We start from the raw sequence: 52,907 nt of genomic DNA, 5'->3' as shown, positions 1-52,907 counted from the left end.
TCAGGGTCAGTTCTACCTTGGAATGATAGTATTTTAATTTTGATGCTATCAAGGTTCTTATCTACTCCATCTCGACCCCCTAGGCTTGCCCTAAGTCCTCTTCCAAGCCTAACTTCTCTATGTCTACCAAATCCAATTTCAGATGTTAGGAGTTCCCCATCCTCACCATACTCTCCATTCTCATATCCATTCTCAATACTAGGCTCACGTCACCTCCTATCTCTCCCACCTTGCAGATTTTTAATCACTGCTTGTTGATGATCCATATTATCCCTCACTTCACCCAACACCAAGTTCAACCGCTCAAACTGTTATTGCATGGCTTGTAACACAAAGGATGGGTTATCTGCCATCTCCTTTGGTGAAGAGCCACTCCGGTGAGACATTGTAAAGTGATGCACAAAAGAATGTTAGTGGTAAAACCTCTCACACTCCCTTACATGTTTACACTCAAGTAATGGCACTCCACTCAAGTAATGGCACTCCACTCGTGTTTCACTCTTAATTGGCTTTTTATTCGGTAATAGTCTCACACTCTCTTATATTTTACCTCAAGAGTTTTCCCACTCAAGTTCTTTAAGAACTAATTGAACTCAATAAAAACAATGCAACTTGTTTTATCCCAACTAGTAATTAAGTCCAAGAAACAAGAGTAAGAAACAAAGAAGTAATAAAATGACACGAGACTAAAGGAATTTATATGAAGGAAAGAGTAATTACAAAACAAGATATCAACTAGAAAGATGTATTCAGCCCCTTTGATGATAAAGCTCAATCAGCAAATGTATTTCTTTCTCTTCTTTGTAACTATGTAGCAACCTTTGAATATGCTACCTTTTTTTTTCTTCTTTTTTTTTTTCAAATTTTCTTTTCTTTTCTTTTCTTTTCTTTTCCTTTATTTCATTTTCTCTTCTTTTCTCTAATTCAATCACAAACAGGAATATTTAATTATGAAAATCAAGCAATTGAATTCAAGCACACAAAAATTGACAATGAAGTAGAAGAAAGACAATGGAACGACACTCAAATCAATTGACAAACTTAGAGATGCAAGAAACCTTAGAATTTTGAGACCTTAGGTGATGCAAATTTCAGTCAAACCAAAAACTCTAAGAATTTCGGCAGACTACTTTTTGTCTTTTTTTTTTTTTTTTTTGCAACCCTAAATCAATGAAGTCTTAGAATCAAAATTAAAGATGCAAGAATTAAAAGATATAATCTGACCTGATTGGAAACCTTGCTCTGAATTCCAAATGATATGAACCCGCAGGAATAGAATCCCTTAAACCCAAAATCAGTTTGAAAACACACCCAAAAAAGTCAAAATCAAGTCAATAGATGGAGAATCTAGACCCAATGAGAACTCGTTTCAAGAACCTAGATTATATTAAAATTTAGACCCATTGAAAAACTCGTCTCAAGAACCCAGATTACAAGTCGGAACGCCACAAAAGTTGTGATTTACTTTCGATAAATTAAAAAGTTCAATCAAGAACAAGATGAGTAAAACTCAATTTACAATGAAAAAAATTCATCAAATTCCATAAACTTCTTCAATTGAGTCTACAAAGAGTATTTAAACCTAAACCTAATTAAAACCCTAGCCAAATTAAAGCCCTTTCTTCCAAAACTACCCTTGATGAATAGTGCAGCGGCTACAGTACCTCATTAAACCCTAGTTCCTAAAAAGTAACTTTTCAAATAAGCCATTGGCTAAAATACATGGCCTTTCCAAAAAGCCTAGTTCATAAGAAATAAGACATATGTGAGTCAAGCATCCTCAAGCCCACTTATTCTAAACTAATAAAATAAATCCTTTAAATAATTTTAATAAATTGAAAGTCTTCAATAACAATATGCCCAAATAATAATTCTAAGTTATGTCTTCCACAGCATGTATTAAGTGGATCAAAACTGGTTCTTCATCTTTAAAACCCATATTGTGAGTTGGGCTCTTGCTAGTTTCATCCAAAGTGGATTGCACCAATTCTTGTTTTGCTTCCTTGATTTTCTTTGCTTTTGATCTTGTGATTGTCTCATTTGGAACTTGGAAAGGATATTTAAAACTAGGTCCACCTTGGTTCCCATCAGTTAGTATTTCATCTTTATTTCATTTCTATTTCATCTATAAATTTTCAAACTCATCTCAAACAAATCCTAAAAAGTCAAAACTATCTCATCTTAACTCAAAAAATCTTACTACTATTCAAAACATCTTATCTCATCTCATCTAAATTTTCTATCCAAACCGAGCCTTTGGGTTTCAATCCAAAGCCCTAACATAAATTAAGGTTTCAATCATACAAAGTACAAACTAATTTAGGGTTTCAATCTGAACCCCTAATTTTGGGTCCAATCTGAAACCTTAACATAAATTAGGGTTTCAAATTTAAACCCTAAACTAATTTAGGGTTTCAGAATGAAAATCTAAAATTCACAGCATCCAACCTCAATTGAAACAAACATAAACACTAAGTAAACTCCACAGCATCCAAAACACAACCCCATCCTCTATTGAAACAATCACATCCTCTATAGTCCATTGCGAAAAAAAAAATGGAAAAGAAGTTTCGAGAGATACTTACAAAGATGAAGAGAAAAGGGCTTTTAGGCCTCAATGAAAGTGACGATGAAGGCGAGTGAGACAGTTGAGAGACAAGTTCAGAGGGTCTAAGAGTGAGAGACTGGAAGTGATAGGTGTTAAGATAAATATAACGTTTCACTAACTCTATAATTAAACAACGTCATTTTGGGGTACCTAAAACAACATCGTTTTGGGGTACCCAAAACAATGTCATTTCGTTACAAATCTAATTATATATATAATGGACCAGTTGGAAGGGTGAAAACCTGGGCAAGCTTGGGCCTAATCTGGGCCCTATCCCCAAGCCCTTACAGTGTGCTGGCAGATGCCGCCTAACCCAGGTAGGGGCCGGACCGGGCGGGTGTAGGTGAGACAGATGTGGGGCCCGCTAGCCACCCCTACTTGATGGTTTAAAATCACCCTTTTTTTAACTCCAAGTTTTTTAGTTTTTGTAATGGATTAACTCAATGATAATGTATTTTTCTATTCTTTAATAAAATACTTTTCCATTGAAGGTAGGTTTGTAAGATGATCTGCAAATTCAATACAAACTCGACACATAATAATAGTGTTTAAATTGTACATAATCATTTTCAAGTCAATTCGAGTTTATCCAAATTTGACCCAATTGATAATCAAGTCGTGTCAGCTCAACCCAAGTTCACCGTTGACCCGAGTGACCCATGTAACCCAATTAACCCACCACATATATCTGTTTTCTAGAAATTAAGTTTTAGATTGAAAATATGGCACTTATTCTCTTTTTTTTTTTTTTCTTAAAATTTATTGTATAGTCTTTGTCATGTATCTATTGCAAAAAGATAAAAGATGTGTGAATAGTTAAATTTTATATTTTTATTGGTCAAGCACTTCATATTGAGCCAACCCATAAAATAGGTGTGTTAGGCTCAGGTATAGGTTTAAATTTGGATGTAGATCTGGGTACCCAATTATACCCAGATCCACATTCGGGTTTATAAAATGGTCTGGCTACCTGGCCAACCAAACCTGGCCAATACCTAGTTGTAAAATACAGGTGTCTGGTTACCCTAGTTGTAACCGAATACTTAGATTTGTGAAAAGAATATTTTAAAGAGAAGGGCAACAAACACAAAATGACGTCGTTTGAAGATCAAAACGATGTCGTTTCATCTATAAGGTGAATGTTTTTTGAAATGTGAAACCCGATTACTAATATCGGATATAAACTTGGTACCCACAGTATATAATTGAACCTCCATTCGAATAGGGAAAAGTATGAAATCCAGATACCCACCAAACATAAAACCCCTCTTGAACTTTTTATACAAATAGGTACCCCACTACAAAACCTTTAGGTGTGCGGGGTTACCTTGTCTACCCTACAACTGTCATAAGCTCAAGTAACGATCTTGCCTTAACCATAAAGGGTATCACTGCTCAGTCTCTTCAATGGACATATATACATCTCCTGCAACGTCATCATTGATGAGATGTGCTTTCCCTTCACAGAATCATCTGCCAACACTCTCCAAGACCCTGATTCAACCACTTTGCCATCATCTATTCGTTGACCTAAAATCTCTTCCACGTCTAATGCACATACCTCCTCAATCCCCCCCCCCCCCTAACCCAACCTGTGTCAGGACCACACCACAGCTCCCTCTCCCATTACCATATTGAAACCAACTCACCAATGGGCTCCAATATCAACTACCACCCAATATAGACATGGTCCAAAAATAATATTTTTCAGCCTAAACAAATCCCTCAAGACATGATTTGTTATCCACATAAAACTCTACAAACATTACCTAATGTGTCACAGGTTGAGCCAACGTGTTTCTCCACAGTAATCAAAAGCTAAGTCTGGTACAATATTTAGACTCATATTTAGGAGTATAATTTTACGAAATGAATTGTACCATTAGACTCATGAATATTTAGGATTTTTTTAGTTTTTCAGATGAATGGTAACCCTTCGAGAGAGCATCACGTGGCATCTGGTTTAGATAGATGTCAAATCAGTATGTAGGATGTCCAAATCCATTTAGGATCACTAGAAAACTTTTGGACACATGGCAAAATCTTAGCTATCCATTTGGAAATCCAATGGACACTTTTCAAAAGGAGTATAAGTGTGTAAGTGATGGAATGTAAGTCAAGCCTTGTCATCATGTTCTCTTACACCATTCATTATTTTATCTACTCAAGTACTTTTTGGCCAGTCAAAAAGGGGATTTCAACTCTAGTGAAACCCAAAAAATTTGAGGGGAAACGAAAACCCTAAATCTCTAGGGTAACCGAAACCCCAAATGTTTCCAAACCCTAAATGCCACTCAATTTTGATCATGTGATCCCACTTGGTTTAAGCCACTTTGACAAGCAACCAAGCACTCAATTTTTAGCCATGGCATGTCTTATTATAATTTTATATGAATCACTAATGTCTTAGAATCAATTTTGAAGGATTAAATTTAAGGTTGAAAGCATGCCATGATAGGTATAAATTCATATCTTGTGTTGATCATCTAGCATGCATTGGTTTTGCTTGATCTATTTTTATCCTATGAAGTTTTGATTAATTTGCCTAGGTTTGAATAATGAGCATTTAGAAAATCCTTATGATTGGGATAAGAATGAAAATGCATGATTTAGTTAGGTTTTAAGCATCTCTTGGTAAAAGAAAACTAGAAACATCATGTATATGCTTAATGGATGGTTTAGTAGTAGTTTGGTCTTAAGCCATGTTTAAGTATTGGGATGAATTTGTGTGACCTCAATCTAAGTTTTAAATTGTCCCTAAGGTTATATTCATGGTTGCCACTTGATGAAATTTGAGCACACATGCATCCATAGAAGTTTTAAACTTAAAATCACATATGTCCCCATGAGAGATGCAAGCCACGAGTTGATTAAGTTTGCATAATTGTATTTTGATTTTACAATTCTAAGGGTATAGATGACTTTAGAACATATAAAATATGAGGTGTGTGAAAATTGGTGAATTTTGGAGCCTAATTGCAAATAGTGAAGATTTAGGGTCTTAGTGGCAATTTGGAAAATTTAGGGGCAATTTTGTGAATACCATTCCCCCGGAATGGTAGAAATTGTATCAAGACTGAAGGAGACCAATCAAGATGGACTGTTGGATACGATTGGTTGAAGAGGAGTCAGACTTGGAGCGAAGATTAGACTTGATTTTGATGTTCATAGCCCTAACTCTTCATGCTTTAAAGCGTATGAAAAAGTTTATCTAATTATGGAGACTTGTTATTTAAGTATTTTGTATTGCATATTGTTAGTTGCATATTAAGATGCATCGCATATTAATTGTCATGAACGGACGTATGTAATCATGTGTTGTATGTCCTGACATTCCAAGTCTCTATTTTATCCCAAGCGGAGGTTGGGGGCGTCACATCAGATATGGATAGTCATCATATGGTGGAGCTGAGAGGGAGAAGGAACGTGAAGTTTGACATATATAGGAACTAAAAAAATAGAAATTCTCTCTATCTTCCCGTTGGCTCCCGATACCATGAATACTTTTTAGAAATGCTATCTTACGGGATTTGAGATAGAGAGATGCTTTGTATTTCTTATATACGGAAGTCACAGAATATATGAAAGCTCATTACATGACTATACACTTATTATTGCGGCAAGAAATTGACTTTTTGCCTCAACATTTTGTTGCCGTAAGAAGGCATATTTGTTGTAGCGTTATATATATATATATAGAAAGGAAACAAAGTATTCGCAGCCAGACTTTCTAAACATAATACTTCTTATTATTTCAACATTGTATCTTTCAGATATTGTGCTAGTGTCATGGTGCATGATTTGAGGCAGAACATCTGTTTTGCAAGAATTATGTTGCTTGATTTGTGGAGCAGATTCAACCTTGCTAGAATCACGGTGCATGGCTCTGTCAGTTAAATTCTATGAATATATTCTTCCGTCGTAATGCATTGAATGGACATGTTTTTTGCAAGATTTATTTTTTTAATGGAAACAGACTTAATTTTATTCAATGAACCGAAGTTATAGCTGTGACTTATCAATACAAGAAAAATCCGGGCTATAAGCCAACCTACACATCTACTCTAGGACACTCCCGCACACAAATTCTTTTGTGGCGAATATTGTCTTAACTTCTAAAAACTATCTCCTAACAGACAAAGCGCTATGTAGAAACAAAACTACAAGACCCCTCTTCTAAAAAAGAGAAACACTCACCCTCCTCTATCCTCTCATGGAGGAGGAGTATGAGACTCTGCTGCTATGGACACCAAGTTGAATAACTTATTTCTTTTTTATTAATTACAAAAAACAAAAACTGCAAAAAGAAACATTAAAAATACAAAAACACAAAAACTCTCTGCCACCGCCGCCCACTGCAACCATCGGCTTCACCAGCCTAGACGGCTTTTTTACAAGAAAATTGATTGTACTATAGTAATTTAAATTATATAACTTCTTGTGAGGTCAAAGTATGGTCACCCATAAATTCCCACGTTACGTAACAATTAGCCTTACCTTACAAAAAATTACCCCCGAAAGGGCAATATCCCTTCAATTGCGTGCAAGCGGTTAAACCCAGGGTTTGTACAATCTTTCTTACTTGGCTAAGAGCAACCTGGACGCACCCCACTACTCAAAATGCTTTACCAGGACACATGCATGAGGAGTTTGTGCCCGAAGTTATAGTACTTGTTGGCAAGGTAACGAAAAACTATTCGGTATTCCTGGAGTATTAACACGTGATGTTTTCATATTTTCTTAAAATGTCATGTAAATTAAAATTGATGCTTATAACTAATAAGCCAAGTACCAAATTAACCCAGCACCATATCCAATTTGAGCATCAGGTACAAGCACAACACCACAACCTCCAAGTCCGAAGAGTTTGGAAGAAAATAAATCTAATTTACTCTCAGGGGATTTTCCTAATATGCACGTGTGAGGGGATCAAAGTAGGCATTATTGCAAAGAATGCTACATGATCTAATGGTCCCAAATTCAACCATTCAACAAATCCGGACTAAATAAACCAAGTAGCAAATCAACCCAGCATGCCGGATGATCATAAACTCCATTTCACTAATAACAATTATATTTGTTACCACTGAAATAGTAGAGAATAGGGGAGACTGTAAGGCCCCCCCACTAATATGTTTCCTTTATACATGCTTCTGTACCTGCAAGCACCTTCCTCGTCAACTTTTTTTAATGCAGGTCAATATTGCAGATCCACGGAGCCTGCACTCCCATGGTGGAGCAAAGCTTTAGTCTCCTATGCAAGCAACCACCAAATCCTGAAAACAAACTGGCTAACATCGTGCAGCCTGCGTTACATCTCTCTATTAGCAAAGATATTAAATAGGAAGTTGACATCATTCATAGGCCTGACAATTACTGGGGGCAGCACACCAATATATCTGAATGCCCAAGTTCTTAATTTGAAGCATGATCACTCCCATTTGCACTTTTTTGCATGCTGCAGGGTTCAGGGGACGTTTTTGATGCAGGAGAAGGTTGATTAAGTTCAATGAACGCTTTGCTCCCTTCATGAAAGCCACCAATGCATATCGTGTCACCACGACCATGCCAAATTCCATCTTGGACATTGTTCATCTCCAATGTTCTAGACTCCTATTGCAAATTAATAGAATACTAATAAATTTAAATAAATATAAAGGTTTTATCCAATTTGACTGAAGTCCAATTGTTCGTTGTGACTTCCACAAATTAAAGTTTAACATGAAGCATTTTACAGACTGCAAATTAATTGAAACAGTCAAATTATGCTGACAAAATATTTGCAAGGAAAAGGACCTGGCATAACATGCAGCACGGGCAGATAAGATGGTAGATGCAATCATCCAAGGAACTATCACTGCCCTGAAAACAATAATGATTCCCACAAACTCAGTGACAATCATTTAAATGGAGAAGGAAACCAAAGAAATAAGCATCAGATATACAGGGTAGAAAAAAAATTGTTATTAGATTATTAACACCCTTCAAACAATTCATCTTATAAAAGATGCTAAGCCAGCTTTGGCAAAACATGGGACTATATATGTTTGGAGAAACCACTGCAATAGAGTACATGATCGCAAAGTCAGAACACAAATGTTGAGACAAACATTATTAAACATAGGAAGAAATAGATTGAGCCAAGACAATACCAAGAAGTGGCACTGAGGAACAGAACACAATGATAGACAAAATGCTCACCCCGATGTTAAATCTCTTCTTTATCTGTGCGCGGATAAAGCCCAAATATGTCCCTAAACAAACGGTTAAAGCAAGTGCCAAATAGAGAAAGCAGTGCCGCTTGGTGACAATAAAGGCAATCCAGTTCAGAAGAGCACTAACAACAAGAATGAAGTAAACGGATCCCTGCAAAATTAAAAGAACAATTTTAGAATTTATTTTTTCTTTTGATAAGTAAGAATATAGTTAGAAGTTGAAATTTGAAAGTACAAACATATATAAGAAATGAAATGCAGCGAAGTCAAAATATCACTGTTACTTACCTCACCCTACTTGTATCTTAAATTTCTTTTTCTTTTTCTTTATCTTTTATTCCATTTAACAGTACCAAAATTTACCTGAACAAAACAAGAACCAAAACCAGCTCTTCTCATGTTCTTTCCAAATCTGTAGCAGGGACAACTGCAACATCAAATACCTTGTCACGCACAAGCGTAGTACAAACATGAATAAGTTTGAGAATGTAAAACAAGACCACAAAAATACTCAACCTATCACCTATGGCAGCAAACTATATTTTCAAAGCACGTATTCCATTCAAAGAAATCTTTGATGTATAACACATCACAGCACATTTTTATCCTTTGTCCTTTTATTCCTCTGCCTTGCACAGCCAGAAACTAAAAGCAACCCACATTGGGCTTAGTAGTCACGAAAAGCATGTGCCAAAATATCAGCACCAAAAAAGGGGCAGAAAATGGGAAAACGGGAAAAAAATTGACTTTGAATTATAATTAGAACTATATGCGGATGGAGTTAATTCTTTATTCACCTAATTTAATCACAATAATTGAACGACCCAAAAGAGAAAGGGGAAAATCGAATCAAGATTAAAGCAAATTATGAGTATTCCTATCATTGTTCAAGCCCAGCGAAGAAATGAAACTTCCAAAGATTCTGCACGTGTAAGGAAATACTAAAAAGTTGGAGCTAAAGATGAAAGGCCCCAAAAACAATCCCCGTTAATCAAATTTCAACAGAGGAAAAAAAAAATCAGAATTTCTGAACTAGTTTTGTTCGGTGGAGGATCTAAACAAGTCAAGATATTTTTGAAAAACGAACTTCTCGTGCCTGTAAAGTCAGTTTAGCTTCTTCACACCCAAAATTTATTTCTTTTTCTTCTTTGTCGAGAAAACGAGAAAATATCCCGGAAAAAGTTTTCTGTAGAAACAAACAGCCCCTAATAAGATCATGGCAAAGAAAAATAATAATAAAAAAAAAAAAACAAGAAGGAAGAAAAACAAGGCACTCACCAAGCTGATTCGAGGGCGATACGACGGTCGTGGAAGCAGTCGAGGACCTCACCCTCCCACATCCTGAGGACCCCGCCTATCTCGCCTCCGTCTTCTTGTTCGCCTTGTCCAACGCTCACGAAGCTACTCCATTTTCCCTGCCGAGTCTGCAAAGCCACCGTTGAGCAGAGCATGTCAAAGTCGAGCACCGCCATTCCCTCAATAAACCTTTCCTTCTCCTCATGGTCATCCTCCTTATCTCTCAGCTGCAGTTCCACCTTCTCTCCCTTCTCCATGTCCGCCATTACCACCAAATACCTACAAAACACCCTCAAGAAGAAGCAGAAGCAAATACAAAGAAACTGAATCTGGGGGTATCGTGTTGGTATTCGTTTTGTTTGGTTTATCCATTAAAACACGCCTTTTCCTTTCTTTATGGCCCTATGGGTAATATGCTGCAGAAAAAAGAAAATGACATTGTTGTCTTGTTTGGCTCGGTTCGGAAGTTGAGAGTTTGTTGGACGATTGAAAGCGCGCGGTCGGCGTATATAATGATTAGTGTCACAGCTGTTGCCATCCACTAATTTTGATTTATTAATGTTGTTTTTTCGAATTTTAAAGCCTAAAATAAATGACAGTTAGATATCAATAAAATTTCCACTAATTATCTATGAAATTTAGGCTGCATTTTGGTTGTTGAGTACAGTTAAACTCAGGGCAGGTTTGATAATTAAAATAAAATATAAAATTTTTATTTCATTTCATCTTATCATTACATTTTTTTAAATTTCTATATAAAATATAATAAACATTTTTTAAATTTTTTCAAATCCCAATACACCTTTTTCAAATCCAAAAACAATAATAATATTAAAACATAATATTTTAAACTTCAAAACAAAACACAAAATTATCATATCACCTCCTAAACCTGCCTTACGTATAAAAAAATTCTTAAAATTTTTTTATACGTAAGGCTCACAATCTTTTTTAATTTAATATATCTTTTTATGTGAAACTCATAACTTTTTTTAACTTTCCATAACAAGTATTAAATTCATCTTAACATCCAAACACACTTTAAACTCAGTTTAGACAGCCTCACATAACTCCATCAACTACTCAACTTACTATTATTTATAAAAAAATGAACTCAACTCAATATCCAGACGCATCCACAATATGCGAAGTTTGCACATCTAAATATCATTTTTTGAAATTTAATAATCCAATTTTAAAGAAAAATAAAAATATTAACTTGATTTTAAAGCATTTAATGTTAATATAGAGATTTTGAACAATATAGACTAAAGACATATTTGGACATTTGGAATATTGTAAAATTTTATAGGTAGTAATGAAATTGTTTGAGTCAAGATATATAATTAAATCTTAAGAAATGAGAGGAAAAAAGTTTAAGTGAAATATTATAAAGTTAAAAATTATTCAAATATATTTTTTAATATAACTTTTGTTTTGAAATTTGTAAAAGTTGTATTGATTTTTATATTTTGTTTTAAAATTTGTAACAATCGTATTGATTTTTTTATTTTAATAATAATTAGATGAAAAAGTTAAAATTTTGAAACTATAAAATCTTTTGTATTATTGTGTTTTTTGTGAATGAAATTTCGAAACAACTTGAGAATTTTAAAAATTTTCAGAGTGTCCAGTAGGGGTGTAACTGGTTCGATTTTGTACATATTTTAGAATCAAACTGGTCTACATTGGTTTTAAGATTTAAAAAATCCATACCACACCGGTTATACTCCTAAATCGGTACTTTCGATTTTACCGATTTCAATCCCATTTTTTCGATATATATGATATATATATTATACTATATAATAATATAATGATAATATATTGTAGTATATTATAATTGTATTATAGATAATAATGATATATTATAATATATAATATAGTGATATTGTATTAGTATAATTACTAATACTATAAACTATAGTGATAATATATAATTATTTATATAGGATTCTAAAATTTAATGTTATCTTAATTATTAATTTAGCATATAATATAATATTATTTTATATATAATTATATATATTAGATGTAAAAATTATATATAATATAAAAAGTTATATAAAAAAATATTTTATATATTATAAAAAATTAAAATATATACATATATTTAAATGAATTGGTCCGGTCCAATGTTAGAAAAATGAAAATTAAAACCTGACCGATTTAAAAAAAAATGGAATCATGGACTGATATAAAAATTATATGTCATTAAAATTATTTATATAAGTTTTTTTTTTTTAATAATTACCATACATATGTAGTCATGGACTGCCGTGTATTCCTAATTTCCTACATTATCTGGCATAAATATCAATTATTAAGTTATAGAAAATGATAGACACACAATTTTTTTTAAAAATAAATAATTATATTTTAAATGAAAATAAAAATATCTTATTTTAAAATATGCTGATATAAAAGTAAACAGATCTTATCAGTTAATTTTAATTTATGAAAAATAATAAACACAAGTCACTTTTCATAATATTTTATACAATAATATTTTAAAATCAATTTTAAAAATTTTAAAAAAATATCCTTATTTTATATCATATATTTTAAAATATCATCACTCTTTTTAAGTTATACCATTGATGCGTGATGCCGTGTTTGGGGTTGGGACTGGGAATTGGGATAAGAATCGAGAACAAATTACACAACCAACAGCGGCGGACCCAACGGGAGTGGAATGCTGTGCTGTCATTTGGCTCGAATAATTCTTTGATTCCAGCAGAAGTCTATCCCATTTCTAAGCCATCCCACCTGAAAAAATCTATCTTTAGAAATAGTATTTACAGTAGAATATATAAATATCGTATATTTTTTTAAATATATATATAAAACTTACAACAATAAATAAATATAAATATAAATAATAATAAAGTTCAATTTTTAAAAAATAAATATACTACATTTACATAATCCGTAATTATATCTAATGTTGTTGTTTTCTATTACAAGTTCACGCTGTAAACAATATAGTAAAACACCGACTCCCCTGTTGAGACCTAATTCGATCTTCATAGATTTCTCGAGATAGTATTTTACGAAATTTTGTTATAGCATCTATAATTGCTTCAAGTTTAGGTGGACAGCATGGCTAATAGACATCTACAGGAATTAGCTAATCGACTCCCCAAACAGTACTATAAGAATTGGTACTGAACATCCCCCTGTAATTGTACATGCTCCCATAGCAATAACATATTTTGGTTTTGGTATTTGTTCATACAATCTAACTAAAGAATGAGTCATTTTCATTGTTATTGTACCTGCAGTTAAAATTAGGTTTGCCTGTCTAGGACTCAATCTTGATACCAATCCATAACGATCAAAGTCGAATCGTGAGCCTATTAATGAAACAAATTCAATAAAGGAACAACCAATACCATATAGAAGTGGCCATAAACTAGAGAGTCTTGACCAATTTGAAAGATCATTTGATGTAATTAAAATAACTTAATTTTGGGCTGCTGGATAGTAAGGGAAACTCAATATAATTCATCACATCTTGGAGATTGTAAATTTTATTGATGTTTGTGTATCTTGGAGATTGTAAATTGTTATGTAAATTTTATTGAGTCATTGTTTGGATTTGAAACTCACTTCAACTCATCTCATCTCATCATTACAACTTTATCAAATTTTCATACAAAATATAATAAACAATTCAATTTTTCTAAATTTCAAAAAAATAATAATATTAAATATAATATTCTAAAAATATTTTATTCAACTCATCTAAAACCATCTCAACTCATCTTTGAAGCCAAACGGGTTTGTCGTCTGTCTGACTTCAAGCCTAAGATCCATGTCTGTAGCATTAATTATCTTTCAATCCATCTAAATCCATGAATAATCAGCAGACTAGTCTGAAATAAATAATTATATTTATTATCTTGACACATCACATCACATATATTTTAATTTTTTTTCATTTATTTTATAATAAGTATGTAGTATATGGATGATAAGTAAAACAACTCAATTAGTTTAAAAGAATAAAATAAAAATCAATTTCCAAGACACTCAAACCAAGCTTGGCAAAAGTATGAGCTACTGTATTGCAGCTTTTGTTTACATGTTTTAGAACACATGTTTGAAAACGATGCATTAACTTCCTAACTTCACTAATCACGTTCCCCATTATAGCCATAGACTGTCCATTACGATCAAACTCATTTACAACCAAAAGAGAATTTGATTCAATTGATAAATGAAAGATGCCAAGTTGAAGACACAATTTTAGCCCCCTAAGGACTGCTAGACCTTCAAGCTCATGAACATTTAGACTTGCCCTTTCTCTTATCGCTTCCGCCATTAAAACATCACCCTTTGAATCTCTCAACACAGCACCTATACCTGCCACTGATCCATCTTGAGAGAAAGCTCCATCTACATTCAATTTGAAAGTGCCAGGTGGTGGTGCTTCCCATCTGCAATGCTTCCTAATTACAGACAGTGGTTTGTTCCTCAATTCACGGAACCCTTTTTGCATAGCTAAGGCACTTCCCAATAAATCTTCAGCATGAACTTTTTTTCCTTCAAAAATCTTCATGTTTCTTCTATTCCAGCAGCTCTAGCATATTAAAAAGAAACACTCCAGCAACTCAGCACAGGTATAGAGTTGCAGTTTTAGAGTAGCATCAATAAAGGAGCTGAAGTCATCAACCTGTAACTGCTTAGGGAAGTTTCGAATCCAGAATTCTCTTATTGATGGGCAGGAGAGTAGTACATGCAAAATATCTTCTCTACTATCATTACAGAAAACATAATTTTCTGCAATATTTACATGTTTCTTCCAAAGATTATGCTTTGTAGCCTTGTAGGTAAAATTTCTTCAACAGCTTTCAATGCAAATACTCTTATCTTTGGAGGGAGTTTAATGTTCTAGATAGACTTCCATAATTTCCTTATGAAAGTAGTATTTGATGCTTTCCCATTTTGTCCGTACATATTTACTGATCTAAAGAAACTATATACACTCTTTACTGTGTATCTCCCGTGAGCTTCATTCGTCCGGCAAGTCTCATATGAATTTCCTTGACTAAGCACTATCTTCATGATCTGTAGTGCCACTGCAAGAGGGAACATGGAGGTAATTTTGTTGACATCCCAAACTGTCTGCCCAGGGAGGAATAAAGTATTCACAGTGTCTTCCTCTGCACCTATAACCGACACAGAGTTCATTTCAGCAATCCTTTTAAAACCTGGTACCCACACATCTCTCCATACTTTCACTATATTCCCCGAACCTATTATCCATCTGCACCCTTCCCTCAGTTTTGAAATTGTGCCCTAAATTCCTCTCCAAGCAAAGGAAGGATTGCTTCCCAAACCAGCATCTAGAAAGTGGTTTTTTGGACAATATTTTGCCTTAAAGAAACTGTGTAACGAGTCTGTATTTGTCATTATGCGCCATCCTTGCTTTGCCGAAAGGGCATCATTAAAAATCCTCAAATCCTTGAATCTCATTCCACCCTCTTTTTTTGTTTCACTCATCTTCTTCCAACTTATCCAATGAATTTTCTTCTCTTCATTTTTCTGCCCCCACTAGAATTTTGCCATCATTTGTTCAAGTTCATTACACAAAGATGATGGAAACTTAAAAATAGCTCATGGAATAGATAGGAATAGCTTGTACTACAACTTTAATCAACACTTCCTTTCCTCCAGCCGAGAGTACCTTTTATTTCCATCCTTGCAACTTCCTCCACACTCGATGCTTTATTTCAGAAAAAAACTCTAGTCTTTGACCTCCCAACAAAAGATGGGAGTCCTAAATATTTTTCATACTCCTGACTTTGTCCCACTTCCCAAAAGTCCATAATTTCTTCATTACTTGATAGTTGCACATTTGAACTGAACACAAGGCCCATTTTGTTTCTGTTGATCACTTGACTAGAAGATGCTTCATAAATGTTGAGAAGTGATTGAATTCTCTAATTTTCTTGCATATTTGTCTTACAAAATAAAAGGCTATCATCTGCAAAAAGTAAGTGAGAGATTTTTGGAGCACCTCTACAAATCTGTACAGCTGACATTTCCCCTATTCTCTCGGCATATTTGATCAATGAGACCAAACCTTCAGTACATAGTAAGAATAGGTAAGGTGAAAGAGGGTCACCTTGTCTCAAGCCTCTAGATGGAACAAAAGGACCTTTTGGCACACCATTAACCAAAACTGAAAAAGAAACAGTTTTGACACACATTATAATGAGATGGATCCATGGAGCATTAAAACTCATTACCTCCATAACCACTTGTAAATATGGTCATTCAACACGGTCATGAGCTTTGCTAATATCCAACTTAATAGACATAGATCCATTCTTTCCTTGTCTCTTATTTCTCAAAAAATGCCACCTCATATGCCACTAAAATGTTATCAGTAATGATCCTTCCCGGTACAAAAGTACTTTGAGTTTTTTAGATAATTACATCAAGTACACTCTTAAGCCTATTTGCAAGAACTTTAGCCACTAATTTATACAAAACATTGCATAAACTAATGGGCCTAAACTTAGAAATTTTCTCAGGCTTGTTTTGCTTTGGAATCAGAGCTATGAATGTATGATTAAGAGAGAAATGAATAGTACCCGTTCTGAGAGAGGACAACACCCCATTTGTAACCTCATCACCCACAATATGCCAATATTGTTGAAAGCAAACAGGCGCCATTCCATCAGGTCCAGGAGATTTCGTTGGTGCCATTTGATTCAAAGCTAACTTGACCTCATCTTGATGAAAATCTTTCAGTAACTCAGCATTCATTTCTTCAGTCACCCGACCACTTAAACCTTCCAAAAACTCCCAATTATTATTTCTAATATCAGTTTTGAACAAATTATGGAAAAAGCTAACAATTAGCTGGTCTCTCTCCTCCTCAAAACGCCATATACCCTGCTCATCCTTTAATCCATTAATAAAATTATTTTTCTTCCTTTGTGAAGCCTTATGGTGGAAACATTTTGTGTTCATATCACCCATCTTAAGCTACATAACTTTAGCTCTTTGGTGCCATAGGATTTCCTCCCTCTCTAGCCAAATTTGCACATTATTCCTTGTTGTTGCCAATTCCTCTTTTGTGACTCGTCTTGGATCTGACATTTGTAGTCTATGAAGAGTAGCTCATGCTCTCCTCAGATTCTTGTGCACTTTTCCAAAATTCTTCTCATTCCAGACTTTTAGACCTCTACTGCAAAACTTGATCTTTTGGGATATTGCCATTAAATCATTGCCTCCAGTAACTTCTTGCCAATGTCGTGCAATTACTTCTTCGCACTCATCATCTTCTATCCACATGGTCTCGAATCTGAATAGCTTAATTCTACTTCTAGTCAATCCCTCACTTAAAGAAAGTGATATCGGTAAATGATCAAAATATGCAGCAGAGCAGTGGAATACTCGAGCTTGTGGAAAACATTCCTGCCATTTCAAATTAGCCACAAAACGATCAAGTCTTTCACTTATCACTTGTTGGTTTTGTCTCCTACTAGACCACGTGTATTTAGTACCTTGAAACCCCAAGTCTAGCAGATGGCAATCATCAAGAGCACCTCTATAGGCATGCATTAACCTCTCTTGCCTTAGTCTTCCACCCATCTTTTCATTGTTGCTCAGCACCTCATTGAAATCGCCACAGACCAACCATGGGATATCTTGAGTTTCCCTTAAGCGTCGAATTAAATCCCAAGACTCTCCTCTTCTTTCAGTTTCTGGATGTCCATATAATCCTGTAAACTTCCACTGAATTCCTTTACTCGGATCCTTTATCTTTGCATCAATATGGAAGAAAGAGTAGCTCTTGATACTCAAGCTAATCTCACTCTTCCACATGAGAGCCAGACCTCCACTCCTCCCTTCACTCGGTACAACAAAACAGCCGTCAAAACCCACCCTTATTTGAATCCTTTCCATAGCCGTAGCATCCAATTTTGTTTCCAGCAGAAACACAACTGTGGGAACTACCTTCATGATGAGATCATGAAGAGATCGAACTCCCTGTGGGTTCCCAAGCCCACGGGAGTTTCAACTTATGAATTTCATTGTTTGTGGTGGGGCTGCTTTATAGCCTCCACCATTCTTCTTTCATCAAACTCCACTTTATTTCCTTGTGTTCTCTCATTTTTCAGGCGCTTTGTTTCAGACGAGATCAATGCTAAGGCCTTCCTCTTTCCTTTAGTATCTTGTGGCAAATGAGTTATTGTTGGGCTTCCAATAGAAGGTGGACATACATGAGTCCATTTCCTCCCTGGTCTCCCTCGTTTGGGCCAGGAAGTTGGATCAATTAGGCCCAGTTCATCTATTAGTTTTGGCTCATCTCCAGACGTATAAAGGGAACCGTCAATATGGACTGGAGTTGATTTTGTAAGGGCCTCACCTTTCAAACTACTGTTAAAGTCAATATCAGACAGAGTAGTTGTTTGTTTACCCGTGATTACCTCCTCCCTTCTTGATTGTTCCTTCTGCAGGTTTCTCATTTCCCCATCTAGTCCAGCTATCGTATGAGGTAAGGCCTCTTTTCCCCTCATTAATCCAGCATGGGGGTCTGTACTTTTGGCCTTAGTAGAGTTGACTTTGTGTGCCCCAATGTTGTGTTTCACACTCCCACATGCACTTCCTAAGATTTCACCTGTTTTTTCCAGGTTTGCTTCTTTCCCTTTGGAGCTTGTACAAGGTGACGGAATAGGAACCTCGTTGCCTTGCTTGGCTTGGTGTTTCGGTGGTTTACAGAGGAGGCCCCTGCTCTCAGTCATGGCCCATATGGATAATTCTCTTCCTTCTATGTTTCACAAGTTTTCATCTTCTCGTCACAATCTTTATGACTGTGACCCAATATCCCACAAATATAACAGAATGTAGGTAACCTTTCATACGTAAAACAAACCCAGCAAACACCTTTGGTAGGTAGTTTAATACATTTACCTCGTAGTAGAGGTTTTGTAACATCCAATCTTACCCTGATTCTGATGAACTCACCCCATACAACTTCATTTTTCTCCATATTGATCTCTTTTACCAAACCTATGCTGTCACCGATTTTCCTCACCACCCTTTCATTCATGGCTCCTAGTGGTAGGTCGTATAGTCTTATCTAGAAGGAAGACAAGACTATCTTTATTTTGTGTGCCTGTAAGCCTCCTGCGAAGTGTTTCACCAAGACGAGATGCCTATCAAAAGACCAAGGGCCTTCGCTTTGCACCTTGACCTTTTCCTACTGGTCTTCGATTTCCACCAAAAGTAGTTTAGAGCCCAGGTCCTTGAACCAAATTCTCTTTACTGGTCTCCATAGTTTCTGCAAAGTTTGTTTAAAAGCCTCACGGTTGTAATGTTTCTCTGTAAGTTGAGACACTAGGAGACAGTGCTCACCTCTTTTATTCGTTTCGTCGAGCAGCTCCTCTTCCACTATAACCTCCTCTTTTTCTTGTTCCGACAAAGACATCCGTTTACATAAATCTTCTAAAGACTCTTCCATGATGGAAGAGTTTTGAGACCTGTACTTGAGACAGGCTGTAACACACCTCAAGTTGCTTAAAGAGAAATACATAGAAATTACTCACTTCGAGGGGAGCACCTCCATTGAAGAAAGAAAGAAAATGATAAGAGAAAGAGAAATATAATTTGCATTAACTTTCTGAATAGTTGAACCCTAAAGCCATTGGCTTATACATAAAGAAGATGACTCCTACATGGGCTCGGGCTAACACAACTAAAGGCACACAAGAAAATAAAACTAAGGGCCCAAGCCCACTAGCTACATTCTAGTCCAAATAACCTGTTAAATCACAATAAAAGCAATTGTAAATGGAATTAAACTGATCCAAGGTCCATGGCCCAAGCACTTTATTTGTGGATTGTGACAAATGCATGGAATATTTATCTATCCATTTACAAATATATCTTTTTATTTTATAATAATATATATATTTAGAAAATATTTAACAATTAAGCATAAAATATTTAAAAATAACTTAGGGTACCATTTTGTAATGATACCATAGCAGAAATTTTAAAAAATTCTCATAATTTTATTCACAAATATTACTCAAATATAAAATAATTTTTAATTTTCAATATTCAATTTTTTCATCTAATATTTATCTAATCATTATAACTATTACAAATTTTAAAATAAATATAAAAAATCAATATAGCGTTTTCAAACATCAAAACAAAAATTATATTAAAAAATTATATTTGACCAAGATTTTTATCTTTATAATAGTTTTATTTGAATTTTTCTCTCTCTTTTTTCAAAACCTAATAAAAATCTTAATTTAAACCATTTAATTATTGTTTATAAAATCTTAAGATATTCTAAATATCCCAATGAAGCAAGAAGTATAAAAAAATTCTTCAAACAACTTATCTCATCTCGTCTTATTTACAAAAGGCCCAATTTGGATAATGAGAGTTTCACATCTCATCCCAATATCTAAACACTACAAACACAAACGCGTTTCAATTTAAAATTTTTAACTTGTTCATATAATCATAACCTAATCATTACTACTTCCCAAACTTCTAAACAAAACACAAAAAATAATTCAATTTTTTCAAATCTCAAAATAAAAAATAATATTCTAAAAATATTTTAACTTTATAATATTTTTATTCAACTTTTTTCTCTATTATTTCCCAAAATCTTATAAAATATTTAAACTCAAGCTATTTCTAATATATCTTATCTCAACTAACTATCCAAACCAATTTTGAGGCTTCGCACCTCTGCTGTTGATTGTTTGTTTTTTGTTTTTGGTCTCTAACAACCTTGAGAAGCCTTAAAATCTCAACGGGCATCTTGCTCTGGTCAAACATGACGCCTCTACCCGAGCAAGCACCACCCAAAATCACATTGTAGCAGTCGATGACATGAAGGAACGAGTGTCGAAGCTTCAGAAATAATTTTCAACCATGAAACAAGAGATTTACAAGCTAGCGAGGACAAAAGGAAGTTGGAACATGATCTTGAAAAAGTTCTTGCTTAGACTAATTAAAGACGAGGACCTATGTGTTGGGAAAAATCAATTACCGATTTGGAATTAATTGAGTCAATCACTAAACAACAAAAATAATTTTCTCCCACTTTGTATGAACCTGTTAGGAAGTAATGAATAAAGCACAATATAAACCAATATCACACACACAGAAAGAAAAACAATTTATACTTGGAAAACCTTCCTACTGTTGGAGGAAAAATCATGGGATCGTAGTCTACCCAAATCTCCACTATCAACAAATAATGGGTATATAATATTTTTCTCTAGATAGAACTAGAGGCATACAATCAATAATAATCTCAAGAAATACTTTCTTGACAACCAAACAATGTGATTAGGAGAGATCTCACCAAAATGAGTTACTGTTCACAGTCACATATACCAGCAATACTGCTCCAAATCCGATCTCCACTGTTCATATTGTAGAGCCTTGAGTCTTGAACGTGCCTACAACATTTCAACTCAATCGGACTACAGACAACTCCGATCAATGTGTATAACTGAAGCTGGACAAGCTCCTCTGTTTTGGTTGGTGTCTTTTCCTCTCCTAATATCACTCTCACGTCTTTCACTTGTTCTCTCTACTCTAATAACAATAACACTTAAGTTTAAAACCTAATTGATCTGGGCCTAAACCCTCTCTCTATGTGAACTTAATGGTCCCACATGAGCCATCCTCCATATAGGAGGGAACCCAACACAACACTATGATCCAAATGCATAGAAGCAGCACAACAATCCTAAAACCCCACCAACATCCAAAGCACCACTTGTGAACGAAAAAAAAAAATGATGGCAATACAGGTGTGAAAATATTGATACGACCCGTGAATTTAACATGAACACGACACGAAATTTGGGAGTTTGAATTTGACATAAATGGGTTTCGGTCAAAACGGGTTGACCCATTAAAACACGATTAATAAACGGCTCATCCTGCTTAACCTGAAACTAACCCACAATAACCCGTTTAAATTTTATTCCAAAATTACAATTTTATTATTTGTTGTATTGTAATATTGATATTTCTTAATATTTCTTATGTTTTATTGTTGAAATTTTAATTATAGACCTATGTTTATATTTGTTATTATTGGATTTGTAATATTGGTTTTATTATAGATTAAAATCTAAAAAATATTGATTTTTTTATTAGTAGGTAACCTTATTTCTTTTTTAAATATTGTGGCTACTAATAAATATGTGTTCAAGCATTATCTAAAGGCAGTGCAAGTATCTGATAAGGACAAAGCCCAACAACAACCAGATAGAGATCAAGCTAATAAGGACAAAGTCCAGTAACAACTAGATAGAGATTGAGCTTCCTAATATGATTAATCTCCAATATTTATGTGATTGTATTTGTATATGTTTTGATGTTTCTTTTTTTTTTTTTTAAATGAAAGAAATTTCATTGCGCCAATATCAATCAATACATGATTTATCTAGTAAAATAATATACATAACCTCATGGTGGCCTTCTTCAATCCAAGCAGACTCATTTTCTAAAGACATGCCTACTTTTGCAGCAACATGTGCTGCCTTGTTGCCACTCATTTTGACAAAAGCTAGTTTCCAACTTGCATGCCTAGAGATGAAGAACTGAATATCCTCAATCAACTACCCCTACCAAGAACAATCAACTTTAGGAGAATTAACACAATCAATTACTACTTTAGCATCTCCCTAAAAAACCACTTGATTAAGTCCCAACTCGTGACAAAGTTGCAAATTTCTAATTAGAGCATAGCATTTTGCAAAAATTGCAGCACAAACATGAGCTTTTGGAGCAGACAAAACAGCCTCAGCCTCACCTCTACTATTTCTTAGCACAATACCAATTCCCATTGTCTTCTTTCCAGAATCGAAAGCAACATCAAAGTTAAGCTTGTAGAATGGATCCATTGGTAGACTCCACCCCATATTAGTAACTTGTTGAGCCTTCCTGTCTGTAGCATTAAGTGAATACTGATACACCTCATGAAATGCTTCAATGTCACTTAAAGCTGACCTTAGAAGAACAGAAGGACTCATGAAGTTGTTATCAATCACCAGACTATTCCTCCTAGCCCAAATTTTGTGTAGAACAACAGCCACCTGATTCAACTTCTGAGCATCTAGTCTGCTATATAAATCATACCACAGCAAGGTAAAATCATTATAATCATAATGTCATTTCTTAACAGGGCTATCATTCACCCCCCACACATCCACTGCAGTAGGACAGTTCCAAAGGACATGAATAATTGTATCCTTATGCCTTTTGCAAACTAGGCACAGACCATCCTCAATAATCTATTTTTTCTTCAGAATATGTTTTGTAGGTAAGATATTATTAAGTGCCTTCCAAACAAACTGTTTAATCTTACTAAGAACTTGCAACTGCCATAGCTCCTCCGCTACACATCAACTTCCTCTCCATTCGAGGCCTCTCCTTGACACTGATTCCTCATCAAATAGTCTAAAAAATAAGCACTCTTTACTTTAAATACACCATTTTTAGTCCTTACCGAAAACAATTTGTCATTAACATCCCTCAAACTGATAGGAATACTGCAAATTAACTTGGCCTCTTTTGAACTGAAAATTTCTTCCACCAAGTTAGACTTCCACCTATGATTAACATAATCAATTAAATCTACAACTTTAATTTCTGGCTCCAACTTATGCATAAGAGTTTGTACTCTATAAGTTGTGGTAGCCATTTATCATGCCAAACTCTTATACTCTTGCCATCTCCCACCCTCCAAACAACTCTTTCCTTAACCAAATCTAGTGAGGACCAAATACTTCTCCAAATATGAGAAGGAGATGATCTACCTTAGACTCCATCAGCTCACAGTTTTGGAAATACTTGTGTTTAAAAACTTGTGCCACCAAAGAGGAAGGTTCTTGAATTAACCTCCATACTTGTTTTGCCAACAAAGCTCTATTAAAACTAATTAAATCCCTCAATTTCCTTCGATAACATAGAAGGCAATCGAAATAGACTCATGGTGTAAGTTGGTATGGCTTGTAGTACACTCCTGATGAGAATTTCCTTACCTGCTGATGATAACAATTCAGACTTCCAACTGCTAATCCTCCTCTAAATCTTCTCCTTTAAGCCCTTGAAAGTGTTGTACTTAGACCTTCCTACCATAGTAGGCAGGCCTAAATACCTGTTGTAATTACCACATACCACTCTATTAGTAGACAAAGTGATCAACTCCCTTGTAGCAGGATCTGTATTCGAACTAAACAGAATAGAAGTCTTTTGCTTGTTCATAGTCTTTTGCTTGTTTTGATGTTTATTAATACTATATATTCTACTCTATAAATATAATACAAAATGCTCTCTCTCAATCAATGAGAGTTTCCAAACAATACACCTCATTTAAGTGTTCTGTATTGGTACTAGAGCCCCTATAGACTCACATCACCTTCTACTATGGCCACCTCTGATTCATCTTCCTCAATCTCTCCTCCCCCACCTCAACCACAATCCTTGCCTTCTTCCCCTGTCACTCTCTCCCACCTTATTACCATTAAACTCACAAAAGACAATTTCCTGCTATGAAAGGCTAAGATAATTTCATACTTCCGTGGTCAGCAACTCTTTGGCTACCTTGATGACTTTACATCTACTCCTACTCCTTTATTGCCCAATTCCCTCCCCAACCGTGCCTACCACACATGGTGTCAACAAAACCAACTCATACTTAGCACTCTCCTCTCCAACTTATCTAAAAATATTCTCTCTCAAGTACACACTCATAATACTTCCAATGCCCTCTGGATTGTTCTAGAAAAAATTTTGACATCACATTCCCGTGCTCATATTGTCCACACCCATTTACAACTTGCCACAACCAAGAAAAGTTTTCCCGACCTTCTCGCTACTGTTGGACAACCTCTTCAAAAGCATGAGGCTATCTCATATCTTCTTGCAGGTCTTAGTCCTGATTACGATCCTTTTGTCACATTTGTTACAACTGGACTTGATCTACTGTCCTTATATGAGATTTATCCCCTTTGAATTAACAAAGTAGCTGACAATCCGATCGACAAGCAAAAGACCTCCCAATGATTCCACCAAAGTAAGATTGATTGAAAAACTTATTTCATGGAAAGTTCTTGTAGTGATCATCTTCTGAAACTGGTGCAGAAGGTTGATGATTTTTGTGGGAAAAGGACTATGAAAATCCCACACTGCAATCGAACCGTTGGCTACAAGTGCAGAAAGCTGATTCTCGTAGCATATGATATCACATTAACCTTCGCCACCAAGGTAGGTCCAAGTGTTGTCTTGAGTGTGCAGAATGCAAGCCATGATTGGATTAATCCATAGATTACCACTACCCTGCAAGACTGGTTCACGAACAACATGACAGCCTTGACGATGGAAACCTTCTATAATAGTTCAACAAAGTAAGTTTCACCAACGCTGGGTTTCACCAACACTGGGTTTCAGTGCAGGAGGAAACGCCATAAGGGATTAATAAACAAACGCGGGTTTCCTCTTTGATCCAAAACCACCATCCAAGCGTGAAAAGAGCCCACACACCAAGCCTCAAAAAGCCCGTTGAACACGTTCTTGATCTTGTAAGTCTTACTCTCTATGAGGTTGAAGAAGCAGAAAGTATTAGTATTATATTGTCTTCATGATCACTGGGAAGCATGAGCCATGGAGTTTGAGATAGTGCGGTGCATGACAAGGAATACACAATTTGGGAAGCACGAGCCATGGGATTTGGAGACCAAAGGTTTTGCTTCTGCTATGCAGAGACAGGAGTCTTGATAAAAAGAAAACATACACGGTGAAGGAAGAATAAGGAGAATTTATATGGCGAGTGAAGGGAGAACAAATCCTATGCAAATTAGGAATTAGGGGAATAAAAAAAAAATCGGGAAACCGGACCGTACCGGTTTCTGACCCACACCGGTCCGGTCCGAAACTGGTTTTCGTAATGGCAAAACTGGCCAGAACTGGTCTGTTTCAGGTTCTAGCTTTTTAGGCCCGGACCAGACCAGTTCTATATAATATATATTTTAAATTATTTTTTAATATTATATATAATAATTTTTATATATAATATACATAATAAGATAAATTAATTTAAAAATAAACTAAAATTATAAAACTTTAAACTGAAATTGATAAATCACATCAATTGAAAAAAAAATCCTAAATATTAAAAGAGTTTAATTTATATACCAAAACTGTAAATAAGATCACTAAAATATTATTTAACAAAAAAGAAAGAAATCACTCAAATATTATTACCAAATTTTTATAGCCTAATAAATTCTCAATATATTCTTTTTTATAAGTACATAATACATTAGTAAATTAGTAATACTAATATACATTATTATATAATGTATATTAATTATAATTTACATTTTATGCCTAATACTATTAGACTATTAGTTGATTGTTTAAAGAGAAGGTTTCCTTATTAAAAACATGTCAAGAGGTGTTAGGGCAGTTATTTTTTTTATTAATAGCAATAGATTTTGGAATAAAACAGATTATTATTTTTTTATTAATTTACATTTTATTAAAATCGAAAAAGGGAATCGAACCAGATTGGAACTGGTAAAATTGGATGTACCGATTTTTGAAAATAATCGGTATATAATCGATCTTAAATTTTATTCAAAATCGGACTAAAACGGACCGATTACACCTCTATTAGCAATACAAAGCTTAATTGGAAACTTTTTCCGATTTCTTTTATCAGAACAAAAGTCCATACATATTATATTCATGGGCTCATTTGGGCCTGCTGAAGCCCAACTGATTTCGCGCGCTCAACTTCCAAAGAGAGGGAGTTTCGTCGACTCTACCGCAACCGCCAGGTAACCCCAACTCCCAAACTCTAAAACCCAACAAGGCCAAATTCTATGACTTCTCCCAATCACCCAGCGGATACAGCCACCGCCATTACGGTGCAACCGTCATCGCCGAGATTCCTGATCAGCGGATCCTCCAACCCCGGTGACCAACGTAAGATCGGGATAGCCGTCGATCTTAGCGACGAAAGCGCCTTTGCCGTCAAATGGGCCGTCCATAACTATCTGCGTCCCGGTGACTCCGTCATCCTCCTCCACGTCCGACCCACCGGTGTCCTCTATGGCGCCGACTGGGGTGCCATCGACCTCTCCCGCCACGACGAGCTTTCCCAGCAGAAGCTCGAGCACGACTTCGACGCCTTCACCGTCACCAAGGCCAACGACCTCGCCCAGCCCTTCGTCCACGCCCAAATCCCCTTCAAGATTCACATCGTCAAGGACCACGACATGAAGGAGCGCCTCTGTCTCGAGGTCGAGCGCCTCGGCCTCAGCACCGTCATCATGGGTAGTCAAGGTTTCGGCGCCTCACGCCGCGCCACCAAGGGCAGGCTCGGTAGTGTCAGCGATTATTGCGTGCACCACTGCGTCTGTCCCGTCGTCGTTGTCCGGTTCCCGGACGAGAAGGATGGGGCCGAGACAAATCACGGTCTAGTAGCAAAGGCTTGTGTGGACGATGAGCTGGAGTACCATAATGCATTGGATAAGCAAACTGGTAATCTTGTTTATTTCCTTAGTTAAACATAAATTTTTTTAAAGGATTGAACCCTTTTTTTATAGTCATTTAAAAAAGAAAATGAGATTGTTTTTTTTTTAAATAAAAAACCAATTCTGGAGGTTTACTCTCTTATTATTCATTGCTATATTTGCGTATGATTCTTTATTTTTTTTTTAAGTAGTTGCATATGATTCTCTATGATGTAATTTGGAGATAACATGTAGATCCTGCTCGTGGAAGAAACTAATTAGTTTGCTCTATGTTTTTTATCATATACATTTGATAGAAGACTGTGCCTTGGGTGCTGTTATCCTGATGCCAAAGTATTTTATTTGTTATCCTTCGTAATTGCAAAGAACAAATAAAGGAGCTTTTCTGACTAGTAGTTTTAGCATGCATTCTTTTGGTTTTAGATCTAATTTCACACTGAACTTCAAACCCTAAGGGTTGGCTCAAGTAGTAAAGGCCTTGGTGTAACACCTCAATGAAAGGTCCAAACCACATGGTCTATATTCCAAAAGGACTAGTCAATGATATAATTGGAGTCCCATTGAAACCTTATAAAGAGCCATAACTTCTCTTTCCTAAACAATGTGAGATCTCATACACTACTTATCTTTATCCTTATCATATGGGGTATCACATTCTCCCTCCCTTAAATTCCCGACATCCTTTGGGTCAGTCCATTGTAGGTAGCTTGGCTCAAGTCTCACATTTTTAGTTGGGATAGGCTCTATAATATCATTTTTAATGTCCCAATGGAAGACCCAAACTACATGACCTATACTATAAAAAGATTAGTCAATGATACGATTGAAGCCCTATTGGAACCTTATAAAGAGTAAGAACTTCTCATTCCCAAGCAATATAGGATCTCATACCCCACCTGCCCTATCCTTATCATATGGGGTATCACACTTGGACTTAGGGGTATACTTCCCCTAGGTCTAAGGTTCAAATCCCTTTGGGTGCAAACAATCTCTAGAGGTCATCGGACTGGGAGATTCTCTTCTTGAATTACCCGATGTGCACTTGCGGAAAACTCTTTACCAAGAGCCTCTGCACCCTTGGGATTAGTCGGGACACTGTTTCAGACACCAGGTACCAATAAAAAAAATTCACACTGAACTTCAGCTTGTTTCAATGTTGTTAAAACATGGTGCAATTGCAATTGGTGTTTATTTCTGACATGGTTTATTGATCTTGTTTCCCCCTAAGCATTGAATGTTTTTTTTTTTTTTGTTATGGCACCAGAAACCCTAAGCGCCAATAGCAATTTGAACTCCAAGAATTCAGTTTGAATTTTAGCAGAAAACAATTGTTGTATTGTCCTTTGTATAACTTACATGTTTTGGGTAATAGGTGTTTGTGATTTATTTAATTAAAATATCCTTTATCAAAAATATTCTTTTTTTTTTCCTATAAAAAAAAATTCTTTATCTAGCAAGAAAAAAAAATTAAAACGTCCTTTTGTCTCAACAATTACTCATAACATTTTTTCTTTCTTTTTTTTTTTATATGATGGAGAACCACCCCATGGCAGAGCCCTTAGGACTCACCCATGAGACCTAATCAATTACATGTAACTGTGCCCAATTAATACTTTCCACTTCATAGCTTCTTTTTCTTTGAACTTTATAGTAAATCTTTAATTTTTTAAAGTGTTGCGTTACTTATCAGAAAAAAATTTAAATGTCTCCTTGTCAAAGTTCTAAATAGATTCTTGTTGCAATCACTTTTGCTGAAGTGTATCTCTTCTGGAGGTGAAACATCGTGGAGTCCATTAAATTGATGACCTGGTTACATCTTGCTCTTTTTGGTGTGACTTAATTGTTTCATTGAAATTTTTTGTGTACTCTGCTATATATATATATATATATTTAGCTTTTGTTTTCGGTGCTGAGTGGCATAATAATATAGATGGAGGATTAGTTTTTTCTCTCCCCTTTTTCCTTGTTCAAATAACATTTTTTTAATGGGTCAAATCTTTAAAGTGATTTTATCCTCACAGTTCAATGCCATATTCAAATTGTCTTAGAATTTTTCCTTCCCAAGATCTCCAATCACCTTTTCAAGTTTGGCAGTCACACAACTTTTCCTCAACCTTTCCTCATCCGAAAGAATCCTAATCTCCTCCCTACCCTCCAAGCCCTGCAACACCTCAAGGAGAGGCTTCTTCTAACAATCAACATTCTCAAAGATTTTTACATTCCACTTCTTCAGGTTATCCTTCAAAACTTTGAACTTACGTGTCAAAATAAAACTTGGGGAGCCGGAAATTTGATAAGATGAACACCACTGTCTCACCATGTCTACAAATCTATCAGCTTTTTTCCTCATATTTTCAAGCTCGAAATATTTGTGACCCTCATGGATTCTCTCACAATCCATCAAAGTGTGAAAGTGATCCGAACATACCCTCAGTAATCTCTTTTGACACAAATCAGGAAAATGAGCCTCCCAGGAAAGTGAGACATCACAATGCCCTCTATTTCACATCGAGTTCAGTTACTCTCTGTTTCAGGGTAGAACTGTTTTACAGTGTTGTGCTGTTTTGTCTGAACTACTATATTTTAACAGCATGGTATATGGATTATTGTGTTACTGAATGGGTTTTTGTGCTTATAAAAGGTCATAGTGGTAAGAACATAGGCCATTCTCCCTTTCTTCTCTTCTTTTGTCCAATTTCTCTTGAAACATAACTCTAACTTGAAGGTTTCAAATACGACTGCCATTTCTGTGCTTATGGGTTCTAATCCAATCTTGATTTTTAATACAATCACCATCTAACTTTCATATTTCTAGGCTAAGCCAATTCATCTTCTGAAGCTTTTAATTACCATTCTTCGGGCGGTACTTGAGTTCACCTATCTACTCTTTAGGAATGAATTCACTTTTTCCTCTCGTCGACTCCAAAGAGTGATGCACATGCACTAGCGCACGCACGCGCACACACAGAGATCAATAAAGCCCCTCTTTTGGGTAACATTTCAAATGCTTTAGTTGATATCCCTTTGATTGGATCATGTTGGTTGCATGGCCTGTACTAGCTTACCTTGGCATTAATGTAAATGGAAGATTCCTCTTTGTTGTTGAGATCTTGTATGTAAGCAATTGTCTATAAATATCATTCCTTAACTTATTACCCATTGTCACTTCCTTGGTGTGGGGTGGGAGTGTGAGGGGCATAAAAGTTCCCATTCTAATGTTATTATGCATGTGCCTAAAAGTTGACGGAACCAATTACATAGAAAGGGGAGTCTCTCTTAAATAGAAGAAAACAAAAGGGAAGAGAGAGAAACAAGAAAGAAAATGATGTAAGTCGAAGTCCTAAAGTGAAATACATCTGCAAGCCACTGATCTCGCACTCAATTTACCTTACCCCATTTCGCTTTCACATACTTCCTGTGTATTTAGGCTATGCCTATTTACTTGTTTCAATAAGAGTTTTTCTTACTTATAAAAAAACATTACCTTATTACATAAAAACAAGATGGAAGGTGTTGTAATAGATTAATATCCACAATTTGTGTCCCAAAAATATGAATAAAAAAAGCAATTCATATACAAAATCATGGAAGAACGCATATTCTTTTTTGTTGTAAAACCTGAAGATTCAGAGCGCAAAAGAAGAGATTACTGAGGTGGAGGAGTCATAAATGTAGGATGTTGTATAGTTTGCACCATATGAGGTTGCTGTTTGTCTGGTAAGAACCTCAGAAAGAGATTTATCTCAGGATAGATTGTTGGCAGTGCTGTTGGTGTTCCTGTTCATTCATAGCAATGCAGGATTGACTAGCTGTCATGAGGATGGATAGATGATATGGCTCATTTATGTATTTTATAAGTTAAAGTTGGATGGAGTTGGTTTTGGTTAAGATGTGTCTTCTTTAATTTTCTTGCTCGTGTGTAGGAAAGTCTCTCTCCTCTCTTTTTTCTCTCTGTACGCTTTGGACTTTTTCTTGTTGTCAATGGTGGTTGTGGGTTGTTGACGGGGGGTTATCTGTTATCAAAGTATGGCTATGAGCTCTATTAGTTGTTTATCTATAGAGTCAAAGGTTTTCGGGGTGAGAAGAGTTGGGGGTAGGGTGTGCATTACAGAGAAAGGATGGAAAGTTGTGAGCTATATATGGTTGGGTTTAGAGACTATCAGTTGGGTGGCTAACTCATTGGAGGCTTGTTTGAAGTCTGAGAACAAAGTTTACTACTCAGCTCGACGGGAAGGCGACAGAGGCATCACTGCCCAGCGATGCTCAAACTTTCGTGGTTCATATATGGCTTTGGCTATGTATGGCGGGGGAGGGCGCCGGAGTTACATACTCATACCTGAAGACAAGGCTGAAATGGGGTGGAGGAAGATGGTGGCGATGCTGAAGGACATGGGCAGAGTAGGTGTTTAGGGGGAGAAACCCATCGCAAGCGATGGTGGTAACTTTGCCGTTGAGGTCATACAAGGAGGCTCTAGAGGTGCCTCGAGCCGCGCAGCACACGGTGATGGTAGACTTGCAAAAGGGATCACCTCCCTTTTCGGTAGCTGCTCAGAGTGGAGGAGGTGATGGCAGAGGGATGGTTGGGCTGGAAGAAGAAAATTTTTTGATGGAGTTACGTGAAGTGCAGTTCTCGTTAGGGGAGCTAACTAATAGAGTTGGGGAGCTAATACGGTGCGTTAAGGGTTATGTGATGGAGGGTGTGGGCTCGGGTTGCCATTTGGGCTTAGGGGACGCAAATGGTGGGCTTAATGAGAAGAGCCAAGCTTTTGGGAAGGGCCATGCTTATGCTACTGGGATCTAGCCCAAAACGAGAGCACGACAGGGAGGCCCTCTTTGGAGGAAGAAACTGCAGGCCGATGGTGGCCCGTTGACGAGTGGGCTTGAGCCACCGATGCCGAAGAAGCCTTAGTTGACCCTGCTGAAGGTCGCAGAGACTCCGATGGATGTCTCGTCGCCGACGGAAACAACACCAAAGCATGGAGGAGGGATTTACGAAGTTTTTATTGCTCACGATGGCCCGATTGTTGCACAGACTATCATGACGAAGGGGATCGGCGCACAGACAACTATGCCGATGTCAGTGGAGCCGTCGGTGAGCAACGGTAAGGGTGTGAGTACCACCTTAGAGGAAGGGGATGTTTCGGGACAAATAGGCGAGACTGCTCTGGTCATTGTTGGCGAGTCTTTGCCTGCGAACCAGACACAGATAGTCCTGATTGATGATGAGGAAGCTATGGGTGGGTCAAATTAGGTGTTTTTGGAGTTGGGAGTGGAAGAAGTGGTTTCTGTCTTAGCGGGAGCGGATTCTGTCGTTGGAAAGGAGACGGGCACCAATCAGTTGAGTCTATATGTGGATTCTGTGGGCAGTGAAGAGGAGGAGATGGGTAGCCCGTCACCCTTACAGATGCTCCCACCTCATATTGCACCTCGAGCATCAGATTAGGTATTAAAAAAAGTAGAGGAGCTTCATGGTTGGGTGGGGATTTCCTGCGAAGGGTATGAAGGCCAATTCATGGCTCTCCTAGTAGCCATGGAAGTTGGTCGCTCCACGATAATGAAGTCAGCCGCTAAAAAGGAGAGAGTTGAAACGATTGCAATGCTCCATTAACTATGATAATAAGGAGGGAATTTCGGAGAGAGAGAACAAAAGGGAGGGACGTCTCTCTTGTTAATGAAGCCTAAAATACTGTCTTAGAATGTGAGAGGGATCAATGACGTGAATAAACGACTACTTATTAGATCCCTTCTCCGAAGCTGGAAAGTAGACATTGTTTGCCTACAAGAAACTAAACTGGCAGTTATTTCTCTTCATATCATTAGGAGTTTGTGGGACGGTTTACAAGTGGGATGGCATTATTTACCGTTCAATGGAGCATCCGGGGGCATACTAGTTATGTGGGATAAAAGAGTGGTGGAAAATATGGAAGATTTCATGGGGGATTATGTGGTGGCATGCTCATTTAAGAACGTCATGGATGGCTATCAGTGGGCTTTTGCAGGCGTCTATGGGCCTAATCTTGACCAGTCTTGAAGGCTACTATGGGATGAGTTGGCTGGTATTAACAATATATGGGACTTACCTTGGTGTATTCAAGGTGATTTTAACGTCACCTGTTTCCCGAGCGAGAGATCAGGTGGCTCGGGTTTCAACTCACCCATGGTAGATTTTTCTAACTTCATTTCCGAATAGAATTTACAGGATATTCCTCTTGCAGGTGGTTCCTTCACTTGGTCTAGCAACCGAGATCTTCCATCTTGGTCGAGGGTAGATGGATTTTTAATCCCTCAAGAATGGGAGGCACACTATCCGGATCTCATTCAAAAGAGACTACCCAGGTTGTGTTCAAATCACTTCCCCATTCTTTTGAATGGTAGGGCATTAGAAAAGGCCCAAGGTATTTCAAATTTGAGAACATGCAGTTGAAGTCAGAGGGTTTTCTGGACAGAATAAGACAATGGTGGTCTTCTTACCATTTTCATGGTAATGCTAGCTATAAGATGGCTTGCAAATTAAAGTCTTTGAAAAGGACTTGAAGGAGTGGAATATACAAGAGTTTGGTAATGTGGAAAGTCAGAAATCTGTTCTAATGGAGAGGCTTAAGGATTTGGAGTGTGTGGAAGAGGAGAGGGTTTTTACTGAAACTGAGCGGGCCCGCAAATCCCAAGTGATTGCGGACATTGAACGGTTGTCTCTTTTGGAAGAAATATCGTGGCGTCAGAAATCATGAGCTTTATGGTTGAAGGAAGGGGATAGATGCACCAAGTTTTTTCACCAAGTGTTCAACTCACATAGGCGGAACAACGCTATAGATACTCTGTTGATAGATGGGGTGGTCTCATCCAACCATACCAAGATCTCAGACCACATTGTCAATTACTATGATAAGTTGTTTTTCGGAACAATTTGAGTGGAGGCCGAGACTTGACGGGTTGGTGTTTGATGTTCTTGACCCGCAGGTTGCGGAACGACTCGAAAGGCCGTTTGATGAGGTAGAGGTCAGGTCGGTGATCAAGGGTATGGTGGGTGATAAAGCCCTAGGTCCCGATGGCTGCTTTTTTTCAGACATATTGGGATGTGCTTAAAGATGATATCATGGAGGTTTTTCATGAATTTCATGGAAGCGGGCGGTTTGAGAAAAGCCTTAATGCTACTTTCTTAGCACTCATTCCTAAAAAACCCGGTGCAGTAGAAGTGAAAGATTTTCGTCCCATTAGTTTGGTGGGTGGGCTATACAAAATTTTATCCAAAGTATTGGCGAACAGATTGAGTAAGGTGATGGAAGGTTTGATTTCGAAGCCTCAAAATGCATTTGTTCAAGGTAGGCAAATCCTTGACTCGGTACTTATAGTCAACGAATGTCTGGAGAGTCGTATTAAATCGGGAGAGCTGGGACTCCTTTGTAAGTTAGACATGGAGAAAGCTTATGATCACGTCAATTAGAGTTTCTTAATTTATATGCTGGAGAGATGCGGCTTTGGCTCTAAATGGTGTTCCTGGATCCTTCATTGTATTTCTACGGCCTGTTTCTCTATATTGGTGAATGGTACATCCAAAGGTTTTTTCAAGAGCTCCTAAGGTTTGCGACAAGGAGATCTTCTTTCTCCTCTTCTCTTTGTTTTTGTGATGTAAGCTTTCAGCTAGATGAGTTCAGGGGCGGTAGAGGGAGGGTTCATATCAGGATTCTCAGTGGGAGAGGCAAGATCAGGTTCACTTAACATTACTAACCTATTGTTTGCTGACGATACTATAATCTTTTGTGAGGCCAGATATGAGCAAATCCGAGCTTTGAGAGCTCTTTTATTATGCTTTGAAGCTATGTCAGGCTTGAAGGTGAATTTGGCTAAATCAGAGGTAGTGCCAGTAGGACATGTACCCAATGTGGAGAGTCTGGCACCCATCTTGGAGGGTAAGATAACTCAGTTGCCCATGAAATATCTTGGCCTTCCGCTAGGTGTGGCGTTCAAATCGAAATCTATTTGGGATGATGTAATAGAAAAAATGGAGAGGAAACTAGCTGGTTGGAAGAGGATGTACTTATCCAAAGGGGGTCGGGTGACTCTCATAAAAAGTACTTTGTCTAACTTACCAACTTTTTTCCTCATTATTTCCGGTCCCTGTTGAGGTGGCTCATCGCATAGAGAAAATTCAACGTGATTTCCTTTGGGGAGGGATCAAGGATGAGTTTAAATTTCACTTGGTGAAATGGGCCACAATTTGTTCCCCCATCAAAGAAGGAGGCTTGGGTATACGGAATTTGAGATCTTTCAATCAAGCCTTGCTTGGCAAATGGTCATGGAGATATCACCAAGAACGGGTGGCCTTGTGGCGAACCATCGTTGCTTTGAAGCACGGGGAATCATGGGGAGGGTGGTGTTCTAATGCGGTGAGTGGACCTCATGGAGTTGGGCTTTGGAAACATATTAGAAGAGGGTGGGACACCTATACAACACATACTTGCTTCAAAGTTGGCAACGGAGTTAAGGTAAAGTTTTGGCATGACTTATGGTATGTGATCGGGCACTCAAGGATGTTTATCCACAAGTTTATAGCTTAGCAAGAAGGAAAGAAGCTTCTATCGCATATTTGATTATCTATTCCAATGGCTCTTCCCAATGGAACCTCACTTTCCATAGAGATGCACAAGATTGGGAGATGGATGACCTTTCGGCCTTTTTTGACTTTGTGTACTCTACTCAGGTGTCGGGGGAAGGTGAAGACAAGATATATTAGCGTCCATCTAAGAAGGGAGTGTTCACGGCCCGCTCTTTCTATCATTCCTTAAACTTGCACAACTCAGTCTCGTTCCCATGGAAGAGCATTTGGAAGACAAAGGCACCTCTAAAGGCAGCTTTTTTTGTATGGACAGCCTCTTTGGGAAAGATTCTTACTATAGATAACCTAAGGAAACGTGGCATTATCGCTATAAATTGGTGTTATATGTGTAGGAAGAGCGGTGAGTCCGTTGACAATCTATTACTACATTGTGAGGTTACCATGACCTTATGGACAGATGTCTTAGCATGGGTGGGGTTAGCGTGGGTGATGCCGGAAAGGGTATGTGAATTTTTAGCCTCTCGGAGAGGTATTAGGGGCAACTCTCAAATTGCATCCATATGGAAGATGCTACCTATTTGTCTATGGTGGTGCATTTGGAGGGAGCAGAACGCTAGATGCTTTGAAGATCAAGAGAGATCAATGGAAGAGCTTAGAATTTTGTTTTTCAATATTTTACTCTATTGGTCGATTTGTAATTGATTTTCATAGCAGGTCTTTTCATGATTTCCTTGCATCTCTAAGCTAGACATTGTGAACGTGCTCATGTATATGCTCCGTATACTTGGACACTCTCTGTCTCTCTTTTGATCAATAAAAATTTGTTTACCGGTCAAAAAAGTTGGATGGAGTTCTTTAGGAGTTCTAAGGTTGTATTTTTAGTTAGCCAGTGGGGAGGACTTCCACTATATGCACAGTTACACCATCTGGATGAAAGTTAATATGTTCTTGCTCTCTGTGATAAAATGGCTGTTTAATGTGGGAGGCTTTCATTTCGTAGTCCTTAATCATCTGATCACCTTGCTACCGGCGACCTAAGAATTTTGCAGTATGCTTGTCATAGTTCATTTTGTGATAAAAATATTATTACTTTATACGTTTTAAACGATAATTAACTGTTGTTCAATTTTATATATTTTGTTAGTTATATTCTTTGATATTTTTAATCTTTTTTCTTTCAACACCCTTTTAATCTTTTCTGCAATCAAAATCCCAACTCCACCACTGGTTGGTTTATATGTGATTGTTGATGTTGAGACTCACTTTCATGACTTGTAGATGTGGACAAAGCCTCGTGAATAGATATGGTGGGGATGCTAATGTGTTCCTCGGAAGATGTTTGACTGTTGAAACTTGAAATACTCTTGCTTGGTGTGTAGTCTTGTCTTGTGAAAAAGTTGGTACTGGTCTCTGCTTTTACACCTTTATCACTGACTTTTAATATCTATGAAGTTTGGAATAAAGCGTGACGAACGACTTTCTCTTTTGCTTTTAGGTCTTCCAGAATGATAGGCTGCACTCTATTCTTGTTATATAGAATTTTCCTTTTGGAGCCCTTTTGCTGGTTACCTCATGCTTTCAGTTTTACAACATCGAGAAGAAAATATAATTTTGATATGGTTGTACTTGTCGCTGCTCCTTTTTGAACAAATAGCAAGATGTGGAGACAAACTTCCTTATGGTGGTAATATTTGATGCAATTTCATGGGAAAAGAAAGAGGTTTTCATAAACTGTTACAAATACTCCAAGCAGTTCAAACATTTAGGACATGTTTTGTTCACGGAATGACAATTCCTAGGAATGGAATAGCCATTCTTATTCCTTAGTTTGGTTGTAACATTAGAATAGAGCATAGAATATATGTTATTACTTTGTTTGGTATACAATTTGGTGGAGAATGGAATCATATTGTAACCAAGTTTTGTACTTATAAAAATACCCTTGAGGGAAAAGATCAGGAATATGCCTACAGTGGCAATGATAAATGTCACATAAATTTGGCTTATTCCATTTAAGGTAAATATGAAAAGTTAAATGTTGTAGAGACTTGTATTTTCAATTTTGCAAAGACTTTTTTTACATGTAACTTAGATTTTACGATAGAAAAAAGAGCCAGTATGTGGTGGTTAATTTCTAGAGCTCTTTCCTTTGTCTTGTACATCTGGTGCATTACGATGGATGGGGGTGTCGATCTCAAGAAGTCCTAAGATCAAGGATCACAGAGTTCATTACTATGATAAACTATATTTGGAACAATTCTCTCGAAGAACGAAGTTAGATGGGCTTGCTTTAGACGCTCTTGATTCACAAGAAGCGGGGGGTAGGTAGAGATTTACAAAGTGGTAAAGGATATGGGGGGGCAACAAAGTTCCATGCTCGGACGACTTCTCTATGGCTTTATTTTAAACTTGTTTGGAAGTGATCAAAGATGATACCATGCGGGGTTTTATGAGTTCTATGAAAATTGAAGGTTTGAAAAAAGCCACAACACAACCTTCATTGCAATCATTCCAAAACAATCAAAGATTATAATCCTATTAGCTTGGTGAGTGGCTTGGTGTGTGGGATGTAAAAAGTCCTCTAAAAATTCATGGCAAACAGATTGATCATAGTGGTGGAGAAAGATTAGAATAAATCTTCTTCACAGACTACTGTGTGAAGAAGCCCCAGCACACCTAACGTGCTGGGGTGAAAAAAAAAAAAAAATTATGAAGGGTGTGCTGCGACTTTCGGCTTATGCACAGCACAGCCTTTAAGATTATATCAAAATCCCAAAATGCCTCTCTTAGTGCATTGGTATTGATTTATCTATATGCAAATGAAAACACTTATTTGCATAACTAAACCATTAAATTGACTACAGGAGATTAAGCATATGGATGTATTTCCATAGCTATGAACAATGTCAATACATCTTTTGAGATGTACTATTCACTCCACAAATGCTATTTTATTAATTTTTTTTCTCCTCCCACACTCTCTCTCTCTCTCACACAACCCTTTCCTCTTCTACATCCCTCAACAGCACAACCTTCACCTTCATTTTGTTATTATAATATATTATATTTTTTTTATCATTTTATTATTTTTAATATAATATAAAAAATGATATTTTATTATTATTATATTTGTATTATTAATGCCAAATGTATGTAGTGGGTGCTAATTGTAAAAAATATATAAAATAAATTAATTTCAGGAAAACAAAATTAATAATAATAAATAAATAATAATTTATTATTATTTTGACTTAAAGATTGCAAATGAAGCTTGGGTAATGGGCACAAGTCAGGAGAGCCGAGGATTTTATGTAATTAGCTAGATATGAAAAAGACCTACGACCAAGTTGAAGATTTTTGCTCAATATGCTATTGAGATGTGGATTTGGAATAAAATGGTTCTCATTAATCAAACATTGTATCTCTACTACATGCTTCTCTATTTTGGTGAATGACACGCCAATGGGCCTTTTTAAAGCTCCTTGGGACAAGGTGATTCTCTATCTCTATTATTGTTTTTCTTACAATGAAAGGTTTTAGCAAACTAATTTCAGGTGTTAGTGTACAATAAATTTTGATTACGATTCTCATACTCTAGGTGGGGGAGCCAAATTTTGGACCTCTAGACATATCTCATCTAGGGGTGAAACATTTTTAGTCCAGACCGGAAAAATTGATCGGACCAAACCGAAAAATGTGTGTGGTCAATTTCAGTCCACAATTTGTGGGACCGAAGGGGTTTAGTCTAATCTTGGGGTCTGTAAGTTTTGGACTAGACTAGACCCAAACTGACTGATTGAAATATATATTTTTTAAAATATTTTTTTAATATTATTTTATATAGTAGTTGTATAAAAGTTAATTATGTAATTTTCATCTAATCTATTATCATTATCAATATAAAATGTTAAATAATATTTGCTATCAATTAATAATGTATCATAAATCATATGATAATAAAAGTATATACATAATACATTCATATATACTTTACTATTTATACTTAATCACTTAATTAAAGTATTAGGTAATTTTTTTCAAATACCTAAGTTGCAAGCAAGCATGAATAATTTATGTACAATGTAATTATTTGATATTCATTAACCATATATAAAATGTAGGACATTATTAATAATTAGTGGCAAAACTAGAAATTTGACTTTGCGGGGGCCTAGAATGAATATGATGGTGGTTGTATGTGTAAGTGTGTATATGTAAATGGTATGCATTTTGTTATTTATAGTGGAATATATATATATTTATATATATATATATATATATATATAAGTTATATATAAATTTCCATTTGATGATAACAAATAACTTTTATCAAAATTGATAATTAGGCATTTAAAAATGTTCAAGTTGAATAATACAAAAAATCACATCATATTTTCTGTTCACGTTGTTTTTTTGTGAAGATAAACAAAATGAGGGGACTAATTAAGAAATGATATAAAAATAAAAACTTTTCAGGATTTATAGAAAATAAATCTTTTAACTTAAAAAATAAATATTTTGAGTTTAAATGAAAACTATACATCGCCACATCTTTGAGTTTTTTTTTTAAGTATACATATATATTTTACATATATAGGTATATGCCTATATATATACATACACAAACAATTTTGAGTTTTTGGGATGAAATTATTTAGAGACGAACAAAATTTCATCTTTAAAAGTCATTTTTTGGGACGAAGTTTGAACAGTAAAATAACCGTTCGAACAGTATTTTTTATGACGAATTAAATCGTCTCAAAAAATTTTCCGTTAAAAAATACGTTCGAATAGTAAAATCTTGGCGGAAAAGTAATTTATTATAGCGGAAAAAGTTCATAACCGTTCGAACAATAATTATTTATGTTCGAATGGAAAATATTTGGTGGCAAAACCTGGCGGGAAGGTTTCTAAAACGTTCGAACGGAATATATTTAGTTTGAACATATTTAAGTACCACATTTATAAATTCGAACATATAATATTAATCTCGGTACAAAACTCCAAATATAAAAAATATATGTCATATGTACAAATTCATTAATTAATTTTATGTAATTAATTTAAAAATATTTTAATGATTTCTTTTATGTTAAATAAAATTTTTAGTTAAATAAATATTATCAACCATACACCACATAATATAAATCAATAATTACTCCAGAAAAGACAAAATATTTAATTTACAACTAAAGCAAATTATCAAAACATCATATATAATGTTCATAACTATAACAAAAAAAAAATATAAATAAAAAATAGAAAACATTGAGTTGCGAGGTTTCTACACACATCCTCGACTGTAGCTAATTGTCTCTCTACATGTGCCAGTCGAGTACTGAGTATGACCTGAGTTGCATTATTGGCATTAATCTCTGTACGTAACTCATTAATCTATGTACATAACTCAGAGACGCTAGCCATAATCTCTATATGCAACTAAGATATGACAGTATGCATTGCATCGATCACCGCTAATGCGTGTATGCCGATCTCAGCACGCAGTATGTCAGCCATCTCCTCACGAGTAGATGTGCGTGATGCCTCGGCCTGTGTAGATGTCTCACCAACCGATATTCCAGTATCTTCCAGCTGTGCATCTTTCTGAATATCAACCCTGTCAAGAATGCCTCCATAAAAACGAAATCTCGAGTTTCCCGTGCTCTGTGATAGGGTAGTGCTGTTAATCGGTCTCATCGGCTCCCGAGAACACTCGGGAGCTTCTGGCACGACCCCGACATGTATCAAAAATCGAGTGATGAAGATCCCAAACGGCAGTATATCTGTCATAATGAACCAAGCCTTTGATCGGATCATTTCAAATATATACCCCATGAGGTCGATCGGAATGCCATGAGCGACCCGTATCATAAATCTCTCTCGATCCATGCCAACCTTGGTCTTATGCTGCCGAGGGTCAATATTATTGGCAATGATCAAATTCATGATCTTGAAGAAAGAAGATAAATTTGTCTGCCTAATACTCTTTGTCCCATTGTACACTCAAGCATCTGGACCAACAATCAAGTCTCTGACCTCATGATCAGCAAGTGTATCGATCTCATCTGTGTAAACTGGTCCCTCGTCCTGAGACATCTCTGCATCACCTGAAGGATTAGACTATTTAGGTTGCAGGTTCGGATAGGCATCGACAAGCCTAAGAATACCGAGATATGCAGCGAGTCTGTCTGCTTAAAATATAGCAAGAGCTTCTCGGACACAGATCTTGTATGCTCCTCCATCGTTTGGGCTGGCACCACCGAGCTCTTTATAAAACTCAATAACGATCTCAATATAGGAAATGAGATCCATTCCTTCCTTTCGCTGATCTAAAATTGGTGTCCAACCATGATCATTGAATACTTATGGGAGGGAATGACTCTCCCATATAAGAGCCACAAAATCAGACAGTTTTACCTGCCGCTCAAGTAAAGCAGTCCGCTCTCGAACTGTTTAGATGGAAAGTTTCCCTGATCTACCACATTTACGGCCCCTATAAGACATTATTATGAACCTGAAATTTTAAAAATAAAATATATACTCAATATTAGTGATAAAATCTAATTACGATGAAAAGATTTACAAAATTATATACTAATAGTAATTTAATAAATTAATTGATAGAACAATTCAATGAAACGATGAAAACAATTTAATAAGCTAATACAAAGTAAATGGTTCGAATGCAATATTAAGTGGTCGAACGACAAATTTACGTTCGAACGATAAAATATATGGTCGAACGAAAAATTGCACATTGTTCGATGTTCGAACGTAAAGGTTAATCTCGTTCGAACGGAAACCAGATCGAGCTCGACCATGGCTGAGTCAACTTAGTGGCCATGAAAACACTTAAAAATGCATCGATTTCGTGGGTTTCTTCAACAAAACACATACTACTCTTCATTTCTAAATATCCTATGGTGGATTTGTGGTATTCTACGGTAACTATTGATAAAAAAAATATAATTTTTCTAAAGAAAACGAGTAAAACCATAAAATAAACGGTAAAATAACTTTTAAAATGCATACCTTCACTTGGGAGGAAGAGTGTTTGACGTAGGTGCTAATTACAGCGGCAAACGACGGCGATTTATGGGCGTTCAAACGTTTTCTTTCGTTTTCAAACGATGGGGACAATGTCGTGAGAGAAAGTTCTGCCCACGATAACTTATATGTGCATAACCGTTCGAACGTTATATTTGATCATTCAAACGCTTTTAAAAAACTGTTCAAACGTTAATATTTACCGTTCGAACGGTATTTGTTTCATTTATATTAAATGTATATTATATTTATAATCCTATAATTTAATATAATATATATACTATTATGGTAGATTATATATACTGTGATATATATGTAATATTATAGTATATTATATAATATATATATTATGATAGTATAATACTTTAAATGAAAATATAGTAACTTATATATATTTTATTATATTATAATAGTAATATATCATAATACTTTACTATCTAAGTGTTATATATGATAATATATATATATATATATATATATATATATATGATAGTATATAGTACTATATACTATGAGTTTATACTTAACTAATATATATCATACTATATATTCTAATATACTTTACTATATATGTTATATATGATTGGTGGGATTTACTAATACACATGATCTTATATTTTCCTTTATACTAATTTAGTATAGTAAAATATATATGATACCATATATATGATATATAGTATATGTTACTAATATATATGATAGTATATATTACTAATAGATATCATCTTACATTTTTATAGCATACTTTTGTATGGTATAATATATATTATATTGTATATACGATATTTAGTATAGATTACAATATATATGATAGTATATATTACTAATACATATGATGTTATAGTACTTTTCATTTAATGATGAAAATAAATATATTTAAACATTAAGGTGATGTGTTCGAACGGTATTCGTAAACCGTTCGAAGGCTTAAATTGCGTTTGAACTTATGAAAAAAACATTCGAACGGTTTAATTACAGTGGTGGGAAAATATCCCGCCAATTAATGACTCTGGATTACCGTTCGAATGTTGTTTGTCATAGTTCGAACGGATTATTGCATTTGTGGAAAAATATCCCGTCAATTAATAACTCTGGATTACCGTTCGAACGTTCTTTGTCAAAGTTCGAACGGTTTATTACAGTGGTGGAAAAATATTCCGCCAATTAAAGACTCTTGGATTACCGTTCGAACGACATTTTTCGCCAATCGAACGACGTTGAAAAAATTTGTACGAGAGGAAAAATTGGCGTGCTGAAATTATTTCGCGTTCGACCGCATGTAGATTTATGTTCGAACGGTTAGTGAGAACTTAAAATCTTCCCGCACGCCGTCAGTCCCTCATTTGTCTCTCATCTTTTTCTCTCTTCTCCGTTTTCTCTCTAAAATCTTACATTTTCTTTACACAATCTTTCATTCTATCATCTTACAAAGAGGATTGCACACTTATTTTGTTTAAAGGTATGACTTTCTTTATCATTTTACTTCTAAATCCATTATTAATTCTATTTTTTTAATATATTGTATAAGTGTTTATTGGAGAAATTTATAGTTTAATATAGTTACTTTTTGATTTTGTAGTTTATATATATATATATATATATATATGTATGTGTTTGTTAGATTAAACACAAAATATGTTTGTCAGATGGTTGCTATTCGAAGTATATATGTTATATATTTGTAGTGTTTCCTAAATATGAGTTTGTGATGTTTTGTGAGATTTTGTCTTGTCTGAACTGGTTGGTGTTTGGAACATGGGTTGAGACCGTTCGAATGCGGTAATATACCATTCAAACGGATAAACATGTTCTAACAAATATATTACCGTGTTCGAACGGTTGTAAAAACTATCTTAAATTATCATATAAATTATGTAATATTATAGTAGATTATATATAGTATATATATATATGTAAGAATTAATAATATTTAAAAGATAATAGTTGTAAAAACTATCTTACAATTAACTTAAAAAGAGTTAAAATTATATTATAAACACATAAGAATTAATAATACTTAAACTCATATTAATATTTAAAATATAATAGTTGTAAAAAGTATCTTACAACTAACTTAAAATGAGCTAAAATTATATTATAATAACATATGAATTATTAATACTTAAACTCATATTAATACTTAAAAGATAATAGTTGTAAAATCTATCTTCCAACTAACTTAAAAAATAATAAAATTAAATTATAGATAACTTAAAATTAATAAACATAAGAATTAATAATACTTAAACTCATATTAATACTTAAAAAGATAATAATTGTAAAAACTATCTTACAACTAACTTAAAATGGCTTAAAATTACAACATAAGGATTATTAATATTATGAGGACTAACTTAACAAATAATTAAATTAAATTTTAATTAATACTTAAAATACCCATGATATATATAAATACTTAAAATAGTTTGATAATTAAAATACATAATTAAGATTTGGGGATTCTCTTATCTTCTATTCTCATATCATCTTATATTCTCGTATTTTTTTTTTTTTATTGTTGTGTTTTAATATCGTATCTTCTACTTGACATTGAAATAAACCTTAGACCCATTCGAGAGTTATCAATCATGTTGAATGGTTGATTGATAACTCTTGAATTGTCCAGAATGGATAGTTTAGGAATGTAAGATCATTCTTACAAACTATTAAACTATATCTATTGCATCTGACATTATGATTTTGGTAGAGTCATATCGTATTGTTCTCTGGATATGCAGTTTCGATGGAGCATCGATGTATTACTCGTCGGTGTGCATGACCAAATGAGCATATTTGAAAAACTAGGAGGAGATGCTGCCGAAATTTTGTTGGACGTGACAAATAATAGTTGGTAGGTTGGCGATTATGATCTTACAATCTCGAATGGGATACGACCAACTACCCGGTGAAATGAAGAAATTGCACGATATATTAGATAATTGATTTTTGTTGATGCACGTGATTATTTGCAATAGGATATTAGACATGGATAAGAGTTGGATGCTAGTTAGAGATCGGTTGGGTGAGGATTACAATGTCTATGCTGAAGGAGTTGAGAAATTTTTGGAATTCACATCCTATACAATTGGCAGTGATAGTCATATTAGATCTCCATGCCGACTTTGCAAGAATTTGCGTTCTCATATGGATCTGTTTGTCAAAGATATTAACCAAGGTTATACCGATTGGGTCTTACATGGAGAACCGTATCCAACGTCATTTGAATTTCGAGATGAATAAGAAGACATCTATGAAGATGTACATCCTAAGGTTGTTGGTGACGATCCCAAAGAGGATATGAAGCAAATGCTAGGCGACATTTGTGCGAGAATGTTTGTGGATTAAAGTGGAACAGATCCATCAAATTCAAATGATCCATGACATGGCACTTTTACTAGCTTGTGGAATGATTCACAGTATGAGTTATATCTAGGGTGTAGAAGGCACAATAAGTTGTCATTTACAATTAGACTGCTTCATATAAAATCCATGTGCCGAATATCTATTTAGGCTGTCAATATGTTGTTCGAGCTGTTTAAAGGGGCACTTCCATCAAACAATATGTTACCCCGCAACTTCTACGAAGCAAAACAATTGAAAAAAAGACTTGGGTTTGATTACAATATAATACATGAAAGTAAGAATGATTGTGTGTTATTTTGGCGAGAGAATGAGCAGTTGAACGAGTGCAACATTTACCACGAATCAAGATGGACAACTGAGAAGCAGAATGTGCCGCGAAAGGTTGTACATCACTTTCTATTGATACCTAGATTACAACGGTTATTTATGTCACATTCAACGGTTGTGGATATGACATGACACTCATCATTTAGAGTCAAGAATGATAATGTTTTGTCACATCCCACAGACTCTCAAGTTTGGAAGGAATTTGACTTGGAACACCCATGGTTTGCTGAAGAACATCGTAATGTTCGACTTGGGTTAGCAACAGATGGATTTAATCCATTTGAGAACATGAGTATTAGTCATAGTACTTGACCAATTGTACTTATGCCGTACAATCTACCACTGTAGAAGTGTATGAAATATCCATATTTTATGATGAGTTTGCTAATTCCAGGTTCGAGATCACTAGGAAATGATATAGACATACACTTGCAGTCACTGATAGCAGAATTGAAAGATTTGTGGGAGAATGGGGTCTTAACATTTGATTCATCAACATGCAAGTCGTTCAAGATGCATGTTGCGGTGTTATGGACAACGGAACGGATTTTTTGTATTTTTCCAACAAGTAAGTTCACTTGGTGCTCAGCGTGGTTATGATTTATGTAAAATGGAGTTTGAGAAAGCTCAGTAGTACGTGCTAAATAATTACCCAGAGATAGAGACCCACTTGAAGTAAGTTCAAATTAATTGTTAATTAATCATTGAATTTACTTATTAAACAATTATACAAATATACTTATTGTTGGTAATTTTTAATTTCAATGATCATATTAACACGCTAACAGAACTGAGAGTAAATGATATAGACCAGAGACATGAATAGGAGTTCCCGAAATGGTTCGAATAACGGGTAATGACATTAATACAGATGCAATTTTACACTAACATATTTAAAATAGAGAGGATTGTTAACGGTTGAATATTTATATTTTATTTAATATGTAGGTTGTACAAATGCATGTAAGTAATCCAAACAATATATCAGACGAACTATATACATTGGTGCGTGGCCCCTCGAGACGCGCTGCTCGATATTCTGCATGTATTTCTCGAGGAAGTAGGTATCATACAATTGAACGAGAACTTTATAGGAAAATACAAAATAGTGGTGTCCTTATCGAAGGAAGTCATGATGGAGACAATATTGATTTCTATGGAGTTATCGTAGATATAATTGGAATGAGATATGTGGGAGAGCTTGTGGTTTATATATATATTAGTGTGATTGGTGGGATTTAAGCAATCCTCGAAGGGGAAAATACCATGATGAATATTTTTTTAGTATTAATACATCAAAAAAATTGTATGAAGATGATCTTCTTATTTTGGTTTCTCAAGCATCTCAAGTATTCTATTTAGACAATTCTCAGTTAGGAAATCAATGGCAAGTAGTATAAAAGTTTTATCCTAGAAATATTTATAACATTATTCCTGAGGCAGAGAGACAAGATGAAGAAGAAGATGATCCCTGATCTACTCAAGAAGCATACCAAGATAGTCAACATGTATTTAACTTATTTATGGATTTGAGCCAGTATGAGATGATCCCATTACATAAGGAAGATATTGAGGTGACTGTTGATCAAAGTGTTGACTCATCTTAAGTATCTACATGTGGGTGCTTTTACACGGACTTATGCACCTTTGGCTAAGAGTTCATGGCATAAAGTCCCACAAGATGTGAAAGATCTTATAAAGAAGTGTTGTTTGGTATGTAATATTTAAATAATAAATTTATATTGATATTATTTAATATTTTAAATGATAATATCTTTGTGTATATACTTTTTCAAGAATAACTTCGAACTAAATTTTGGTCGGAGAGAGGAGCGATGGACTGTCAAAAAGTTGATGTGTAATGCATTCCGCAAGTATAAGGCGATATGTCACGAACATTACAAGAAGTATGAAAACAAGGAAGATGCACACCAGAATGCTTTTTAGGACGTCCAATCTGAAGAATGGGAAAAACTTTGCGTCATGTTTGAAGATCTATCATATAAGGTTAATTAAATGAATTCTTTATGTGTCATATTTGTGGTTTTCACTAACTAACTTTTACAACTTCTATGCAGGAGTAAAGTTCTAAAATCAAAATGAATAGATCAAAGTTAAAAATTCATCATCATGCAAGCTCAAGATCTTTCCATTGCCTCTCTCAGAGATTAGTAAAGTATTTTTTTTAAAAAAAATTTTATTCTATATAGTTTGTTTTTAATATAGACTTTATATCTTAACAATGTCTCTTGTAGAAAGAGTCAGACACTAATTATGATTTGATAAAATTATATGGTGCATCACATACTAATAATAATGGAGAGTGGACTCATCCCGATACTTGTGAAAATTATGTAAGTATTATAATTCTTTTAATTAACCATATTTAAATTATTGTGTCAATATTAATTTTATATGTTGTGTGTAGGATAAAATAGTTGCCCTCTGTGCTGAAACTGCATCAGATCATAATTCATCAACAAGTGATGTTGAAATTTTTACACAAATTTTAGGTCAATGTTCGGGCTACTTGAGGGGCTTGGGTCACTGTGTAAAACATTTAGGCTCTTCATCAATGTCAAGCATTACTGCCATTGCATTAGAGAATGCAAATTCTATGATCTAAAAATTGATGGCAAAACAACAGGAGTCAGATGCTCAATTGACGAAGCCAGCAAACATGAAGATGCGCATAAAATAACAAGAAGATCAACAAAGACAGATGCAACTCCAAATGTAAGAACAACAAAGACAGATGCATCTTCAAATGTAGATGCTTATGCAACAATTCAGACCTTCAAACAATTTAATTTCATTAGAAGTGTTTTTGTATATTGAACAATTATATATCATGTACTGATAATTTTATTTGTACTATTAGTACTTTATTTATTTAGTTCTGACTTATTAGATTAGTTTTATTTATATTGAACAATTTGTAATGTATTTTTAAAATATAAATATATATTTGGTTTTAAATTAGTATTGTCTAGGAAAATAATAACCGTTCGAACTCTCATCAAACGTTTGAACATATATAAATCGGACACAACTGTTCGAGCATCACAAGTTAGAGTTTGAACGGTCAAAAATTATGCGATGTTCGAACATGCAATTCACTATTTGTATTTGATCATCAATTTTTTTGTTCGAACGTTTCTTCATGTGTATTTAGTCGAATGGATTGGTATCGATCGACCGGCCATGAAATACCCGTTCGAATAGTTCCTCATTGTTTGAACATTATTTACGGCGTTCGAACAAATTTATGAGACGAATTTAAATTGTCCCAAAAAAAAAAAAAAAAATCCGTTCAAATGCAATCGAACGGTCCAACTTAATTTCGTCCCAAAAGATATTTTTTGGGACGAATTTGTGATTTCGTCTCAAAATACCTTTTGGGACAGTTTTATAGGGACGAACTTGGGACAGTTTTTTTTCGTCCCAAAATATACTTTGGGACGAAATGCCAGTCTTTTAGGATGAACATTTTCATTCTAAAACACCTTATTTGTTGTAGTGATATATATATATATATATATATATATATATATATATATATATAAGGATATATGGATATATATTTTTAGATTTTGGAGGGAAATTTTTGGATTTTAAAAAGCCTAGATACTTTTTTAAAAAATATAATTTTGTGGAGCTAGAAGATTATAGATATATTTTTGAACTAAATGAGGAGTTTAAGATTTTTTAGGAAGCTAGGGAGGGGGAGAAGGGGATATGGCCCTCTCTAGGCTCTATGTAATTCCACCATAATGATAAACGCTCAAGCAACACCATCTTGTATTGGGCTCATCGCCTTCAACACAATGAAGTCGGGGGTATGCTCCTTGGCCATCTATACTAGATACAATTGCCATTTGTAGACGCCACATACCTCGAACACGCATGGATTCCTAAAGCCTAGGGGTACGCCTTGAGTACTCTATGCCAGCCAAAAATATGAAGTTTTCATGAAGAGCGTATATTATGTGCCTTGTGTGTGTATCTTATAAACGTCAAGATGAATAACGTGTTGGACTCTCTGCTTCTATAAGGCAATATCAAAGCATTAAAGTGAGCAAGCAGGAATGAGAGTCTAAGCAGTGAACACCAGTTTTATTGTTTTTATCATTTTATTCAATTTTTTAACTTTAATCTCATCTCATCTGATCTCTATTCCAGAGTTCATTATTTTACGTTTCTTTCAAGGAGGCAGATCTGGGGGAGCAGAGGCGAGAGCTGCATGTCTCATCAACCGACTTTAATGAAGAACACCAGTTTTATTATTTTTCTTTAATTACATTATGAACTAATTTCATTTTCTAGAGTTTTGATGTAGTCTAGCAGTGAACACACAATTTATATTCTAAGTTATTTTATTTTCTATATTTCTATGATTGAGTGTTTATTTCTTGTTCTTAATGCTTGCAATTTTCTAACTAACTATTGTTCGATCTATTGAATCACAGTGAGACCGAGAGGTGAGTTGTGATTAAAACTCTAGGATTAAGCACTATTAGTTGAGTAAAAGTAGATATATTTTACCGCGATTAGTGTGATTTTCAAGAAAAATATAAACTTAATGAGTCTCCAATTAGTTAAATTCACATAGAAATATGAAATCATTAGTTGAAGATATTTTTGGTATTGTTGGAGAGAAAATATTAAATAGTTAAGGGATTTTTATCAACTTGGAATAATTGGAATTTTATGACGATGAAGAATAAATTGTATGGGATTTGTTAGGTGAAATCAAACGCTCTAGATATTTTTTTATTACCTTTAAAAATCTTAATTTTAATGTTTTTATCTTCAATTTAATTTAGATAATTCATTTTTCAAATTTTAGTTTTCTAAATATTAATTAATTTAGTCAATTTTAATACTTGATAGCATAATTATATTTTTTGGATTCGATATCCATTTTCTTTAAAATACTTTATTACTTGTTACCATTTTGTTCACTTACATATATATTTTTAGGACAACATCTCCCACTCTCCTTTAGCTTCACTCGTAGGTATGAAGACGGAAAGACCGCGAGCGGAGGAGTCTTATGTCGGTCATATAGAACATCAACACATAGAAAAATGGCCGAAGAAACCAATCCATGAATTAACATTGAATCAGAGAAAAAAGAAATATAAAATAGTCGTCTGCCGGAATGGAAGAAAGTTGTTGAAAACTTTAGTACGGATTCCCCCCAAAAAACAACCCCACGAGCTCCATGACCACCTAGTGCCTAGTGCAAGTCTCCCCAGAGAATGTGCTTATGAGCTTTGCAATCACATAGTATGGGTCCCTGAGGGAATGAGCTGGCAGTCTCCGCAATTGCCTAGTGTGGGTCTTCAACTGTCTAGTGGAAAGGAAGAGCGAGATGACAGTCTCTACAACTACCGAGCGTGGGGCCGACATGCTCCATGGTTACAACTGCTCGGCATGGATCATATTTAGGACGTCAATGACTCCACCACCATCATTTGGAGTCACTTAAAGGAGAAAACCCAAGCATCATAGTTTTCAATCATGCTCATAGACTTTGGCTCAGTTAAGCCAGAGATATATGCCATTTGTGAATCCCACATGGCTGCAACTAGAATGGATTTCCAAAGCCCAGGGTATACACTCCCCAGTCCCCAATAACTTTGTGTTGGTTGCAGATGCCACTTCACCTCCACCCACCAATATTCCCAAAACACCCAGGGAGTACTCTTCTCATGCAATCTACTCCAGTCGTAGATGACACATCCTTGCTACCCACATGGGTGAGTCTTCATGAGGGCTATCCTCGAAGACTCCTACTTATATGTTCACGTATTAGTGAATGATGACTCTCCTCAAGGCCCGTACTCGAAGGCCATACAACATCATACATCAAGAGTCTCCTCAAGGACCATCCTTAAAGACACCTATAACAGCACACGTCAAGAGTCTCCTCAAGGGCC

The 52,907-nt window shown here is 35.4% G+C and overlaps 2 protein-coding genes across 6 annotated transcripts; one reads left to right on the top strand and one right to left on the bottom strand.

The window, feature by feature from the left end:
• Positions 1–7,397: 7,397 nt before the first annotated feature.
• LOC108999075 (protein PLANT CADMIUM RESISTANCE 11-like) lies at positions 7,398–10,599 on the bottom strand. Its single transcript, XM_018975875.2, has 5 exons — positions 10,102–10,599; positions 9,187–9,250; positions 8,810–8,974; positions 8,405–8,470; positions 7,398–8,221 (listed from the first exon to the last, which is right to left on the bottom strand). The coding sequence occupies exons 1-5, from the start codon at positions 10,383–10,385 to the stop codon at positions 8,024–8,026; spliced, it is 777 nt and encodes a 258-aa protein (XP_018831420.1). The 5' UTR covers positions 10,386–10,599; the 3' UTR covers positions 7,398–8,023.
• A 16,351-nt stretch (positions 10,600–26,950) lies between these two features.
• Positions 26,951–38,278, top strand: LOC108999071 (universal stress protein PHOS32-like). 5 transcript variants are annotated; one of them, XR_001997425.2, is made up of 3 exons: positions 26,952–27,678; positions 37,504–37,625; positions 37,721–38,278. XR_001997425.2 is itself a non-coding variant. In XM_018975873.2 (2 exons), the coding sequence occupies exons 1-2, from the start codon at positions 27,018–27,020 to the stop codon at positions 37,732–37,734; spliced, it is 675 nt and encodes a 224-aa protein (XP_018831418.2). In that variant the 5' UTR covers positions 26,951–27,017; the 3' UTR covers positions 37,735–38,272. The 5 variants fall into 5 exon arrangements, 2 of the variants coding, with proteins under 2 accessions (XP_018831418.2, XP_018831417.2); XR_001997427.2 differs by having other exon boundaries at positions 37,504–37,596; positions 37,721–38,272; XR_001997426.2 differs by having other exon boundaries at positions 37,504–37,621; positions 37,721–38,272.
• Positions 38,279–52,907: the final 14,629 nt, after the last annotated feature.

This window comes from Juglans regia, chromosome 3 (assembly GCF_001411555.2).
Source record: "Juglans regia cultivar Chandler chromosome 3, Walnut 2.0, whole genome shotgun sequence".
NCBI classification, from domain to species: Eukaryota; Viridiplantae; Streptophyta; class Magnoliopsida; order Fagales; family Juglandaceae; genus Juglans; species Juglans regia.
The sequence above is the reverse complement of the archived record's forward strand: the minus strand, read 5'-3'. Positions and strand labels throughout refer to the sequence as shown.

What these genes read in the sequence shown, in the direction of transcription:
- LOC108999075 (XM_018975875.2), bottom strand. Translation starts at nt 10,385, where the DNA reads ATGGCGGACATGGAGAAGGGAGAGAAGGTGGAACTGCAGCTGAGAGAT. An exon ending in ATCGCCCTCGAATCAGCTTG is followed by an intron (nt 9,251 to 10,101) that starts GTGAGTGCCTTG and finishes TTGATGTTGCAG; the next exon opens with TTGTCCCTGCTACAGATTTG. An exon ending in TTGGTTCTTGTTTTGTTCAG is followed by an intron (nt 8,975 to 9,186) that starts GTAAATTTTGGT and finishes TTAATTTTGCAG; the next exon opens with GGATCCGTTTACTTCATTCT.
- LOC108999071 (XM_018975872.2), top strand. Translation starts at nt 27,018, where the DNA reads ATGACTTCTCCCAATCACCCAGCGGATACAGCCACCGCCATTACGGTG. An exon ending in TGCATTGGATAAGCAAACTG is followed by an intron (nt 27,679 to 37,503) that starts GTAATCTTGTTT and finishes CATGACTTGTAG; the next exon opens with ATGTGGACAAAGCCTCGTGA.